The 61,793-nt window shown below is 32.7% G+C and overlaps 1 protein-coding gene across 3 annotated transcripts; it reads left to right on the top strand.

Moving 5' to 3' along the window:
* Positions 1 to 19,620: 19,620 nt before the first annotated feature.
* Positions 19,621 to 52,253, top strand: LOC134241549 (uncharacterized). 3 transcript variants are annotated; one of them, XM_062723588.1, is made up of 9 exons: positions 19,621 to 19,736; positions 22,104 to 22,183; positions 34,492 to 34,685; positions 35,627 to 35,734; positions 35,833 to 35,902; positions 35,991 to 36,232; positions 43,957 to 44,016; positions 49,774 to 50,334; positions 51,915 to 52,253. In XM_062723588.1, exons 3-9 carry the CDS (start codon positions 34,499 to 34,501, stop codon positions 52,208 to 52,210), a joined length of 1,524 nt encoding a protein of 507 aa, XP_062579572.1. In that variant the 5' UTR covers positions 19,621 to 19,736; positions 22,104 to 22,183; positions 34,492 to 34,498; the 3' UTR covers positions 52,211 to 52,253. The 3 variants fall into 3 exon arrangements, with proteins under 3 accessions (XP_062579572.1, XP_062579571.1, XP_062579573.1); XM_062723587.1 differs by lacking the exon at positions 22,104 to 22,183; XM_062723589.1 differs by lacking the exon at positions 22,104 to 22,183 and having other exon boundaries at positions 49,774 to 49,929.
* Positions 52,254 to 61,793: the final 9,540 nt, after the last annotated feature.

A 61,793-nucleotide genomic window follows, 5' to 3' on the forward strand; every position in this document is an offset into this window, starting at 1 on the left:
GCATGTGGTTTTTCAAAATCGAAAAACATCCGAAAAGTCATGTACGAAATATGCAAATACACACGAAAATAAAGATTGCTAGAAACATTCTCCTTAAATTTCATGCATAACATGAATTTTTTAACACATTAAAAAATAAATAAACAAATTTTTATCTTGAGATGCAGGATATGTCTGCTCCCCTTCATTCTCTAACGGAAAAGGAAGTCCCAAGGATTCGACTAAAATACCAAAAGTTGAAAGAACGGGGAAACACTAATGACCCGATAACCCCGAATATGGGCCTCTAATAACGCGATTTAATTTTTAGCAATTAAATCGAATTATTTTACATTTTCAAGTCTTTACTGGGTTACTTGTTAAAATAACTTTTGTCATTTTATAAGCACATGAAAAAACAGCAAAGATGGACAAGCACAGAACTTCAGATACAATCTTTCACTCACCCAGTTTATACAATGACTGAATTTCAGTATCCAAGGATTTCTTTAGTATTTGCTACTCTTCTCACAAGCCCTTGTCTTATGCTGTCAAAAGTCAGAATTCCTTATTTCACATGACATGATCTTGAATAACCACTTGCATCATTGATAGAAATAAAGATTATTCCTAAAAGTGAAGTGTCCGGCAAAGAATAATTAACAAGCAGATAGGCTTATTTGCTAGTGTTTGCAGGTTTTTACTCTTAACTTTAGATTCCAGATTACATTATGTGCACATCATCTTCATGTTGAATGAACTCTCTGCCATCTCTCTGAAAGACTGAGGGAACTCCTTTGATTTGACCAAGGCATGATCAGTTTCTAAATGTATTCTGTCCCGACTTCTGTAACAAATTTTTAAAAAAGTTTTGAAAAACCTTTTCTAATCGAATATGTACTTTTAATCAGATAATTCAGTTTATACAGAAATCTACAATTGGCAAATTGATATAACATTGTTAAAAAGTCTTTATAAAGCATATCATATATATTATATTATGTATGTCATATTTTGTCATACTTGTAGTTAAATGGTTTGGGGAAGTAAAATGTATTATGACTGAAACATTGCAAGCTTTACACTAAACAATCAAGGTTAATCAATTATAAATTTTAAAAAATAGCATAATTAACCATTATTTTATCAAATTCATGAAGTATCCTTTTTTAGCTTCTGTTGTCAGGGTTGTTAAGAGAAAGGGCATGTTGGACTGAAAATTTACAGAAAACTGTTACTTCAGAGAAAAATCCCTGGGACAAGGTGTTTATATACATGTATATATGGGCTTGTTTGTATGTTATTTAATGTCTCCCCAAGAATTTCTCTCAGATGGAGACGCCACCACTTGTCGGTGGACAGATGCAAATTTTGTTCTATACTCGGCACTTACAGCTATTGAGCTGTGAGGGATTTTTTTCATGCCAGCACCTACTGCGACAAGGGACCTTAATTGGGTTATATAAGTATAATATAAGATAAGATATTTTTATAGTGTCTCATCAGAAGAACAGGTCTCCATGTCTCATAGTAAGATTGAACATGCGATTTAAGGATCAACTCCTTACTTCGCGACTTTAGGGCAGAGGCTCTAACCACTGCGCCAGTCCGGCTACTCATGTACCTGGGAGTGTTGACTTATAGCCGTCCAGTGGCAATGAGGAATTTTGATTGCAATTAAATTGACTTACTAATAACTAAGCACATATGTCCTCCACATCATGGTCTTTTCTGTGCATGGTGGCCATTAGCAAGTGGGTCTTCATAGATGAAAGTTCTGAAGCCTAAATGGTACCATCGCACTACACGTGCTAAAAAAAATTATGTGTTTGTGTTATGTCATGTTTCATTTTTCTTTGAATGTTCTTAGAGGTGGTCAAGAAAACTTACCATGCCACTTCAAAAACAACACAAAAATAAGTCAAACTTATTCGAATCCATCATCTCAACACGGTTTTGATGTTCAGGCCCACAATACAAAAATTGATTTTTTTGATGTACTCTGACAGATCCGGCACAAAGTCTTGATTAAGCTTTATAGCTTGATTTAGCTATATAGCTTTATTAAGCTATTCGGAATAGCTTAATTAAGCTATTTTATCACAATTTTTTCTCAAATGTTTTATTTTTTCAGCATGTGCAAAAAGTCGCACCTTGTTGCAGTGGAAATATTACACTTTGAACTCTTCTGAATACAATGCATGTAAAAATCACTCACCAAATTGCCTCTCCTTGAGAGACTTTGTACTCAATTTTTTTAAAGTTTGGGGGCTATTAATGAGTGACCACACAATTATTTCTTGAATGAAATTATAAAGGAGGTCAGTTATGGCCAACAGGATAACCGATTGGTAACTGTTTCACACAATCAGAAGCAATCATACTTATCCACGCCAATATTTTTTTTCAGCACTGTAAACTTTTATTTTTCTTTTTAAATTTACTAAAATTGTTTCATTTTAAAGTAAAGATGTATAATTTCTATAGGATGCTTTTTGACTGAAAGTTTTTATAACAATAAACTTGTGTAGCTAACAAACATGTCAAATGTGTACTGCTAAGAAATCTGTGATTTTTTCAGCAGTGTAAACCACACGAAAATTAACCACCTACCTCCCATCTTAAATATGTGGATCGGAGGGGACGGAGTACATCGAACAAAAATATTTTATTGATCAGTCAACACAGTATTCAGATTCCATATTGAGAAAACAGTGACATTGTTTTGTAAACAATTTTGTCATCGGAAAAAAGAGTTTTTGTGAGAGTTTTTTGAAAGAACCGAAAAGTATCATTTTTGGGTTACCGACGATGTCAAACCAGCGAACGGCTTCATATCACATGTACATGTGTAGCCAGGGTCCAGTCTACTATATAGTATATATAGGTCCTTGGTAGTCTATAATGTCTTTTCATTTCAGTCAATGTACTCTACAATACTTTTAAACTTTTCAATCAATACTTACTCACATCTAATGCCAAAGAAAAGACCCGTCATATCTGATGAATTGACGTGTTCTCCATCGTAAAATTATCATGAAAATCCATGCTGTTCAATAGACTGGCCTGCCTGTCTGATATCCGATATACAGACAGGTGATCAGTAATGTAAAGAACCTCTACCGGCCGCGCTTATTGGCTGATAAAAACTCTCGCTGACGTAGAATTTAAATACCTCGGGGAAACCAAAACAGATCATAGAGTGCTATATTATGGATGATTATCGTTACCTCGAGTTTTCTTTGCGTACGAAAATTGCATTGGCAGAAATAAATTGTGAAAGATATTCAACATTAAATTTTCTAAAGCTTTTGCAAGGAAGAAGTATTAAAAGTGCTTTGAATAACGATACCGGCCGTGGTTGTTTCACCGACGGACTACCATGGCCACGGAAAAAGTTTGATTTACGAGGTGCTGCCCAAAATATTTGAAACAAAGATTTTAATTGTTTCACCATTGAATTCCACCATAGAGGAACAATCCGCAAAATAAGGAGACAGGTTCCTGCGTACGGTAAAGACAGGCAATGCCAGTCTATGCTGTTCAACAGCCTGTTGTTGTTTACTGCTACAGTAGACTGGCATTGCCTGTCTTTACCGTACGCAGGAAAAGACAGGTGATCACCGCCATTAAAGCCAGGGATTCCTGGCTTGAGTGACGCGCCATCTATCGGCGCTGCTCTACGATACAGCATGGGAAATAATCACACAATAAAGCAATCTGCTGACTAAGTGGGTGAGCTTTAAACCGATTTATGTTTCCTGCGGTAATTAAATATGTCAATTCTAATAAACAAAACTAGTTTGCAGAGTTGTATCCAATTAATGTATGCCATGTATACATGTAATGTGAGATAGGGGCTTGCTGATCTGTTATATATCACGCCTGAGAAGAAATGTCTTGTACATAGGCCTAGTATGAAATGTTTAACACTCCTGTGAAACAAAAATTTGAAAAAAGGAATAATTGTATTGTATGTGGAAATATTAGCGACCGTGTTCTACTAAGTTTAAGACATGACTGCATGGCTGTTAGGATGCCGTCTTTTTTTTTGCACTATTAATTTTCCATGTACATGTATTGTTACAGCCCTGTCTCCTTATTTTGCGGATTGTTCCTCTATGGTGGAATTCAATGGTGAAACAATTAAAATCTTTGTTTCAAATATTTTGGGCAGCACCTCGTAAATCAAACTTTTTCCGTGGCCATGGCAGTCCGTCGGTGAAACAACCACGGCCGGTATCGTTATTCAAAGCACTTTTAATACTTCTTCCTTGCAAAAGCTTTAGAAAATTTAATGTTGAATATCTTTCACAATTTATTTCTGCCAATGCAATTTTCGTACGCAAGAAAACTCGAGGTAACGATAATCATCCATAATATAGCACTCTATGATCTGTTTTGGTTTCCCCGAGGTATTTAAATTCTACGTCAGCGAGAGTTTTTATCAGCCAATAAGCGCGGCCGGTAGAGGTCTCTTTACATTACTGATCACCTGTCTGTATATCGGATATCAGACAGGCAGGCCAGTCTACTGCTACAGCGGAAACACGTGTTAATTCTCAAAAACCAACTCAAACCGTAATAGTTGTGTAAATGGGAGATTTTGTATTAATTAAATCATTGTGTTTCAAAGTTTTTTTTAAATTTCATGTCAGTATATGTTTAATTGTATTTTATATTAAGAATATATTTTAATAAAGCAAACAGCAATAAATCTTCTTTTTTTTTTAAGTAGACCTTTAGGAATCGAACATTTTTTTTATCAACACTGAATAAACTTATTGCACATTGTATAAATAAACAAAAATACATATGTACTATATTTCTCTAAAGGTGTAAAGATAATTACTGTTATTTTAAACCATTTTTTTTAAAATAATGCATCTATTTAAATTTAATTAAATATAATAGCACATGTACTAAACATGTTGTTCCGAATGAGGCGCAACGAAAACGACCTTGACGTTAAATATTGACTACATTCAAATTTTCGACGAAAATTACGCGGAGGTTCAAAATTCAAACTATGGTAATTCAGAAAATACGAAAAAAAAGAGACCAGTGAAGGCTTGTTGAAATGGAAATTTTCTCTACTTTTACCAGCTGTATTTTGTTTTCCCTATTTCAACACAGAAATAAAGGTAAAACTGCGTTTAATTCAAATCTTACGAATAAAACCCAGAAAAATCACATGCGTGGAAGAAAATTCTTGTTTTAACAAAATATTTAAAAGTAAAAGCAATAATTTTTACATATTTTAAAAGCAGAGAAAATAACCTTTTTAAATATATTAATTTTATTTAAATGATTTAATCAAAAAAATATACCTATTGTCAGGATATTCGTCCTTGCTTTGGAAAATTGCGTCATTTTCAAAAAGTCATGAATGTCTTCAAAACGTAAAATCTATTCATTACCGATTAATAAGGCTCAAAATTTTTAAAGGGGCCCAAAGTAGAGATAATTTCCTAAAAGATGATATATAATTTATATACCTTAATGCTATTATTAAAAATATACAGAGGTCCTGTTATCGCGATGTCGTGTTTTAAGCACTATCGGTCATATTGACCGATGGGTAGAGAAGGGGTTAAACAAAAAGAAGTGGGACCAACGGCGTAAATATGAAAGATTGATATTACTTGTGAAACAGACTAGTTTCCATTTTTTTTCGTCATTTCGAAAAATATTTTCTTTCGTTAAACCTTTAAAAAATTACTTTATACAAATCTATACGAGAAGAAATCAAACATTTTAATTTTACCATGTGGCAAAAAAAAACAAATTATCGACGTTTAGCCGCTATATACCCGTTCGAGAAATGTTTGGTTTTTTTTTACCTTCCTTGGTTCAACCGACATGATGTTACATCACGTACGACAATAAAAGATAATGTATGTCCAAAAAAATTAAAATGAACGCTATAACAAAACATTTATTACGCGTTTCGTGCAAAATGCGTTTTGTCGACCCTGGAACCAAACGCCTTTTTTGGGCCCGAAGCAAACAACAGTTTGGTTCTTGGTTCTGACAAAATGCATGTTACCCATACACTCAGTTCATAAATATGTATTAATTCCCTGGTTTTTAAATACTTAGAATATTTTTAACAAACATTTAAAAGCAATCCAACATTATCTGATCATGATTATGGACATGCATTTTTTTGAGGGGGAGGTGGTGGTAGCTTCCATATATATTTTTTTAATCTTGTTACTGTTCTTCTTAATTTGATTAAAACTATATTTGAGGAGGAACAGGACCTTTAGCTGAAAAAATTCCTGTAAATGAATATTTTCCGTATTTTTTATATAACTAATTTAATAACAGAAAAATGTTTAGTGCGAACACGGATATAGCGAATTAACGGATATAGCGAATTTTTTCGGGGCCCCGGGCAAAATTCTTTACAAATCTTTGTAAAATTTTACAGCTATAACGAACTCGGATATAACGAATTTACGGATATATCAACTGATTTTGAGCCCAGCTGAGGTTAAATATTATAAATTTACATCATTTATATCGAACTTTAAAAGGTTATAACAAAAATGATAAATTGAACTTACTTTATTTCCTTTAAGCATTTGTATATAAAACTCAATTCATAAGAAAACCTTATGGGGGATATGTTTCGTTATATTTTCTACACTAACAAAGTTGGTAATATTACTTAAAAGAAACATGGATAGTGCAAATTCGCTATAATGGTTACACGAATTCGTTATACAGATATAGCGAATTACGGATATAGCGATTTAAATTCACAGGTCCCCAGGACTTGGCTATAACCGAGTTTTACTGTACTTAACATTTTAAAATGGTTCTGTATGAATTTTTACATTTAAAAGATATGCCCAACAAATACTGCCCTGTTTAGAGATTGTATGGCGTTTAATATTCATTTTTACGACCATAAGGGAGTCCATAATGCGAATTTTTACTCACAAAAAGATAAATTATGGATTACACTATATACTCAAATATTTATAATATTCATTGTGTTTAAATATCTGAAAAAAGTTGTTTTAATTTTAATAGTATTTGGGTGAGATAATTTTTGAATTTTTCAAGTCAGCTTCAACGAAAAAACCCATTTTGGAAAAAATTCTGTCAATAAAAATTTCTAAATTTACGATTGAAGTCAGTCCTTCATCGAATTCTTTACTGCATAAATATCACAGGGTGAAGCTTACCTCAATATCCACGGGGGAAACATTGAATTAGACGTAAGCATATAAAAACGCTTCACGTTTGTATTTTCCGAATGCGGGAAATCAATTGTGACGTCACACGAAAATACAAACATTCAAAATTATCTAAATGAGAGAATCTTTGCTATAAAAACAAAAAAATTAATTTTAAAAAATCTGCTTCAGAAATTTATCACGATACATTGATGTGACCTGTTTATTATGAAAAAAAAAAACTGATCATGGCTGGTGTGTGTATTTGATCTCGCTGCACTGAAATTCGAACACTACGTCTATGACGTCACTGACGTCAGACTGCAGGGGAACGAAAACAAATTCTGGATTGGGGAACTTCACAATATCTAAATGATGGCAAGATCTTTAAAAAAAATAATTATTCACAATATTTTATGAAATTTAATGTTTAAAAAACAATTTTAGAATTTAGAATAAAACTACACAAGAACTGTTGATTTTAACAACGTTTAACATGTATATCATCACCGATTATGACGTGAAATGTCGTTCAGTCATGTGACATGTACAAAGGTGCCCAAATATTGAGTAAGAAATACATGTGTAACTTTGTTCCCATAATAACAAGTAAGACCTACAACATACAGTATGACGTATATTCATACTTCTTTAAAGTAGGTCATCACACATTATGTAAAATAGAGAATGGCGTCAATTAATCTCTAAACAGTGAAAACTGTCTAATCCGACACCTGATCAATCCGTCACACTGTGAATTCCGACGATAGATTTCTTTCCAAAATTACAAATTTGCATGTAATTTTACACTGTGCAATTTGACACCCTCTCTACTCTGACAAAGAATTTGTATTCCAGAGCATGTCGGATTAGACAGGTTTTACTGGTGTTATTCCTTTTTTAGGTCACACAGCCTGTCCCCGCAACGGTGGTCGTGTCTCAGCCTCCTCAGAGGGACTGGATGGTTCCCGCTATACTCACCTATTTGTGTTGCTTCTGGCCGATCGGAATTGAAGTTATTTATTCTGTATACTGGGTTAGTGTACTTTGAAAGGTTGTCAAAACAATCTTCAAAGAGAATTATATGAGAAACTTGATCAACAAAGTTACAACTTACATCAAACAAACACGTTTCAAATAAAAGGGCAAAAATTTGATGTGTCATTGAAGGCATATTAACACGAGTAAGAAAGATGTTTGATTCTAAAAAAAATATTATTTATCATGACAATAACATTTCTTTATTTTTTTATCGAGCTTTCGTATTTAAAACAAATGTTGTAAAATACAAAATGATTTTTAAAAAATGTTAAAATTATAAATGTTTCAAAGATGCATAATTTTAATTCATAGGCATCTAGTTACGAGGTTAAAAAAAGCGGAAGTTCAGTATAAACAAGTGCGCCTATTTGTCATCATATCCATAGCAGTCGGGTGAAAGGAAAAAGAAACACAGGGTAAACTTTTCAGGTGAATTATTTTTTTTCTCAGTATTCCCATCTTGCTTTTAAAATCGTCTTAAAAAGATTAACAAAAATCCCTTTTGATTTTGTCTTTTTAAATTCATGAGGTATAGAAAGTCATACAATAATACCCCCCCAAACCCCCCCCCCCCCCAAAAAAAAAAAAGAGAAAGAAATAAAAAAATAAAAGAAAAGAAAAAAATTAAAAATTGGCTGAGTAATTTTAAATACTAATTTAAGTGCATAGTATCTAACATTACCATCTGACTGGTTTTCTTATTTTCGATCATGCGGTTCAAGAAACTGTAAAGATTATGCTACCTTACATTTTTCTCCTTTCAGTATGTATAATAACTTTTCTGGTGACAAATGTAATCTTTTTGCTCATAAGTCTACTTTTAATGAGAAAGATATGACTTTGAAAGGTTTTCAACTTGACCTGTGCACATAAAAAATCACACACTCCCTGACAGGAACAGTTACTTTTTTTTATCATACAATATACTACACTTCATAAACAAGAAAATCAAAATTGGTCGTGAGTTATGGTTCTTAACACCAATACTAATAAATTACTTTTGTCCCCTTACTTTTGATTTTAAGTATAAGAATTGTTAATGTCTGTATTCTTGCATTCGTAATTATTAGGGTGTTAGAGATCATGTCTCATTAAAATAGTGTGTGTGTTGTTGTTCTAATACAACGTAGAGTACATGTAACAGGCAAATTTGCCCGCTTATTATATTTAAAAATCATGTGGCTATTAAAATTATGATAGTTTGCAGTTCAGAACTTAAAAGGTGTTTTGCCTTAAAACCAGCACTAATTTGGATCCTAGGCTTCCATGAAAGCCACTAGAGGAGCATAATTAAAATATATTCATTAATGTCCTCATTTCCTGTATAATTTAATCATATATGAGATTATTTTCTCTTCGGACAACATGGAGCACAATTTTGTCTATCTCAGATTTTTACACATTAACGATATCTTACACCAGTTTATAAAAAGCCAAAAAGATGACACAATCAGCAGTCACGGTTTAGTTTACCATTCCTGATGTATACAGATCAGGGATGGAACGTCGAAAGATGTTTGTTTGGGGAATTCTCTTGTTTGCTGTTCATTGACAAAGCCAGTTTAAAGACAATAAATAGCCGTCGTCATATAATGTAGAGGGGGGTGATTTTTCGAAGGCAATTTAAAGATCTCACTTCCTGTCATTATTTTACTAAGAAATATACATGTTACACCCGGTATTTATTCGACGTCGAATAAGGACCATTTTGTCTGTACAAAAAGTGTCATCCCCCTAATAATTTGCATATCCAATGAGAGGATTAATGACCTTAGTAGAATAATGACCCCCTTGTGGATTAAAGTTAACATTTTTAAGGGACAAATATAATCAAAGTACTGAACGCACTCATGGGAGTTGAACATGGTGTATAACAAAATCTTTGATCGGGAGGTTAAGTGAGTAAACAATTTTATTATTTCCAATACAGACAACTGTTTCAAATTTTCTTGTGTTGCAACAATCTTGCGAAAGACATTCAGAGGCATGGAATAGCAAAAAAAAAAGGATGGGCCATAATGCAACATTAGTCCTTTTTTATACCCCCTGCTTGAAAAGCGGGAGGGTATTTATTAATCAGGAATTCCGTCCATCTGTTTGTTACGCTTTAGGTATACCAATCTCTTATCCGCAACTCCTCCTACACCACTGAACGAAATTTTCATAGAATCTTTATTACATTTGCCGTTGTGCACCTTCTATTACTTTTTCATCCTACACATTATTTCGGTTTCCCATTGCAAAACATACATATTCATATTACAGACGGTTGATCATTCATAGAATTCACTGCTCCCATGCAGTCTTCAAATTTGTAATATATTTTTCTTTGGCATCTTTACCCATGTGTTATGAAAATTTCAGTTTCGCAGGAACAATATCAATATTGATATAATGTGGATTTTAACACAGCATCCTTGTAAGAGCTAAAAGGTTTGTTATATGAAACTTCTCTGTGAATATAAATGTATTTCAGTTACACTAACATTATACATGGAGTACGTCAGAACCTAATCTTTTTTAATATTGTGAAGACAAAAAGCAATACCAAGTTAAAAACAAGTTTTAATGCATTAATGAATTAATTTAAACCAAGGAAAAGTTCATGAAAAGTTTGAATAAATTCTTTGCACCGGTAAAAAAGATATTGCTAAAAATCCGGGACGGCCGGGCGTCGAGAAGACTAGATTCACTGCCTACCGTCAGTATGTAGAGTTGTTGTTCCTATCTCTATTCAAGGTATCACACCGGTAATTGTTTTCACTATATAATTCTATATAGAATAAAAAATCGTTAAAAATCAGGTATTTGTTTACATGAAAAAATATTTAGCAGAAGGTGTTAAACATTACCTGTCACATTAGCTGACACCAAAAAACAGGGTACCCACACGGCATTTTCGGACTTTTTCCATCTGCAAACAGGGCTACCCTCAAATCCACGTGTTTTCACTGTGTTTATAAACACCTCGAGTGCACTACAGGAAGTAGCCTCCTATGCCATGAAAAAAATAGTTCCTGTCCAAAACCTTTATTTATTCACAAAGTACATAAAATTTACTAGGCACAGGTACCAAAGTTGTAAAAGTGGCATGGAAGAAAATAGAAAAACGCCTCAAAAGAAAAGAAAATTAATTCTATATATATGGACCTACATTTGACTAAGTTCTTTTTGATTGGTCAATTACCGGTGTGATACCTTGAAGGACCTTTGAAGGTGTTCGATTTTTTCCATTTTTGCACCTGAGATTCATGAAATAATTGTCCCCAACATCCCTAAGTCTGGTGATCTAAATCCCCTTATTTCTGAAGATATGAAGCATTTATCTCCCTTACTCCAGAGCAGTCAAGAATGACAGACAGAGCACTCTGGAAGCAGTTTTTTGTGCATCTTTTGAAGCAGAATTTCACCATTAAAAGAATAAGCTTGGCAACCAATTTTTTATCCGTGGAGAGTATATGCTTTGTTCTTCACCACAAACAGAAAAGAGTTTACAAGTCTAAGACCATTATGTAATTATTACATAACAAAGTTGCATTTTCCCCTTCAAAGAATGAACAAAAATACAGAAATTGTTAAATACTGGGTTGATAATGAACACTGTATCTGGTCAATTTATGTTCCAAATAAAGCCTAGGTATGTGTCTACAAGCTGCTGTGCAGAAGTTTATCTAAATGCTGTGTTGTACCTCAGGGCAGTCAAAATGATATCAGCATCTAGGGAGGTTCTTCACAGCTCCCACACTCCATTAAACTGGCTTTGATGGTAAGAACCTGGAGACAACAATTCAGATGTAATTTATTGTTGTGATTTATGCAACTGGCTTTCTCTTAAGACACAAATTAGCCATGAAATTTCAATTTAACATGCATAATTATTCTCTTTTCATGGATTTATTCAGGAATTCCAAAGGTATTTAATGAATTTCCATGATTTATGCAAGATTATATCTTTTTGTTTCAACAAATTTACATAAAAAAATGAACATTTAGATTTTAAAATATAAATATTAAACATTTTAATGAGTTTGAACACTTTTCTATGAGACAAAATGCATCACAGAGACCAGATTCAGGACATCCTCCATGATTCTTTGAGGTGTGTGGGTGTACCAAAACTGTTGATAAAATTTATAGGAAGTGATCTGAGAAGAAACACGGACCTTATTAGCTGAATTATAGTTATTCTGATATTTCAATTATGTAAATATGCCAAATTTCTTCATCAGTTAAATTTGGAATTTATTAATATTTCAGTACAATGATATACTTAGTAGATCATGCTCATATAAGCATCACTGACTGAGACTGAATTCAAAAGTGACAGTCAACACCTACATATAAATGAAAAAATAACAAAAAACAGTCTCCAACAAACTGAAAAAACATGAATGTCAGCTGCGAAAGCATAAATAAAGTCCTTAGAACCACAAAAGGCATGCCATGCTGCTAAGTGACATTCTGCACTACATGTATGATGCATGGTTAGAACTCAGAATAAGTATTATCATGCAGACCTTGACAGTATTTCAGGATTTTTTGGTCATAACCTTCCTTACTTTGATAAATTCTTAATGAATTTTACTAATGTAGCTTATGTATTAAGTTTATTAGACAGATCTGACTCATTTCATTATTTCTGTTCTTCCAATGCAGTAATGTATGTATCACTGGAGGTCTGAATAAATTAAAATAAATCATGTTTCTGTAGAAATTATAATTATGTGAAAACATTTTTACTTGTTTACATTTTATCGCAGTTGTCGCTTATGCTAAAAATTCATTCGCAAACCTAGAATTAGTCTATTCTTGAAAAATCAGCTTTAACACCCTTTACCGCAAAGTCTGTAGACACTATAACTGACTGCGGTCAGCTGGTGCAAATAATGTTAAGTCATATAAAATGAAAAAACAATATTCTCTGACTTCTTTCCACATTTTAGATGCATAATGCTACCTTTTTAGTCATATTTGAAAGTATTGAGTGTAAAATATAACCTATTGTTAATTTTTAAACAGAAATCTGTGAAAAATAATGTAAATTCTAATTCTAATTTTAAAATTGTGTGTTTTCAAACAAAAAGTTAATAAAATCACATATTTTGTTGAAATATGCCTTTTAAAAATGAAAAATGTCTTTAATAAGGATTAAAATGATTTTTCACAATCACCTTCAAGGTATCACACCGGTAATTGTTTTCACTATATAATTCTATATAGAATAAAAAATCGTTAAAAATCAGGTATTTGTTTACATGAAAAAATATTTAGCAGAAGGTGTTAAACATTACCTGTCACATTAGCTGACACCAAAAAACAGGGTACCCACACGGCATTTTCGGACTTTTTCCATCTGCAAACAGGGCTACCCTCAAATCCACGTGTTTTCACTGTGTTTATAAACACCTCGAGTGCACTACAGGAAGTAGCCTCCTATGCCATGAAAAAAATAGTTCCTGTCCAAAACCTTTATTTATTCACAAAGTACATAAAATTTACTAGGCACAGGTACCAAAGTTGTAAAAGTGGCATGGAAGAAAATAGAAAAACGCCTCAAAAGAAAAGAAAATTAATTCTATATATATGGACCTACATTTGAATAAGTTCTTTTTGATTGGTCAATTACCGGTGTGATACCTTATATGACTATGACTCCTATGACTCTACACTGAAAATGAGTCCCATTACGAAAAACTTTTGATGTTCTTTATAATTTAGTTTTACTTTTAACGAAATCTAATATTCAAAATAAGATTACTTTATCATTACATTTAGTCACATTATTAAATTATCACCAGAGCTAAATCAAGAATAATCTAATTATAAGATTTCATTAAGATTATACAATCATAGTTTTCAAGTTAATGCAATGATTCAAAATCTAAAGGAGTAAAAGATTTATAGAGTTCAAAGGGCTAAGTGAACATTTATGGAGAATCAAATGGATACTGACAAATAAATGCAGTAATATCATATTAGTATTATCATTCCCGCTCGGAAAACGGGAAATTATACAGTGAACATGATGTTTGTCCGTCTGTTTCACTTTTATTAATTCTGCAAAATATTAGACTTACTAGAAACACAGTGCAAAATCAAACATAAAAGAACAAACGTGTTTAATTGGCGCCTGGGGAAATAGACTTGGTCTTGGGAAACTGGAATCTTGCTGACTCCCTCAATCATACGCTCGTATACTGTAACTGTTTTATTATATCGATACAAACAAGACATTTGAAAACTTATCTTGAGCTCGCAATTTCTGTTGTCGTTTACTATAAGGATACTGTTTTTCTTTTTATTGATATGGGACCAGTTGACTCGCGATGCATTTCGATTCATTAATGAATATTTATAGCTTTATTCGAACATTTCTAAGTTTGTCGTAAGTTTAAAGAAAGTGCTAAGCGTTCCGAATAGATATGTATCAGTTCCTTAAAAAAAATATTGTTGCAGGGATTCAGTATATATTTTCATTAAATCGGTTTATCTACGCTGATTTTCAGGAAAATCAGCAGAATTTGTCGATTTACTTTAATATGGTGAAAAATCAGTAAAGGTATAATAAATAAGAGCGATATATGGTTAGTGTCTCAACTGCCCACTAAAAATGAATATCTTAATTTTACTTCATTTATAGCTTCAATTTGTACAGCTATATATGCGATCATTACTGATCATTTTCATTTTGATAAAAATGACGTTATTTTAGAAATATGACATCATAAAAATTACGTTTTCCAGCCATTTTAGAATATTTTGTATAAAACTACCTGTTTTCAATCAGTTTTTCTTTTAGAAAATATAGAGCGCAGCCTAGAACAAGCTTTAGATTCTTACCAAAGATGTGTCTATCCAATAATAATTAGTGACAGAAAAATTATGTATGTTTTACACTGAGCTCTTTGCTTCCATAAAAAAAAACATCAAGAAAAAAGCATATTTTATGCTTTTTTGTTTGATAGCAAAAATAGCATTATTTCTCATGTCATTAACAGCTAGTGAGTGTATATAAATGTAAAAAATATATTGGAAATGCTTCTAATATAATCTCTTCTACAAAATGAATATCAATTGAACATATCTGAATGTCATTCTAAAATGTTGATTTTTAGGGGGCCAAAATTGACTTTTATCATATATACTCCTTTAAAATATAACAATTGTGACATTTTTACATCAGTGACACGTAAATGTAAATACTTTGCTTTTGCATTAAAAATATTTTTTTTTCAATCTGCTTTCCTTTATGAAATTGAGGGAAGATCAATGCAGATATGTATCGTCAATGAACATCGAAAAAGAATGTCCTGTTAATTTACTTTTAACGTTTTTACATATATGTTGTATTTATTCAAATAATCCCAGTTCTTTTTTCATTGATGCTTGATAACAAGACAAGGTTAAGCAATGACATATAGAATGTCCCTCTATAATGACAGACTCAAGTATTTGAATCAATAGTGACAAAATTTTTATACAGATAGAACAGTGAAACCTTTCTAATCTGACATGTATTAGAGGATAATTTTTTGCCGGAATAATTAGGGTGTCGGATACCTCAATGCTAAAATGTGGGGAAAAAAAGTAAAATTGGAAAGGAATTCAAAGTCGTAAATGTGGGATTAGATAGTTTTCACTGTAATTATATCTCTCTAGGGGAACAGACAAAAAGTACTACCCAACACACACCTTAGCAACATAATTTAAAGGGTCAGGTCACCCTACTATACTTCATACAATGTAACGATATTCACAAGTTTAATGCTTTAAATTTTATAATGTAAAAAATAAACGTGATGCCTTGAGATCGTTTGGTCATTAGATAGAATGTGATGAGAGTATTTTTTTTTTTCAAAATACAATTACCATGTCTTATAATTAATATTACTTTCATAATTTTACATTTTGTTTATACTTAGATACTAGTATGTTACAACAAAAATAAATTATAATACATTATTGAAAACGAAGGTATTTTGATTAATACCAGAACTAAAACTCAGGAAAATATTTTTCCAAATAATATCTATGCCTATTATTTGAGAGACTTTAATTTGTTCCATATTGGTTTAAGGTAAATGCTATCAAAAGTTAGATGCTTAAAATGTTCTTACAAGCAACATACGGGACAATATTTATCAATTTATTCTTTGATAAATTCATTTACTAAGATACAGATTATTTGGTAACAAGTTCAATACTAATTATAATGTTATTTTTTTCTCATATACCTTTTGCCATTGACTTTAAACATTGATTTTCTTTTGCCAACATATTTTCCGTAATCGGCTTTAAATACTTTTTGTAATATAATGTTGCATAGAAAAATTATGTTTTGCCCTCAATATTTCTTCTTTTATTTTGATTAGGGAGAGATATTTATCGAATTAGCACCTACTGTGACAAGGGACCTCGGTCTATACGATCTCATCCGAAGGACCAGTCTCCACGTACCACAGTGAGATTCGAACCCGCGATTTAAGGATCAACTTACTTAGCGACTCTAGAGCAGACCCTGTAACCACTGCACCACGCGGGCGACTTGTTTAATTATATATACTGCCTCTGTGCATTTTTTAAGGAAAGAAATTGGTCGCATGTTAGTTTGTTTCCTCCTCTGTAATTTTGTTTACGAAGTCAATTTTAATTTTTATAGCTATCAATGCCCTCGTTCAGAATGTCAATATAGATTTTCATCTACAAAAAACAAGGCTGATTTAATATGTCATCAATCTAATTATATCTGGTCGTCTTTTTTTTATTGTATTTATACTATTATGTGATTGATGTTTGTTTTCCAGCCTTAGATAATTAGACGTATTCTTTTCATTTTCATAAATCCATTTAGCCCTCGATCATATTTATATAACTTTAAATTTATATCTATATACAGTAGTTTGTCTTATTTCGACCTCTAGATTTTTTCTTTTCTTGGTGAATCATGATGATTTGAGTATATTGACTGTTTTCTTTCCTCTCAAATACCTTTATCAATACTTTTTATTCTACTTTTCAAAGATTAATTGTCGTGAGTGCAGAATTGAATGCCTTTATTCTTTATGTGATGTTTGATCAATTCCCATTTCGTGTAGGTGTTATACTCACATAATTTTTTTTTATCTTTGGGAAGTTTGTTGAAACTGTGATTTATCAAGGAACAATAATACTGATCTTGTACAAAGGATGTATGTAGTTTTCAAAAGCTTTTCCCTATTGTTAGATGATGCTGAACATTCATAAATGAATGAGAGGTGATCGCTAAATATATAATGTAATCATGCTTTGTGTTTTTGCAGCATTGTTAAAGCTACGAAAAGGAGACCGAGCCTAATCTATATGGGAAATATTCGATGTAACACCACACATAAAAAATGAAATAGTTATTCCTCATACTTCCATAAAATAATATATTTTGTAGCTTTCAATTGTATAAGCATAACAAATTTCATTAATCCTTTTCTATGGAATGCATTTAAAAAGTTGCTAGGTAAATTCCACACAGTAGTTATAAAGAAATCACTGATCGCAAAAAACTTGTCGACATATTGTCACTCTGATAATATGACGTATTTCATGTGCTGTGAAGGGCAGATAAAGTATTCTTTTCAGTGGAAAAAGCTTTTCATTATTAACAAAATAATATTTACAGACTTTAGATGTACTATAACATATAATACCAATATAAAATCTTGGCTTAGTGCTTTGCTCTGCTTTGTGTACAGATTTTGTGTACAAGGGCATACACTGTACACTTAATAGATCTAACCAAATTTCAAGATGAATAAAGGATTTTTTTCTTGACTTGAAAATTGCAGCTGCTTTATGTAAAACCAGAGGATTACTAAATGTGGACATAAAATACTTAGCAAAGGTCAGGCATATTTTGACATCAGACTACTTACATGAAATTTTAACTAATAAATAACGAATTTTATTGAAAACAAAAGCTTTTTCCAAAAGGTGCATGGAATGCACAAATGACTGGTAACATTTTTTTTAAACTAGGGTATACCATTGTGAAATTGAAATTTGTACATGACCATCCAGTACACATATTATGCATTCATCATGTGACTTTTCATGGACAGGTCCTAACTTATTTCAGAATTTCAATAAGTATGTAAGTTATTTGAAAATAAAGCAGCTACATGCTCATAAAAATGAAAACAGTTTTCAAAAAAGTTCCCACTTGTTGATCGTCTATATTTCGCTGACTTTCCATAGTAAGCTTTAAGGTCAAGAACTAGTAAATGAAAGGTGCCTACAGATTTATCAAATTCAAGAAATGAATTCATCTAATAATGCTTTATAACTTTAGATTGTTCAAAAAGTTGTTTCGGGGCATAATTTGTAGGTTAACAAGATGAAAAACTGTAAAAAAAAAAAAAAAAAAAAAAGATTAAGAAAACCAGTCGTGAATAGGGGAGTTTTTTTCATATTCGACAAAGAAAATGAATTTAGATTGCCTACAGTATCTCAGAAAACGGTAATTAGCATGTTCATGCCCTCTTCTTCAAATCAAAATCAAGTTTAATATACGAATTCGGTTTAATTTTCATTTGATTTCAAATTGAATGTCTTGAAATTACCCTTTTCCTACATAAATTTGCTGAAGCCGTAAAGTACGAGAAAAGGAAAGTTGAAATTGATTATAACGTCATAATGGATCTAGCACGAAAAAAAATAGTCTGAAGTTATCTACTAGACCTTGACCTTAACAGTGCTGCATTATCTCAATATAAAATCTCGGGAGTAAAACAAAGTTTTTATCATATGAAAACAAATTGTATTCTGCTTTAAGGCAAGTTTCTTTCGTTACATTACGTTAAACCTTCTTTATCAGATTTTATGTCCGACCACAAATCATACATAATGTTACTTAATGTATCGGTTTCATAAGCATCTTTCCTAATAAACTTACACTCTTAGCTTCGTGAAGACGTTCCGCTGCCACACGATCACCAGAGAGCATTGCCTGAGTGAATGAGTTTAAAGCCTGCTCAGATGGTTTGAAATGCTCTCCAAATACTTGAAAGTCACAGGGGTATAAGTTTCATAGGATATTTTGCTCCCCGTTGACGGTTGCTTTATGATTGTTTTCAGTGTATACGTACTGGGGACAAGTCTCATCGCCTGGCTCATGGAATTTGTTTTAGTAAAACTGCATTTAAATCTATATTTTTAATACCAAAGTATTCTTAATCTTGATCATTCTAGCACTATTAGAAATGTCTTAAAAAACGGCAAAAAAAAAAAATTCATTTTGAAATATCATTAACTTCCTTTCTCTTTTCCTGAGAAAACTTAAAGTTTGAGTGCGTTTATTTCAGGCAGTTCATCACGTGATATCCTGTCATGTAAGAGTATCGAATAAACTTTGAGGAAGTTTACTTCTCGTGGCATCATTTTCCATAACCCAGATACTTTCAAAGGAAAAAAAAAGTTTTGTAATATGCATCTGTAACTTCCCAACAGTGCTGGTTCCATCAAAACAATCCAAAATTTCATCAATTTCATCTTAAGGTGAGTGAGATTTTCAATCTTATTTATAAATATTCTTTATTTTAATGAAATTGCATTAGAAAGTGAAAATCGTCATGAATATATGGATATTTTTAACGGGGGGGGGTGGCTTTCTGAAAATGGAGGTCGGCAAAAACTTAAACTTTTCGTCAAAATATAAAAAATGTGGCTCAGCATGGATGTACAGTATAAATAAGGAGTACCGGTAAATATTTTTTACACACAAAAGGGTTTAAGATTAAATTTAATGTGCAATTATAGATAATGTAAGGAAAATAGGAGAAAATTTCTATAGCTTAAGAACTTTCTTGGTAAAATTTTTGACATGTACACACGTAGACCGGTTGACATATTCACAGGATTACAATTCGACGCGTTAACATAACATATAGTTGACAGGTCGATGGATTGACAGATATACCAGCTTACAGGTCGAGGGGTTGGCAGATATACAAGTTCACAGGTCCAGGGGTTGATATGTTGACGTACTGTTTTCTTGACAGGTTTGTGTTTTCAAGAAGACAGTTCGACAAATTTACAGGTTGACAGATTGTTTGATAAACAGGGGTACATTATATCATATTATAGAAGATAGTCGAAGTGTTTACAAGTCGAAATGGGACGAGTCGACGGGATAAAATGTCGACAGAATGACGTGTTTTACAGGTCGGCAAATAGAGAAGTTGAAAACCCGACAGGTCGACAGGTTGACAGATTATTATCCCGATTGGGTTTTAGCAATTATTGATAATTATTGAGAAGCATTGATATTTTTAGGTTTGTTTTGGATTAAACCTTATCTTTCCGTTAGGTTGGCAGACTAAACCTTATCTTTCCGATGGATTAGTGGACTATAGCCTATCTCTGGGGAGGGGTCAAGAATTAACCCAAATCTTTCAGCCTTGTTCAAGGACTATTTCTTATTTCGGATTGTATCGATAAATCAAGTTATTTATTAAAACTAACCATACTGTCTTGTGTTAGTTGATGCAAAGAAATTTTTTTTTAATTCGAAAGAATGAAATGAGGGTAAAAAATATTTCCAATGGGTAGTCAACTGTCCAACTATCAATTTTGTTTACGGCTATAAAAAGAAATTGAATAGGTATCAACTCTTGACTTGTCGATCTTTGTTTTAAGTGGAAACAGTATCACAATTTAAAGTCAACTGTCGATCTAACGTCCTTTATTGTGACAGGATTAATCAATCTGATATCGAACTATTGATCTTTATTCTGTACAAGGTAAACTTTTACAAGTTTTCGAGTAAGTCACATGTTAAAAATCTAAATATTAAGAAGGGAAACAATAATCTTTTGAACAATGATAAAATAATATTGGTGCGATATTGTGGATAATGGCAGTAAGGAAAACTTCTTTAAAAAGAAGGTATAGACTCTTTATTAGACACAAGAATCGGGAACAATTGTATTTAAAAAAAAACTATCAAATTAATCTGTCGATATTGTAGCAACATGTACCCCGTGTATATGACATAATTTTCATGAATAAGAGTTACATGTAACTTCTTATGTGTCAACTGTCAGCCTGTCGACTTTTACGAAGACAATAAACGTTAATTAAGTATCCCATTGTCAACCATTCAAGAGAAAACTCTGCAAAACAATCACTTTTTTTCAGGGAGAATATATGTATTTCCTTCCTTATTTTGAGTTTGAACGATGGTAATTGGTTTTACTTATCTACTTTTTCGTTGACGCCGGTTGAACATATACTTTGTGCACCATTTGGGAAAAAATATTAAAAAAAAACCCACATGTTTAACAAACTTATAATATCCCTGCTTTTTTATGTTCTGATAAGACAGGCACTATTACTGAAGGTACATGTACCAATCTTAAATCTGTAATTCCTGCTATACTTCTACATATTTTGTATATAGAACTTTTAATAATAAATAATTAAACAACCGTTATTATATATTAAAATGAAAAAAGATAGAAATATCGTTATGCTTATACCTTTAGTTTAAAATGGGAAAGGGATACCATTGCATACAACACGTGTTCAATGATCAAAGTATATCTAACATGAAATTTTTTTGTGCTCCTGCAATAACCTGCTTTTTCATAAAGATGAATAAAAATATATAGCGTTATTTGATTTTATTATCATTTCAAATAATTATAATTTATTTACTATAAAAAAAATGTAAGAGATTTGAAAAAAAAATGCAAAAAGGCGCATACGCATCACTGCTAATTTGACAAACACATATCAAAAAGTTCTCGACTGAAGTTCAAACCATTCATTGATTTTTTTGTTGTTCCGGTTTTTTAAAAATCATACTTGGGAAAATGTGATTGATTTTGACAACTTGCTAAAGATTCTTTTTTTTTTTTCTAGATTTCCAAACTGAATTTTTCATTTCATAAGCGTGGATTTTCTAAAAAGAGAAAGACCCCACATGACGATTTGAAATTCAGGTTAAAACTATTTTAATTTACCACCATTAGACTTGAAAACCGACAGCCGCATTATTTTAAAGAATTGTAACCCTTTTTCATCTTACTGTATTAAAAGTGTATTTGTTTAAGACCTTGCAAAAATTATGCTATGATTTATCTATAAAGAAACTACCTTAAGTTTTAATCCTAAGCTTTTAACATGTATATTGTTTTTAATCTTCCTTGCTACATATTTTCGCAAAATTTACATTCTATTGTTCTAAAGTTATATATTAACATCATTTTTATTGCTATTATTATTATTATCAACTAAGTTGTAACATTTATATTTGAATACTTTACACATTTATTTCAATCATTATGTATACCTAATTTTCAGAGAATTCTTCTTTTATTTGAAAATTAACATTTAATCTGTAAACATGATTTCTTGAGATAGTGTATACAATGTATTTGTCTAAGAGAAGAAGTCTATACAGCACTCTTATCATCATTTTCTTTCATTTTAATTTTTTTTGCTTTGTTTTTATGCCCCCGTAAACGAAATTTCGGGGGTATATAGTTTTTGTCGTGTCCGTCTGTCTGTTTGTACGCAAAACTTTAACCTTGTCCATAACTTTTGATTTATAAGAGGTATGACTTCCATATTTCACATGTGTATTTCTTGTGACAAGACCTTTCTTTGGGTACGACCAAATTTGACCTTGAACTTGGAGTTTGACCCACTTTTACATGAAAATTTTAAAATTTTACTTTGGCTATATCTTTTGAACAGTTGACACCAGGACTTTTATACTTTACATATGTAATGTATGTTGAAAGCCCTTTCACTGGACACCAACAACCCTGACCCTTTGACCTTGACCTTGTAGATTTTTGTACTTGTTAAAAAACTTTAACTTTTGTCATAACTTTTGAACGGTAAGGGATAGGGCTTTCATATTTCATATATGTAATCCTTTTGAGAAGATCCTTTATTGGATACGAAGAACTTTGACCCTTTGACCTTGACTTTTGAGATTTACCTACTTTAAAAAAACAAATCTTGACCCTTACTTTTAAAGATTAGGGCTAGTGCTTTCATACTTTACATATTTTATCTTTATGACAAGACCTTTCTTTTGATAACAATAACTTTGACCCTTTGACCTTAACCTTTGAGTTTGACCTACTTTTTTAAGAAATTGAAAGTTGACCATAACTTTTGAACAGTAGACACCAGGAAATTTATACTTCACATATGTAATGTTTGTTGACAGACCTTTTACTGGATACCAACAACCTTGACCCTTTGACCTTGACCTTGTAGATTTCTTTACTTGTGAAAAAACTTTAATATTGGCTATAACTTTTGAACGGTAAGGGATGGGGCTTTCACACTTCATATGCGTAATCCTTGTGAGAAGACCCTTTATTGGATACCAAGAATTTTGACCCTTTGACCTTGACCTTTGATACTGGCCTACTTTTAAAAAATGCAAACATTGACCGTAACTTTTAAATAGTTAGGGATATTGCTTTCATACTTTACATATGGAACTCTTGTGACAAGATATTTCATTTGATTACAAGTTAGAACTTTGACCCTATGACCTTGACCTTGGAGTTTGACCTACTTTAAAAAAAATAGCCTTGGACATAACTTCTGAACGGTAAAGGCTAGGGCTTCAATACTCTCCATAAGTATTCTATGTTGCCAGAGCTTTCATTTGATACCAATTACATTGACCTTTTGACCTTGACCTTGGAGATTTTTGTACTTATTGAAAAAAACTTAAACATTGGCTTATTTTCAAATTTCAAAATTGTTTTCCAGTGAGAATACCTTACTTTTGTTACCAATTAATTAAATTTGCATTTAAGAAAAGTTTAATCTTTACTATGTTGCCATACGGGGGCATCTGTGTTTCACAAACACATCTTGTTATATATATAATTTATCCGGGTAATTTATAGCAATTAAAAACATATTCAAATTCAAAAGTCTCTTTTATATTTAATTGTTTAAAATAATTCGTTCCAATTTAACTTTTTTTCATTTAAGATAACTCATTCCATAAATAAATATGTCAGTCTTCCCAAAAACCAATTAAGTTTTTTTTTTCTTGCGTGTGTGCGTGTATAGTCGGAAGATGAATTTCCGTCCTTATATGTTTTATCAACTTTCCATATTACAGTTAGTCTTTGTCTGTTAACATATTTTTACAGCAATATGATCGTCAAACTATGAAATCTGGATGTTCTTAAATCGATAAACACATGTTTACCGCTATTCTATAAAAAAGAGATATCATCAGTAGAACAATAATCACCCACATCGTTATTGACACTGTAATATGTGGCAATTTCGTCACTTGTTGCGATTCTACCATGTCTTTTAAACACATTCTATTTGAGTAATTATATGCTCAGTAGTAAATCTTACCTATTAAAGCAAGTAAACAAGTTATTTCTAAATACACTGAACACCAATTCATAGTTGTTTTTTTTTCCAGAACTAAAGAAATTCAATCTCGTGAATTTTACTTTCAAGAGACGATCAATATTGATAAGTTACGTTCTACTGCACATGACAACAATGTTGCAGAATGGGTGATACTCAACTCCGTAAATGCACCTCTGTGGTCAACAGGATAATCTTATTTGTGTGTCTATCTATAATGTATACCAATTTTGACAGCATTAGAAAGTCATAAAGACCAGAAAAAAAAAATCAAAAAGGTAATCGCCGATTAAATAAAGGGGGGAGGGGGCGGGGTACTGAACATTACTTCAACTTGCTAGACTTTTTTCTTTTACAATTAAACTGTCTTTTAATTAGTTTGTGTTTTTTCATAATAAAAAAAGGATAAAAGTAAGGCACATGTAGTTCCATAATTGCTAATTAAAAGGGTTTATACGAGGGGTGATCAAAAAGTTCGCGAACTATCTCTATATCTACAAAACCACAAATTCAGATAAAAATAAAATTTGGTACACAAATAGCCATACACAAGTTCTATAAAAAGCACACGCTGAATAAAGTTTCTATCCTTGATTGTGACGTCACAATGTGAAAATGACGTCACTATGCGGGTCACTTGTGATGAAAAATGGTTGTCTCAGTCGAACTCGTTTAACAAACGACTGTACAATTTATTGTATGTCTTAGAAATAATTTGAGGTATGATCAGATAATAATTTGGACACAGTTTATTAAGATAAATGACTTCCTACAAATTCAATCAAAGATTGGGTTGATCGTTTTAGTGAAGGAGGGCAGATGGTCAAAAATGATACTTGTCATGTTGCCCAGTGAAAAGAGTAAACTCAGGTGACCTATTGCTATCCGTTTTCGTCCGTCGTAGTGCGACGTGCGTCGTCCGTCGAGCGTTAACATTTGAACATTTTCAGCTCCTTCTCTGCAACCACTGAACCAGTTTCAAAGAAATTTGGCACAACGCATCCATGGGTGAAGGGAAACCAAAATTCTGAATTTTATGATCCCTGCCCACCTGGGGCCTGAGGGATGGGGCCAAAACCACTAAAATTAATGCAATCTTTAAAAATCTTCTTCTTTACTCCTGCACATCAAGCAGTCAAACTGTTTGCATGATTGTAATCAGCATTGAGTCCTCTACCAAAATTGCGAAATTCATGGCCCTGGGGTCGTGGGTTCTAGTGTGAGAGGGGGGGGGGGGGGTAAATAAGTATTTAGTGAAAATGCATCATTTCTTTGAAAATCTTCTTCCCTGCTCCTGGGTATCAAATAAACCAACTAAGTACATAGTTATGATGAGCAAGAGTGTCTCTACCAAAATTGTAAATGTTTTGGCCCCAGGCTCAGGGGTTCTGGTGTTAGGGCGGGTCTCTATAGATTGTATAGTGTGAATACATGAATTCTTTGAAATTCTTCTTCTCTGCTCCTAGGTATTAAATAAACTAACTAAGTGCATAGTTATGATGAGCAACAGTGCTTTTACCAAAATTGTGAATTTTATGACCCCAGGGTCAGGGGTTATGGTAGTAGTGCGGGGCTCTATTGATTATATTTTGAAAATACATGAATTCTTTGAAAGTCTTCTTCTCTTCTCCTGGTATTTAAATAAACTAACGTAGTGTATAGTTATGATGAGCTAGAGTGCCTCTACCAAAATTATGTATTTTATGGCTCCAGGGACAGGGGTTCTGGTGTTAGGGCGGGGCATTATAAATTGTATAGTGAAAATGCATGAATTCCTTGAAAATCTTCTTCTCTGCTCCTAGATATTAAATAAACTAACTAATTGCATAGTTATGATAAGCAAGGGTGCTTTTACCAAAATTGTGAATTTAATGGCGCCGGGGTCAGGGGTTCTGGTGTAAGAGCGGGGCTCTATTGATTATAAAGTGATAATACATATAATCTTTGAAAATTTTCTTCTTTGTATCTGGGTATGAAGCAGATGAACTACCTATATAGTTATGATGAGCAAGGGCCCTTATCTTCCAGAATTGTGAATTTCAAGGCTTCAGGGTCTGGGGTACCATAGTGGGGGGGGGGGGGGGGGGGCTGTACTTATATACTGAAAATAAATGTCAGAAATCTGCTCATTAGTATTAATCAAATATTTTTGAAAGCAAGGAAGTCTTTTCAAAAATTGTGCAGTGTGTGGATCTAGCCTAAAGGTCAGGAATCCATGCATGGTAAGGACACTACTGATTATTGCTGAATATAACTGATAAGTTGAAATGCATTTTTTGTTCCCCTATCCTGCCTATGGGTATTATTTAACCAAGCTAAGCAACAGGTAAGTGTATTGTTATGATGATCAATGGTGCCTCTTTCAAAATTGTGAATGCCATAGCATCTGGCTTAAAACATGAATAAAATTCAATAACTTGAAAGTTGTTGCATGATGCTCAGGTGACCTATAAGGCCCATGGGCCTCTTGTTTGATAAAGCAATTTGCTATCAAAGACCTCCAATTTACACTTTGAAACGTAGTTGAATATTTGAACAATAATATAATTATTAAATACCTAAGATATCGTTTATTATTTTAGATTTTAAACATATTAGATATGATAAAAAGGAGGCACCAATTCTGTATCCACCTTGAATAAACGTCTCTCCCGAGACAGAAGACTTGTGTTTTTATGGTCGCCATGCTTATATTTGGAAAGTATATTCTTATTTACCCATTCTGTTGAAAAGATTTAACCATTTCTGACAAAGGGACTGTTCTTGTCATAAAATTTAACTTAAATGGAAAGAAATATAAAACTCTGAAAAATCTTTTAGCGTTTGAGACAGAACGCTACGGAGGGGGTCAAGTGACCACAAACATCATGTGATTCGGGCATGCGCAGATCGATGGTTGATGTGCATTAAAATCGGAGAGGATTAATTTAAAATAAAATCAACATTGAAACCAAATATTGATTCTTTGATGGAAGCTGTTCAATTAGTTCGCGAACTTTTTGATCATCCCTCGTATAATAATTCTATGTAACAATTGCACAGTGATGAATGGATGTTCCGTGATCGGGAGGTCGTGAGTTCGAATCTTGGCCGCGATGGTCCTAAGTCGATAAATGATGGATATACGTAGCAACAGTTTCCTCGTCATGCCCTCGGCACTTTTGAGTGAAAGTTGCGGGTCCTTCGGATCAGACCTTAAACACCGAGGCCCCTTGTCAGTGGCAGGCGTTGGCACGATAAAGATTCCTCACTGCTCAATAGCCGTGAGTGACGAGTAAAGGTCAAAATTTGAAGCCCTTCACCGGCATTCGTTGACGTCTCTATATGAGTGAAAAATTCTCCAGAGGAACGAAAAACAATATACATTTAATCAATCAATCTGTACACAGATGTACTTAATTTACATTAAATAATGAGAAACCATCACCTTGACCTCAAAAGGATAAAATATCACATTTCAAGATGTTTTATTCAACTACGTTTGATGTGAAATTAGTATTGTTATAACGCAAGATGTAATCACAACGCACAACGCGAAATGTAATGAATCTGGTTTATAACATTTTGTGTTGATCTCGAGGCAAAATGTAATAATGCAAAAGATAATGACATGAGTTTTTGTTTATCATACTTTGCGTAATTACATTTTGCGTCGAGATCAACGCAAAATGTAATAACGTGCTGTTTCATTGTAATATTTTAGTTATTTTATGTTTACACTGAAGACACCAAAAAATGTAATAAAGCAATGTGTAAAATAAGTATTTTTTTTATTGCTTTAACACAAAACATTATAACGGTTGATTTAAATATACAAAAGTAACGAAAACGGGAACTCGCTTTACAAAATATTTAGAATTGAAACAACATTACGGCTTTTACGGTCATAAATATTCATCTAAATGTGTATTTTAATGCCCCCTTAAACGAAGTTTCGGGGGCATATATTTTTGTCGTGTCCGTCTGTCTGTCTGTCTGTCTGTCTGTCTGTCTGTCTGTCTGTCTGTCTCTCTGTCTGTTTGTCTGTTTGTCCGCAAAAACTTTAATCTTATCTATTATTTTTGAATGAATAGAGCTATGACTTTCATATTTCATATTTGCATTCCTTGTGACAAGACCTCTCTTTGAGTACCACCATATTTTACATTTTGACCTTGACCTTGGAGTTTGACCCACTTTTACACAAAAAATTTAAACATTAACTTTGGCAATATCTTTTTAACAGTAGATACTAGGACTTTTATACTTCACATATGTAATGTTTCTTATAAGATCTTTCACGGGATAACAACAAGTTTGACCCTTTGACCTTGACTTTATAGATTTCCGTACTTGTGAAAAAACTTTAACCTTGGCCATAACCTTTGTACGGTAAAGGTTTGGGCTTTCATACTTCATACATGTAATCCTTGTGATAAGACCTTTTATTGGATACCAATAACTTTGACCCTTTGACCCTGACCTTTGAGATTGACCTACTTTAAAAAAGCAAACCTTGACCATCACTTTTAAAGAGTTAGGGCCAGTGCTTTCATACTTTACATATTTGATCCTTATGACAAGACCTTTCTTTGGGTACCACCAAATTTGAGCTTTTGACCTTGACCTTAGAGTTTGACCCACTTTTACATGAAAATTTTAAAATTTTACTTTGGCCATATCTTTTGAACAGTAGATACCAGGACATTTATACTTAAGATATGTAATGTTTGTTAAAAGACCTTTCACTGGATAACAACAACTTTGACCCTTTGACCTTGACCTTGTAGATTTCCTTACTTGTGAAAAAACTTTAACCTTGGCCATAACTTTCGAACAGTAAAGTATAGGGCTTTCATACTTCATACACTGTATATGTATTCCTTGTGAGAAGATCCTTCATTGGATACCAAGAACTTTGACCTTGACCTTTGAGATTGACCTACTTTAAAAAAGCAAACTTTGACCATAACTTTTAAAGAGTTAGGGCTAGTGCTTTCATACTTAATATATTTGATCATTATGACAAGGCCTTTCATTTGATAACAATAACTTTGACCTTGACCTTGGATTTTGACCTACTTTTTAAGAAATTGAACGTTGACCATACCTTCTGATCGGTTAGGGCTAGGGCTTTCATGCTCTACAAAAGTATTTTATGTGGAAGACCTTTCATTTGATACTAATTACATTGACCTTTTGACCTTGACCTTGGAGATTTTTGTATTTTTAAAAAATTTAACATTATCTTACTTTCAAATTTCACAATTCTTTTCCAGTGATAATACCCTACTTTTGGTACCAATTAATTAAATTTGCATTTAAGAAAAGCTTAATCTTTGCTATGTTGCCATACGGGGGCATCAGTGTTTTACAAACACATCTTGTTTTTTTTTTCTAACTGTGACTTAAGTTTTATTGAATTCGCGGTGCTTAATTATAAAGCTTTAATTTAACTTTGATTGACATATTTCCAATAAATTACTCTTATTAAATTCCTTACCAATAACACATATTCAATTACCAAAGATTGATTATAGGTCTATTAAAAGCTCTTGATATGTATGTTCGGCATGTGTACATTGGTTAACAAATTAAAAGTTTATGTGTGTGTCAAGTTAAGCGGAGGAGCATTGTTTTACTATGGACATGCAAAAACAATCTATTTAAATATTGGATGTAAAGAAAGAGATACTTTTGTTTTTGCTTATCTTATGGTGATTTGTATGGAACAGTGTGGTACGATAATTGTCAACAAACTCCCTTCCTGTTATATATTTACACCTACCAGTATTAATGAAATTTCATCATTTTCAACATTTGTTCAAGAACCACTGTGCCAATTTCAATCAAACCTGGCACAAAGTATCCTTATGTAAAAGGGATTAAAGTTTGTTCACATGAATTGGCAGGTTCTTACTGGAGGGGAGATAATTGAAAAATAATGAAAATCTTCTTCCCAAGAACCACTGTTCTCAGAAAGATGAAACTAATAGGGAGGCTTCCTTTGGTAGTGTAGATTCAAGTTTGTACAAATCCTGACCCCCGGAGGTAGGGCGGGGACACAATGGGTGATCAAAGTTTTACATTCAAATATATAGGAACATTCTTTAAAAATTTTCTTCTCAAGAAAAACAAAGGCACGAATGATCATATTGATATTGAATCAGCCATAGGTAGTGTAGATTCAGGTCTGTTCAAATCATGACCCCTGGGTGTAGGGTGAGGTCTAAATGGTCAATAAAAGTTTCACAAAGAAATAAATAGAATTTTTTATATCTTCTTATCACGAATAACAAAGCCATAAATGATATTATTTATTTTGAAGCATCCTCAGGTAGTGTGGATTTAAGTTTGTTCAAATCATGACCAACTGAGGGTAGGGCGGGGCCACAATGACCGATCAATGTTTTACATAAACATTTATAGGAAAATTCTTTAAAAATCGTCTTTTCAAGAATAGCAACAACACGAATGATTATATTTATATGGAAGCATCCTCAAGTAGTGTAGATTCAGTTTTGTTTAAATCATGACCAGTGAAGCAGGGCGGAGCCACAATGGCCGATCAAAGTTTTACATTGACATATATAGGAAAATTCTTTAAAAATGTTCTTCTCAATAATAGCAAAGTAATGAATGATTATATTTATATGGAAACATCCTCAGATAGTGTGGATTCAGGTTTGTTTAAATCATGACCCCTAGGGGTAGGGCAGGGTCACAACATGGAGTCCAAATTTTACATAGAAACATGTAGAGAAAATCTTTAAAAAATCATTTCAAGAATAGGCAGACCATCATGATTAGTCCTCCTCATAAGGAAGCATTCTCAGGTAGTGTACATTCTATTGTGTTCAAGTCATGACTCATGACCCCTGGGGGTAAAGGGCGTGGCCACAGTGTAAGTTCAAATGAAAAGGGCAATAAAGCCACAGGTAACCAAAGAAATAGGAAAGCATACTAAGTCAGTGAAGATTCAAGTTTGTTCAAATCATACCCTCTCTGTTTTAAGGATTGGTTGGAACTACTATTGGGTTTAAACTTTTCAATAATAAACTGATTTCTGCTTATTTTCTGAGCCTCTTGTTTAAATTCATTACATTTGTCTATTAAAAGCAAAAGCACACTGGTTATTACACCTAACAATCCCGTACACACACACACGCAGTTTTCTAATTTGCAACACCTATAATTGAATACATAATTGAATAATTAACTCAATATATTATAAACTTCATTAACTGTATAAAATAAAAAATAAAAAAAAAAAAAAACTTGCATATGACCTTGCCCATGGTGTTGGTACTATAATATCTAACTCTTTATGCCGCAAAAAAATTTGCAGTTTCAAGATTTAATATCAACTTTAAATTAAAAAGAAAATTATTCATGATATCCTAAGTTATAAATAATTCGAAAAATATTCTCTTTTGAATAGCTTTCAAATATTTTAACTATGATAAAACGTAATTCGTTATTGGTCATAACGGCGAAATTTCTGTGTCCAGCGTTATATCAATTATTATTCTCGCAACTTCAGGGTATGAAAAATTCACTAACAATCCTCTAAAATAAATGAAATGTAGGAGATACAATTAATCATATGCATTCTTTAAGGTGTTATTGAGTGTTTAATGTTACTTTATTAATTTCATGTAATTGGACTTGATCTACATTGTGTAACTAAAATGTCTAATAAAAAAAAAATCGTTTCCTTACATTGACATGAGCCGAAAAAGTGATGTGTACCAGATAAAAATATAAGACAAATAATAATATATAAAAAACTGTACTATAGGATAAAAAAAAAACGATTACCTATCATAAAAGAACTGATTCACATCACAAAGATACATCAGCACGAAAATTATAATACAAAAAATCTATTCGTGTACTCAGCATATATTTTTTTAATTCAAAATGACAACCAGTTCCATTGAAATGAAGGAAATACTCGTATGAAAAATTTAACCGGTAGCTCTCATTTTTCTCTATGCAAACCAATGCGTATGTGGACGTTTTTATAGTTTGCAGTTCAGTGTAAAGTTTCACGTTACGTCACGATCTTTTTCGTCAGATGCATCCAGCGTAAACAATTCACGTGGTTTTTCAACTCAATTAATTAATTAATTGTATACTGTTTAACGTCCCTCTCCAGAATATTTCACTGATATGGAGACGTCACCATTGGCGGTGAAGGGCTGCAAATTTAGGCCTATGCTCGGCACTCACGGCCTTTGAGCAGGGAGGGATCTTTATCGTGTCACACCTGCTATGACACGGGGCCTCGGTTTATACGGTCTCATCCGAATGACCGCCCCATTTAGTCGAATTTTACGACAAGCAAGGGGGTATTGAGGACCTATTTTATCCCGGATCCCCACGGGGCTTCTCAACTCAAATTATGAAGATTGACACGGAAATAATGTGTTGCACGAGCAACCAATCAGGGATAAGAAGAAAGTTCCTGTCCTAAAGCTTGCGGTTGGGAAGCGTGTACATGTACAATTTACTCGAGTGCAGATGTCACCTAGATCGTGACGTAACGTGAAACTTTAGACTGAACTACAAACTATAATATGTAGAAATAAAAGAAACTTATAATACTTTAACTGAAAAAAATGAAGGAGAAATGGTTGAAAGGGAAAGCTACACAAGTGTTATCTCTTTTTAAGACTGGCAATACAAAGTAAAAAAAAAGAAAAAGAAAGAAGATTACAATGTATATTCACTGGGTGCCTTTGACAATCCAGTAAATAAAATTCTACAATAAATCATAAGATTTATTTATAATCATTTTAATATTTCAAATAGATGGTTCAAACATTAAATATTTTGTGTCCTGTTATCTTATTTTTATAATTTTATTTTGAAAAATGAAATTCATTTTCAGGTCCAAATAAGTATGCACGTTTAATGTTCAAAACGTTATAACACCTTTATTACTTCAATTATGTTATTCTGGCGTAACATCAATGTGTACCAACATCTTGCGCAACGCCCTATATCTATCTTGTTTTTTCTTTTGATGTCTTGTCTTTTCATTGAACAATCCTCTATTGTAAATTGTAATCAATCTCGCTGACCAAAAAGTGCAAGCACATTTTTCGTTCTAGCCTTTTGCTTAATCTCGACGCAAAATGTAAAAATGCAAAATGTAATAATCCAAAGATCGTGTTATTAAATTTTGCATTATTTCATTTTGCGCTGATCTCGACGCGAAATGTAAAAACGCAAAATGTAATAATCCGCAATAGTGTGTTATTACATTTTGCGTTCTTATATTCTGCGTTAATTTCGACGCAAAATGTAATTAAGCAAAAATGCTTTAATCCATGTTTTTTTTTTTAACATCTCCTGTGATTATTACATTTTGCGTTGCAACATAGCATTGCATTCATTTAATTTAATTAAGAAATGCATTAAAGTTTTGAAGAATCATCAGGCCATGAACTACGATGCTACTCGCCAGCATATTTCATAAAACGTGTTGGCGCTTCATGATAAATATGCCGGCGTGAAGCGTTGTAATTCATGTACCTCATGAACGTTCAAAAATTAAATTTTGTTTCTTATATTTACATTATTTTTCTGATGAGTCACTACAAATTACGCCATTCAACTGACATTTTGAAGCAAAACATTTTGCACTATAGTTTTGACGTCAAGTACGTTATTATGGTGTAACAATGGAGATAAATATCATCATCCATGGTAGTTCTTGAGAAAATGAACAAAAATCTAACTTTTAAAGAAAGTTAAAATGAAAATAAATGGATATGTAAGTACTAAAGAATTATAGAGAGAAAATGGGAAGAAACAAACAAATTTGATTTGTCTAAGTCCTGGAATGATATCAATTGATTAATTCATATTGATTTACTACAGAAATTTGTTGTAGATGAAATATGGATGTAAACTTCAGACCTGTGACTGCTTGTCCTAAGGATGGTCTCACTTGGCTGAACAACGGGATAAAGTTACAGTGTCCCAATGATACACTAGGAAGGAACCTGTACCAGTGTGTACCTAATGATGGCAGATCGTCACTTGTGGAGTTTTGTCTTCAAGGGAGTATTGGCAGATATGGAGAAAGTGAGTCAAAGTTAATTGTAAAACAATAATATTCGAATTTTTCTTTTGATTATTTTAAACAATTTCTTTACGTTGTGGAAAACATCAACAATGGATAAATAAGATATATATTCTAACGTTTATGTTGGATTTCCGATGCGTGCTTTGTTAGCCGACATGCCATGTTTTTTTTTTCTTTTTAGGTAGGGTTATTCAAAATAAATCTACAAATCTAAGACACTTTTTGTTTGCTTCTACTCGAAATTAAGATATACTGAGCACCAGTTATCAGTTAAAAATACTAATGCCCCAATTGCAACAACTCCATGTATTTTTCACAGAAACGGAAGGGAGGAATTATTCCGTGTTTAATCAATTATAGTTCTTAGTTTAAAGCCATATATGGCGTATATACAATGATAATTATTAGACTAAAATTATAAGAACTTATTATTTGTATCATTACTTTATATAAAGATAGAACTTTTCCCTAAAGTACCAAATGTAAGTCATTTGCGTTAAAAAGATATCACAATTTATTTTGGATTCTCGGAATTTTTCTCCGACTCGGAAGAAAATACAAAAGATTTAAATAACACATTACAGAGAAGATAAAATCGTACTTTTAGATGAAACGAGGTGTTCTCTGCGTTTATATTTGTATGAAAAGCTTTAATTTAAATGTATTAACTATATTTCTTTACTTAATTCTGTATTTTTCAAAAATATATTTTTTGATCTGTTACGCTATATATGGCTTTAAAATAAAACATGAAGAGGATAATAATTCTTATCAGATTTTAATTTCATTATCACTTGCAAGTGTGACAAATGTTAAGCAGTTTAGAGGAAAAATAACATGAAATAAAGTAATATAGTATCTTAATAATAAAGCTTTTATTCATGGCTGAGGGGTGTGAACTGACTTATAATACTTTGAATATATTTCCTTATGTCTTTAGATACTTGCCCTTTTGCTTTATCATCGGGACACCTAGACGCCATCAACTGCTCCACTTTTCTCAAAGGTTGTCCAAAAGAACCTTACCTTACCAATGAAGTTTACAAATGTAAGAACTTCTGTTTTTCTGATGGAAAACATACCTAAGAGATGAAGGGCTGTAAGTAAAAAAATTATTGGAAATAATGTAGGTAATGATTGTTTCAGATCCAGCCTGCTTGGAAATAAATCCACAGAAACGTTGCTACCTGGCGAATGAAAACTGTTTAAACAAAACGTAAGTGAATCGGTGTACTCTGTTTTTTCCTCTCATTAGATATTACAATTGAAAAAGTCTTATGTTATTGAATGATTTTGTTTTTAAGGAGTCAGGAAGATTCAGAATCAACAACTTTAATTCAACCCACTGACTCCTCATCATATATCCTGTCCACAGAGAGTTTTAATCTTACCTCGGTGTTACCAAACAGTACTTCGAATTTGCAGCCGGGGATTGAGACCGTACCTATAATTGCTGGCGTAGTCTCCTTATTGATCGTACTATTAGTTATATTTGTAATTTTCTTCCTTTTTTACTCGAGAAGATGTTGTCGGTCTTGGAACACAAGTGAGTTAATTTTATATTTACATTTATATGTATCGTATTTTTGCTGTATTATAACAAAAAATTACATTTGCAAATGTTTTCCTTTATATAACACTGTTGAAAGCAATGCATGTCTATAAATACCAGTAGGGAGTCAAGAGGTTATATATGTGCGTATGGATCAACGTTCGATGTCATTTTTCAGTGGTGTCATAAAGGGTTGACACGCGTCCAGTGCATTACATTTATGCCGTTGGGTTTGAAAAATTATGCAATTCATGCGTTTTAAGTCACAATCAGGAAAATAAAATGTATGAATAAGTCACGAATGTAAATATAAATAATGATGTATCATTTTTAACTCACTTAGCTGTCCGTCTGTCTAGATGTCTGCAAACTTTTCACATTTTCGGCTTCATCTCAAGAACCGCCAATTTCAACCAAACTTGCCGCAAAGCATCCTTGGGTGAAGGAGATTCAAGTCAGTACAAATGAAGGACCACGTCCTCATTCAAGGGGAGATAATTGGGAATTAATGAAAATTTGACTGCATGTTTTAAAATCTTCTCCTCAAGAACCATTTTGCCAGGAAAGATGAAACTAATGGGTAAACATCCTCAGGTAGTGTTGATTCAATTTTGTTCAATTGTTCAATGACCTCCGGGGGTAGGGCGGGTTCACAATGGTCCATCAAAGTTTTACATAGAAATATATAGGATTTTATAAACCTTCTTCTGAAGATTTACAAAGCCTTTTTTGACCATTTTCATATGGTAGCATTCTCAGGTAGTGTAGATTCAAGTCTGTTCAAATCTTGACCTCCGGGGGTAGGGCGGGGCCACAATGGCCGATGAAAGTTTTATATAGAAATATATAGGAAATATTTTTTTAAAAAATCATCTGTTCACGAATATCAAAGATATAATTGGTAATAGGACTACTTTTGGAACTAAACTTTTCAGTAATAATCCAATTTATACTTTTTCCTAGCCACAGTGCTCAGGTGAGCGATGTGTCCCATGAGCCTCTTGTTAAACATTTCATAGCTATAGATACGGGTTGATACGAGATTTAATTCATCATTTAGCCCTTCGGTCTTTGGAATTTGATCTCGTACCAATCTTGTACCAATCATAATGAATTGTTCACTGCAGGTCATATGACACCCAGAAATTTTCTAATACATCATCTAAAGGAGAGAGAGGGGAGTGTGGTGGTGCATAAACAAATTGCAGCTAGAAAACGGTTTATATAATGATAGAAGCGCTAACATGCAATAAGAACAGTACACACATATAGAATTAAAATTAAGATTGTCCTTCATTCCCCATTTCGAAAAGTGACTTGTCTCCCCTCAAAATCGGAACTCTTTTACACAAGCATAACTTACGCGGACTACGCATTACGATACGCCAACAAAAAAGTGATCAACTTACATGCTGCATTAAAAAATTTTAAAACAGGGAAACGGTTTGCAAATATTGTTTAGATAATAAGCGATTTAATAAAAGGTATTTTAGGTCCCCCCCATTCTAGAAAGCTTTACAAATTAGCCAGGCACGTAGCACCGTCTTTAAAAGTGTAGGGGGGGGGCAATCAAAGAAACATTTTTTTCTTACCTGGAAAAATTGACAAGCAAAGATTAACCTTGCCTAAAGTCGAAAAAGTTACTTATTTCAGTACCAATTCCTTGACATACAATACTACATTTCCATTATACAACTTTACCGTAGTATAAACTGTGTTTGTCGGGAGTAGGGGGTTGGGGGGGAGGGGTGTGTGGTGCCAGCAACCTGTCTTTCAACGAACATTTTCAATATAAAAAGTAATGTTGAAAAAAGTGGGGGTCCCCTAGGCCCCCTGACACACACCCCTCCCTGTTGCTAAGTGCCTGTTAGCTGTTGTTGTATTTTTTTTTTGAAAATCTTACATGTATAATCTGCGAGATACATCTTATTTATGTCTTAAAAAGGATAGTTTACAAAATACGTGTTAGTTTTTAATAAGCGTTGTAGTGAAACCGGGAAGATGTATTTCGCTGGATGTCAGTTGAGTGTGTTACACACTTGAACTCAGAACTGGCCATGTTGGCATTAGAATGTTTCAAATCAACTTTCATGCGAATTTGACTGACACTGAGGTGATGCACGAGGGTTTCGTGCGTACAACGTGTACAGAGAATGAATGTGTAAATGGGTTGAACAGCTGAATATGAACCAAATTTGTGGAAATTAAAAATTATTAGAATTATTAATTGTGAATTCAAGATAATTACGGTACATATATTTTTTCACAGATGTACATGTTTGTCAGTTACACGGGGTTTCATGACTTTCTCTCTCTCTCTCTCTCTCTCTCTCTCTCTCTCTCTCTCTCTCTCTCTCTCTCTCTCTGATATTGTTTTTTACACACTTTGCAAAAAAGAACAAGGGCACCACTAAGCGGAGCGTCCCATCGAGGCAGGAACATCACTAATAATGGCAATATCTCCTGAGAGATAAATTCTCTAGAGGGACGTTAAACATGTTAAAGATTGATAGTACAACGTAATATTCTTTAATGTCCCTCTCATGAGTATTTTGCTCATATGAAGGCTTGCCCGTGAAAAGCTGCACATTTTTTTCCTATAAAAGGCACTGATGGCCATTGAGCAGTGAGGGATCTTTTTGTACCAGCATCTATTCCGACATTGGCCCTTGGTTTACACGGTCATATTTTTTTTTTTACAAAATGCAAAACGTCCTGTTTAAGGGGGGGGGAATAATATTATAATATAATACCTAATTTTGGGTAGTAAAGTTTAACATAAGGTATTAAATTGTTTTTCAGCTCTTTTTATTTCTTTAACAAAATTATAGGGGGTGGGGTGTCTTTTTTCCTACAGAAATCAAATTGCATAGCATGTTAATTAGTGGGTGTTGTATACGTATGATACTAAGACGCCATATTAATCGGAACTCTTTTTTTACGAAGATACAAAAGTAATAATCAAGTCGTACAACAAATGATTCATATATGACAGTGGGGTGGGGGTGTCTATTTTTAACAAAATTCAAATTGCATGACATTATGATGTAAGTTGGGTGGGGTGGGGGACATAATATGCATACGTAATTGGGCAGTTTCCCTTATACCTATTAGAAACATATCACGTATGCTACATGTACAAGTTAAAGTAATTTTAATTATTTACCTACCTAACTAGGATATTTCACAGTTCCAGGCAATATGCATTTTTTTCGTAAGAAAAAATAACAATGTACATCGATAGTTTATTTAAACTTGTGACATAGGCGGGGGGGGGGCACATTTTGCAAATATAGAAATGTTATATGCATTGAAAATGGGGGTTCACCTTTTTTTGTTGGTTTACCCCCCCCCCCCCCCCCCCGAACACACTTTCAATTTAACGTGCACCCCAAATTCTCAGACACCTGTTGGAATTTGGTAATGTACCCACGACGTTCATCAAATTCCTTTAATCTGGTTCCCACTGACTCGACACGGCTTTTAAACTGATTCCCTAGCGGAAACGATTATTGTCAACTTGTACATAAAATGTCAGGGTTTCGAGACAGTGAAAATGCGATATCTGAAAAATATTTCATCACTGAACTTGAAAATTAATAGGTTTCTTCCTTGTATACTGCCAATAAATATGTAATCGCCGAGAGTGGTTAATGCAAAGGTTCTCTGTCAATCTTGCCCACAAATGATTATTGTCAACTCCTATCACTTCCATTATCAGAATTTTATTATTGTTTAGCGGCATATTTAAACTCATAAAAAGCAACACAGTTTTACCTCCATATCTATTTAATTATTTTAAAATTAAATTATAAGGAATAACTCTAAATCTTGAAGTTTCGCTTCACGGATTATAAAAAGGCGTAAACTGACCCAAACCTGGTACTGTAATATCGAATAATTTGGCCAAAATTTAGATTCATTCCTTAAATAACTAACCACAGAACAGAAATAGGATTAAAGATACATCTGTAAAAAGAAAAAAAAACTTGATGGTTTCTAAATCATGATGGGTCGAGTGATGAGCTACGTAATTAAAAACAATAGTGAAAGTTTAATGTGTAATATTATACATATATATATATATATATATATATATATATATATATATATATATATATATATATATATATATATTGAGTTCAAAGGCAACCTTGGTTTTGTCGGATTAAGAACCAAATAGTCTGTCTGATGCCTTTAGACTGAAAGCAGACAGTTTACTTCGAGTGTCGACAAAAAGTGTTTTGCCAGAAAACATAGTCAATAAATGTTTTGTTATATCTTTCATTATAATTCGTTTGACATATTTTTTTAATCATCTGCCGTAATGTAATTTCAGGATTGTTTCCTTTGAACACCAACAAATGATTTTATGCGATTAAGCTTCACCTATTCTGTGATAAGTGGTCTTACATCTCATTGATCGGTCCAACATCATATGCATGCCCTTCAGCAAAACATTAGAAATGTTAGATTTTTTTTTTTTAGATTTGTATAACTTTTTTTAAAAAGCATAATAAAGTTTTGAATATTGCAATAAAAATGTAATGGTTTGTTTAAATATCATCAATCCGAAGTAGAACAAGCTAGTCCTCTCAAAATTCTTTTTTTCGTAACCATGAGAACACTGTTTATTAAAATAAAAAACTAAAAGAAATAAAGAATATATTCAGCAGGTATTTAAACAATAAAATGCTTTCATTGTTTGCTGTTACTGGAATGAACGGAAGCAGCTGTTGCAGAAAAAATACATAACCCGCGTAAGCGGGTTAAGTAAATTTTTTCTGCAATAGCTGCGACACTTTATTGTTTATATTTAAAGACATTTTATTGTTTATATTTATATCTGTTTAAATTATCATTTTAAGTAGGATTGAAGATAAGATATTTCTTATTGTGTTAATGATGCGAACGTCTTTGTACGTTTCATTGATGGAACGGCCACTGATCAAGAAATCTGTACAGGTGATATGCCTAATGTAGTTTATGCAGGGATGAACGCAATGGGTTTTCGTAATAAATAAAGAAGAAAATATTCAGTGGATGTAAATATATCAGTATGAATAAAGATAGGATTTAAACTGTAAAATGGAGATTAATTTTAAAATTGTTTAGGGACAATTGAACAGCTGGAAAGGCAAAACCAAACAGATGACAGACTCTATACAAGACTACAACATCATTTTAAATTTTGCCGTGTTGCTGACTTTATGCGAAGAATCTTTGTTCTTGACAATTTTTCGATGACGTTCGCAATTTAACCAATATTTGTTATCATAACAAATACATTTATATACATACACACACAACTCTAATGTCTAGTATGACCTTGGATTGTTTGGTCTTGAAAGTTCATGTCGCTCCAACATTTATATATATATACAATGATGTTCATCAGTCCAGTTCAGGAATTCGTTGTTTGTGATATTAGAACAATGACCCCTGTTGAGAATCTTATTTTTTATGAGTCTATTTAAATATATTTGAAGTCAAAAGCGGCCTTACATGTATCTCCTGTTTAAATTTGCATATCTTCAATGGAATTCCGGGTTAAATATAAGTGCGATTTTACGGTAATCAATAGTGATTATGGTATTTAAAGCATTCTTCGCTCAAAAGGAATTGCAATATTTAAATATTGAAAAAATTAGAGAAATATTTGTAAATTTCGTTATATAAATACCGTATAACAGATATGTTTTCGTGCTACTAATTTGTACTATTTGTACTACTTTTTACGAGTTTATGAATGCGTAAAATTCAGAAGCGTAAAATTTCACAGAGGTAGAAAAAAACAAAACAATAAAGCCTGGCCTTGCTTTTCAATATCCTTTGGATGAGATGTCGACTATGAATGCCATTCAAATCAGGGCCTTTAGGCTACAATGAGAACTGTTGTTATTTTTTAGCAGTTTTAAATTGATTATCAATTAGTATCAAACAAGTTCATCTTAATTAATAACGCATTATGTGAACAAACATCGTCAATTACCTCGTTTTTTTTGCAAGACGCATACTTTTTGAAAATGATCCAGGTCTTCAAATTATAACAATTTTTCAAATGCGTTGATCCTTTCTTCTCATTTGTTTGCATTCAATTAAAACGTGACTTTTGAGCAAGATAACATGTCCTATATATTAAGAACAAAATTAAGTGCTTTAGCTTAAAACTTTAAAGACACTCAAATATTGTTTGATATTAGTTTTTTTCTGATTATGATAGATCTTCGCTAGTGAGTTAAGGCAACGTATAGAAATATCAATGCAATTGACTAATTTAAACGCATAGTGGTTCAAAGTATTGCACAGAAAAAGTTAAAACTTGTTTTCTTATATAAACTTGGTACCCATGACATCTTTGAAGTGAAAGTTGCGGGTCCTTCGAATGAGCCTTAAAAAACCCGAGGCCCCATGTCAGCTACAGGCGTTGGCACGATAAAGATCCCTCACTGCTCAATGGCCCTGAGTGCCGAGTAAAGGTCAAAATTTAAACCCCTTCACTGGCATTCGGTGACGTCATCATATGGATGAAAAATTCTCGAGAGGGACGTTAAACAATATACAATCAATCAATCATTATTGTAAATGTGGCTTGGTCTCACTATTTACAAACTGCGTCAACAGTTTTTAAAGATAACCTCACATTGACAAGTGTATTGCGGTCAATATGTCGTTTTTTGTTGTATGGGATTTAACAAATGACAAAACGGCATGTTATTGTAAGAATTTACGTAATCTTAACCTTTGCAGCAGATTGAAATAAATAAGGAAATATTTTTCTTTTTTGGTATTTTGGGCACCGATTAATTTTGTGTGACACTATAGCAATCATATTCATTATAAATTTGGTCCTGCCACCTTCCTGTGGCCTAGACTCTACTGCATACTAGGTTTTTTTTTTTAAATTACTATGGAGAAAATATTTAAAAATACAATTCTGGGCCTCATTAGTTTCCACAGCTACCCTGAAATCATATTACTTTGCAAAATGATTTACACCTTTCTGAAACTCTATTGCTTTCTTATTGCCCCACCAAAAAAATCAACAACAATAAAATGTCGTTTCTTTTTTTTTTAATATACTTAAAATTTCGGTAAAATTGATACGTACGCAAAGTCCTGTGGTTTTGCAGGGGAAAATTGAAATCTCTGATTAATAAAGAAGTCTACTACAAACTCCTTTATAAAAAAAGTTTTTCAAGTACACTTTCTTTACTATAAAACAATTATTATTATACCTAAAAAATTTATATGAACATTTATTTAGATAAATCTACAAACACAGCCGTGCTCATCATAATGCAATAAAAGGATTGATACGAGATAATGTTTAGAAGGCTTGAAACGATGTAATGTTTAAAAGGCTTGAAGGAGATAATGTTTAAAAAAGAAACATAATTCTTTTTAAAAAATCAGATTGTGATTTCGTTGATGAGTAAAATATATTCATGGTTAATAAATTGTCATTAGATATATATAAAAAAAAAATACTACAGTATGAAAGAAGTGGAAAGAAATCTTATACAAAATCAATTGCAATGATTGCATGAGTGACATAAAATTATTACAAGCTAATGCATGTGAAAGCATCAAGTTTTTAACACACGTTGTCTCAGCTTAGATGCTTTAAAAAAGTATTAGATTAATTTGTGTGTGAAAATGATAAAAGAAATATTTATAACATGAATAGGAAAAATATATTCATTTTCTGAATTTAGTGAACTCAACAGAGATGAATGTCATCCCTGTACAAGAAGAAGAGAAAGACAAAGAAAAGGGTGAGACTAGTTACATTGACACTGATCTTTTTCCAATCCTTATATATACAGCAAGCCAATTCTTTGCTAGAAATCATGAAATTTTGATTTTTTTCTATTCGTATTTTTCATCTGTTCATCAAATTTTCCACCCAACAAAAATGTTTATGTAAGTTGTAAATTCTATTATGAGCTGACTACATACTTATATATATTACATAACATAACGCTTTACATGCCATGAGATCACTTGGTATAAAAGCTTATACATGTATTGCTCTTTAGCAAACGTATCTAACAAAAAAATGAATTATTCTTACGCCTTCCTGTCAACTTTATCACGTTTAAATATTACCAAAAAGATTTATCAGATAAATTACTTATTTAATTACAATAAATGTACAATATAAAGATCCGTTGGTGCCTGTCCTAATAGATTTTTGTCCTTCTGCCTTCCGCTCCAGCGGCTTTAGGCCTTCGGGTTTAAAGGTCATCCCTCTACAACTCATCACGATAGAAGGGCAGACTCACTCAAGGTACTGGTTGGAAGCCCCGTGCAGTTTCTACAAGGACTATTAACAATGGACAATCGAGATATTGTCGATTTTACGATTTTTGAAGGGTCAGGTTGTCGGCAAAGTTTTTAACAAATGGCTCTAGATAGAAACATGAAACTTTTAGGTATGATAGACCTAAGTCTATAGATATGCGTAAGGTATTTCATTTTTATCGGAAGTGCCGCACGTCGGCGCCAGCTATGGCCCGAAAAATGTCACATCGCAAATTTCAAAATTTTTAACATGTTTTGTACGATATCTTTTTACCTGGAAATATTTTGTTAGAACATATAGAGCAAAAGAAGTGTAGAATTTCAAGATCTTTCAAATGATATCTCGAAAAAAGGGCTGGACCCTAAATTAAAGGGCCTAGAGGGGCCAAAAGTTTTTCTTTTATATCTCAAAAAGTATTGAGAATTTGTAAGACGTTTAAGAAGCAAAGTTGTTTAAAATGTCAAGCTTAATCTACTGGGGTCGTCAAAATACGTCCGGCGACGTCACTTCCGGCCAAACCGGAAGTAGTCGGAAAACGCTTATTTTTGCCATTCTTGACAAGTTATTGGGTAACATATGTCACTGGAAGCCTAAAACTTAATTTTCCGTCCGTTGACGTCACTTCCGGTTTAATAAAATAGATTATTTTGAAGGTTTTTAACGAAAAATTGAAATTATAACGTTACTGGAGAGGACTTAGCTCATTGCTTTCTTTTGTTGACGTCACATCCGGCACTTCCGGTCAAAACAGGACGGAAGACCTACTCGTTGCTTTGCAACGAGCTTTGCTCTAGTTATTATTATTATTATTATTATTCTATTTTTCATAGTACAGCCGATATGATTTCAAAGATTTTCTCAGGGAAGATGCATCATGAGAATATCTCCAGACGTGTTTTTCTTTTTTTCGAAATTCACTTCCGTTCGCGATTTTGGGGGATTTTTGTATTTTATAAAAGGCATTTTGTCCAGCAGTTTTCTCGAGAACAGCTAAAGATATGAAAGTAAAACTCACTGAGGTGATAGAACGTCCAATTCCATTCTGGGCAACGGCCTCTATTTTTCGTCGTCGGCACTTCCGGTCGCACACGGAAGTGAATTCAAAAAGTCACATTTCTCAACTTTTTTGTTTTTCAATATTTTTCTTTAGTATTTACAGGGATTATAGTGTGTATTATGAGAATTCTAAATATGTATTTAGTATCTTGATGCGTGCATCTTTTGAAAAGATATGACCAAACCAAACTTTGTCCCACTGTCGAGGGTTCGAATCCCGCTGTGGGCGTTGAATTTTTTTTTTCTTTGTTTCTGTCTTTTTTCAGGTGCAAATAACTTTTCTCTCTTTTTTAACATGTACGGAAGATTTTGCCGATTTTTAAAAGCTATTTTTGAGATATTTTGAGGAATACCTGTAATAATTATGAGATAAGTTAAGAGGCTGCTGTAAATGAACGTAAACGAAAAAAAAAAAAACATTCTGAAATTTCATGGAATGACGCAGCATAGAATTCTAGCGAAAATCGGTCGGAAGACCTGCTTGTTGCACCAGCAACAAAAACGCATCTAGTTAAGGTCTTCCGTCTTCAGCGGAAGACCTTTCTGTTATTCTAAGGTTTCTTTTCCACAGTTTTTATTATTTTTTTTCTTACATATTTTGTGCACGCGAGTTCTCGAAAACGCCTTGATCGATTTTCATGAAACTTTCAGGAATGATAGAACATCAAAAAATCTAGATATATATTTTTTTGTTTTGATGACCTCACTTCCGGTTCGGAGATTTCTGCGATTTTGTCATTTTTAGAGGGTCACGTTGTCCGGCAATGTTCTCAAAAACCATTGAAGATAGAAGTGTGAATTTTTGAGGGATGCTAGAGCAAACTTTGGAGAAGTGCCTTTTGTATATCACAACTACCGGAAGTACGAAGCGCCGACGCTCGCTATAGCCCGAAAATAGACCTATCGCGAATTTCAAAATTTTTAACACCTTTTCTACGATATCTTTTTACCTGGAAATATTTTGTTAAAACATATAGAACAAAAGAAGTGTAGAATTCCAAGATCTTTCAAATGATATCTTGTAAAAAGGGCTGGCCCCTAAAATTAAGGGCCTAGAGGGGCCAAAAGTTTTTTCTTTATATCTCAAAACGTATCGAGAATTTGTAATACATCAAAGAAGCAAAGTTGTCCAAAATGTTAAGCTTAATCTTTTGGCGTCTTCAAAATACGTCCGGCGTCGTCACTTCCGGCAAAACCGGAAGTGGTCGGAAAAAGCGTATTTTTGCCGAGCTTGGGAAGTTTATGGGTAACATATGTCTCTGGGAGCATAAAAATTAATTTTCCGTCCGTCGTCGTCACTTCCGGTCAAACCGGAAGTAGCAAAAATGGCTTATTTTTGCATTAATTAACATAGTTTTAGATGATTCAACCCATTTTTTGGCGTTATTTCTCATTTTTGTTAAAAATGAAAGCTACTTCCAGTCGAACAGGACGGAAGACCTACTCGTTGCTTTGCAACGAGCTTTGCTCTAGTTCTTATTATTTTTCTTCTTCCTGGGAAAATCTTGTCCACTGGTGATCTTGTAAACAACACATCTGACTTAGGTGAAACCTTTTTAGGGTTAGTAGGCATGTTAGGTAGAGTTGCCGAACAAAGGTCATTTTGCTTGCAAGAGCGCGCACGTGCAGCACTTGAAATGATCAATATAATGGATATTGCCGTAACTTTTCTATTTTTTTATGAAAAGTCTTAAAACTCATAATGTAAGGATATATTAGTAGTATAGACAAGATGACATGGTCAGAATAGCAAGATCTCACGCGCATGCACGTGCGCTTCGCTCTGATTGGCTGAAACTAAAGTCTCAATATCTTTCTTGTTTTAAGTCATAAACTTAGTCACATATTATGAAGATCTACAGCATGATATATAAGACTTTTCATGAAAACACGTACATGCACGTGTGCTGGAAAGAGCGCGCACGTGCAACATGTGAAATAACCAATATAATTGATGAAGCCGTAACATTTCTATTTCTTGATGAATTTTTTTGAAACTCATAATGTAAGGATACATTAGTAGTATAAACAAGACGGCATGGTCAAAATAGCAAGATCTCACGCGCATGCACGTGCGCTTCGCTCTGATTGGCTGAAACTAAAGTCTCAATATCTTTCTTGTTTTAAGTCATAATCCTTTGAAATTTTGAACATAGTCCTACATTATGAAGATCTACTGCATGATATATCAAAATTGTCATGAAAGGATGCGCATGTGCAAGTGCTGCAATCTGGTTGGCTGAAACTTTAAATGGCTATATCTCCTTTGTTTTTTGACGAAATGCTTTGAAATTTAAAACATAGAAATGCATAAGGATATCTTACAATATGATATAGAAAAAAAATCATGAAATCACGCACATGCACGTGTGCTGCACTCTGATTGGCTGAAAATTAATGGCTATAACTCCCTTGTTTTTCAACCAAACATGGGATTTAGAACATAGATAGATATTAGGACTCCTACAAGAAGGTATGGCCATCATGGACATGCACGCACGCACGCACATGAAACAAGTGGAATTAAAATGCTAAAATTTGAATGAAATTGGTACACTTCTGGGTAAACGTTGTTAAAGTCTCAAATGCATAGAGTTTGTCTTATTTAATGAAACTTATAGGGAATATGGCACCAAAATGGAGTTGGGGAGCGTTTGGGGAACATCTGTGACGTCATAGTAAACATTTCCCGTACAAATAAGGCCCCGCCTCCTTACTTTAACCTTAACTGTGCTGCGTATACATAGAAATCTGATTAACCGAAACACACATGCTAAAACCGATGAAAAATGTGGTCACTGTGTGTTCTTGCCTAGAAAATGTAATAACTGGAATCAAATTATAAATACAAAACCTTACCTCAGTAAATCTGGACCATTACGCACAACAAATACAAGAAAAAAACTCTGTAAGAATGAATAGTTACTTTGTGAAACTCTTGATTAAAAGATAATACATTTACCCACGTGATTTATATATATAAAAGTGTTTCAACAAAAAATAATATAAGTTGATTTTATTTTCATCCTTACAGTGATATTTATATTCCATAATGACAGATATTTTCTATTTAAATTTTGATTGAAATCTCTACGTATTTGATTCATCATACTCGCATTGCAATTTTAAATCATGGTAGATTTGAAAGAAAATTGAATTGAATACAAATCTTTGCATCTCTACATTTTTGTTTTGTTTTATATCTTTTTTTTATCATTATTAGTATTTGATAGTTCATCAAATTCAGTTTAAAAAGTCATATTTCAAATAATATTAAGAAAATTATGAAAAAAGATTTCGCCAACAGTTTAATTAAGAAGACTTATTTCTTAAAACAAACACGACGCAGCTGATTTATTTGAATATCCTGGAGTTTGGAATAATTTCTAATGACTAAATATAGCATCATAGAAAAATGATGCATTGGGGGTTGAGGGTGGGAGTGGGGTATGAATTCGCGGGTTTTTGTTTACTTAGTTAATTAATGATAACATTTTTTTGTAAATAGAAAAAAAGAAATAATAGAGCAAATAAAACTATAATAATGTTAGTCATTGAATTTCATTTCGAAAAGGAGTTATATATGATAAGAGCCAATTTTGTCCCCCTAAAAATCATCATTTTAGAATGACATTCAGATATGTTTAATTGATATTTATTTTGTAGAAGAGATTATATTAGAAATAAATCCAATATAGTCTTCAGATTTATATGCATTCACTACCTGTAAATGACTTGAGAAATAATGCTATTTTTGCTATCTAACAAAAAAGCCAAAAATATACCTTTTTTGATGTTTTTTTTTTCTTATGGGATACAAAGAGCGCAGTGTATAACATACATAATTTTTCTGTCACTAATTAGTATTGGTTAGATACATCTTTGGTAAAAATATAAAGGTTGTTTTAGGCTGCGCTCTATATTTTCTGGGAGAAAAAACTGCTTGTAAATAAGCAGTTTTATACAAAATATGCTAAAATGGCGGGCAAACGTGATTTTTATGATGTCATATTTTTATAATAACGGCATTTTGATCAAAATGAAAATGACCAATAAAGGTCGCATATAAAGCTGTACAAATTAAAGCTATGTACATGTATAAAGTAAAATTAAGATATTCATTTTAAGGGGCCAAATGAGACGCTTATCATATATTGCTCTTTGTTTTCAGATTTGGAGCTCCTTTTGGACTTTGTGTCCAGACAACTTTCTTTCGCGGACCTTGCCATTGTTTCCACATATCTTGGTGAGCCTCAGTTGGCAGAGACGACCTATTTGGACAGGACCCCCTCCGAAACCTATTGCAAGCTTTTCCATGTGTGGCGATGTAAATATACGCGCATAGACCACAAAGCTAAATTGAAGGAAGTTTTCTCCTCCATGGAGAGACAAGATTTAATTGAGAGAATGGAAATGTTCTCTAAAGACAGCTATTTCTATAAAGAAGTTTTAGTCAATCCAACAGAACAAGCTCAGTCTTCTGACTTTATCATAATGAGTAAACATTTAGCCTCTAGATCTCAACACGTCTTGCACTTTCTTGGTTTGAAACAGACTGGTATAGATCAGATTGAGAGAGATAATAGAACTACTCAAGAAAAAATACTGAGAGCTTTATCAAAAATCCAAAAAGATAGGTCATCACTAACAAGACAGAGTATTTGCAATGCTCTATATTACGCAGACCATTCTGACGTCATAGATATTCTAAACTCTAGCTGGAACAGGGCAGGTCAGTATTATTCATTTTTCTGAGATTTTGATGCACAAAATCCAAAGAAGCATGTATGTGTTAAACATAAAAAATACTAATATTCTGTTCAACAAAACTTGAGATATACAGAGAATAATACATACCCTTTTCCATATCACATCCTGTATCAGCCCGAGACACCAATATCAGCCAGAGGGCCGAAGGCTGATACAGGATGTGATATGGAAAAGGGTATGTTTTATTATATTTATTATATACATAGTAATAAATTACAGAACACATTAATTTGAGAAGAAAATAAGTAAATTATCATGCATAGACTTCTTAAAACATACACAGTCTAATGTCTCATACAGTTTCGGTTTGTTTCTGCATGTACTTCTATTTCAAATCTCCCCAATTCGTAATTTTTAAAAAATCTATTATTTATCAGTTAGATTATCATTACATGCAAAAAGTAAAAAAAGTCAGAGAATTATTTAACCCCCAAAATATGTGTATGATCACAAGTACTGTTTTTTTAGGTTTAATTTTCTAGGGTGTGATACTGATCCCTAGCAGCCCTGCAGGGCCGATAACTTATATCAGCCCCGCAAATCCATATCAGCCCTGCAGAGCTGATACGGCTATTGTGACGTCAGCCATATCGCATATGCAAAAATCCTGTATTCATTTTTTTTTATAAAGTATGTGATAAAACAAAATATTTAATGTTAGTTACACAGGTAAAATTGCAACGTATGTTCAACATATGATGAACATTCGTTTAACATATGTTCCGAAACATATGTTCGCCATAAAAAAAAACGAGCAACATATGGTTAACATATGTTTCTAAACATATGCTTTTAACATATGCTATTCATCTGTTTTGTATGATTATATGATCAGCATACGTTTATGTTCATATGTTGAGCATATGTTAATTTTATTTCTCTCTTTACGTTTTCCCATTAATACTTGGTATTTCCTTGAATTGCAATGTGAACTAAATGAACTAAATATTAAACTTGTCCTTAACTGCCTTAAGTTAACAATTAGAAATTAAAAGAACAAAATTGGGGTAATGGTGTCTGTTCTTCAATGTACATGTATTCATTATGAAAAAGGCAGGCTGTATATTGATCCTGTAAAAATATCAAATAATTATTTACACAATTTATTATTAGCATATCTAACTACAACAGAGACTTTAGTTTTTCTGCTCTGGAAAACAAAAATGATCAGATCAAACAGTAAAAATAGGAGGTTATAATTGCTCTATGTAACAAAGACTCTATGAAAGCTTCATGAATTTTATTCAGTTTTATAAGAGAAGATGAGGATAATAGTTGGGTACCCAACAATCAATATCAATAAAATCAAATTGAAAGTCTACAAAGATAAACTTTACATGTAAGTGAATAAGGAAAACAGTTCACATATTTAGAATAGTTGCAGCGTACTTAAGAAATATCAATTAAAGTATTCTGAAAGAGTTTTTGCTTTATATATTAAGATAGGATGGATGTACAAGAAATATATGTCAAGCCTGAACAAAAGAAAAACATATGATTTGCCCGATATTCATCTCCGTAATGAAACATTGGGTTTTACAGATGTTGTAGCAAATATTAAGCCAACGGAGAGAGACAAATGTATCGCTGAGATCCATGTCAAACCAGAACCTAAGAAGAACATCCCTGATGTTAACGAGACGGATATAAATACTGAAATAGAGAAGAGAAAGCCTGCTGTCCAAAATACTGATGTCAAAAGTAAACCAGAATATGGTTTAGGCAATGAAGAAGAAGGAGAAGCGGTCCGTAGTGATACCGATGAGGATGGCAGTAGTGATTCTGAAGATATCGGTGAGTTAATAAAGCAAACAGTTCAAGTATTTTTTTTTTCTTGACAATGTAAGATATTGGGATATATTTACATATTTTATGTCTTAAAATGAGGGATACTATTTAAAATACAAAATCATACTTTTATATTTAAGTAGAATCTGGAGGACTTTTGCAAATGAAAACAAATGCTGATCTTAATATTAAAGTAGATCGAGGTCAGGGAGAATGATTACATTATACCAGACAGACTCACGTCAATAGTAAACCGGTATTAGTTCATTGTGATTCAAAGACCAGCTTCAATAGTAACCTATAAAATTGAGCGAATGTCGTTTGAATACTACATGTAAATAAGCAAATTCAAAGAATTGTAGTCCCCCGCATTTGGGGTCTTTGTTTGTGACATGCCATTTTTTATGGCATGTTGTGTCAGATATGAACGCCCTATCACATGCCATTTAAAAATTATCACCGAAGTTATTTTTTTTTTAAATAATAAGGTCAATTCTGAATGTCAAGGTCTAGCACATGTCAATTTGAATGCCCAATCTCTTCTCTATCAAAAGAAAAAAAAAGTTTGTTTAACACTGATGACCCTGTACGGCAACAGAGCGAAGATTAAAGTTTTATTGAATGCAAATTAAATATATTATTACCCAAAGTAGAGTCTTTTCACAAGTAATACTATTGTGAAATACTCAGCTATGTTAAGGAAGGTCAGAATTCACATTCCTTGTACATAGTATTTGAAGCTTAATTGTGACGTCATTCAAATTTAGCAAGCCTTAAAAATCAATTAACGACATGATCATGCGTAAATAACAACTTGATTTTATTTATCTTATTAATTATTTTAAAATCTTGTAAAATTACAATACTTGATAGAAATACAGTTGAGTAAATGAAGAAAGTCTTTCGTCATATATGACGTCATCAGCCTTGACATGGCGCAGCACAGGTAACCCCGAGGACTAGATTCACTGGTTTAATAATTACAAGAATGCTCAAATAAATATGATACCATTGCTTTTTTAAAAACCTTATCATTAAAACTTAAAGACAATAATTTATTAAATACAATGTGTAATGATTTTGAAATAATCTGGCAGCATTGGAGCTGCACAGGGACAAGGAATTTTAGAGATTATGCTAAAACGATAAGCGTATTTGTGATTAACATAAAAAGTGCAAGGGCATAGACTAATTTATTTGAGCTGAAACTTGAAAGATTAATCGCTGATAAAGTGTATATTTTGAAAAGTGCTGGGAGCTGATCTTGGTCTGCATAAGATTATTTCTATTTATAACAGAATTTAAGCGAAGTTGAAATTTTAAGCTATTATAAACATTTTGAGCAAAATTTTCAGTATTTTGCAGACAGCACAGACTAGCTCCGAGCACTTTTTGGGTAGAGAAAATAAACATCTTTTAATGTGTATCATTTTTTTTTCATGAAAAACAGGCGTATGCCCTTCCACTATCATCATTTCCTACATCCAGCTTAACAATTCTATTTTTATACAAGTTACGTGACAAACAGCTGATACAAGCGATATAACTGGTTATAACTACGGCCCAATCGTATCCATTATTTATAGCTATGTTACATTTTCTACAAATACATGTATTCAGTTGCTTTGTTACAATTTTTTAAAAGAAGTAATACATATTAAAACGGTGCAAAGGTAACATTTTCCATATCGGTCCTTAACATAGCTGAGTATAAAAGTCCTACTACAACCTGATCAAAACCTATTCAATCGTTACATGCATGGTCCAAGCTAAGATATATTTGAAACGTTGGTCAAACTTCAAAGTCAAAGGGTCAATTGTTGGTTTCATTAGAAAGGTCTTGTCACAAGGATTACATATTTGAAGTACAAAAGCCCTAGTCCTTACATTTTAAAAGTTATGGCAAAGGTTAAAGTTTTTTTTTTTACAATGACAAATCTCTAATACACGTGTAACGTTGTGTGGGATTGCTTTGAGATGTAGTAGGGACACCAGATCAAAACTTTTATCTTTACGACACCTTGCTTAAATAAGCGATTGCCTATAAAATATATACTGAATATCTAAACCCTGAGTATCCATCAGTACGTTTCGTACACATAAACGAATTCATAGCTGTATGTGGTAGTCGAGTCCCCCTCCCCCCTCCCTCCCCATGTAGAATTTTAACACATGCACAGCTGTGTTGGAATTAGAAATATATATTAAAACTTATCTTATTGCAAATTTATTTTGTTTTGAACAACGAAACTGAGTGATTTTTTCTCATGAAGAAAGTGAAACATAATAATAAAATATTATAGTAATTAAATCTGACCAGACCTTTTACGGTGTTTTCATGTTTGGGATAAGGAGAACGGCGCAAACGTTTAGACATATATGTTTCACTCAGCATCTGTTATCTAGCAAAATCAAATTGGAATCACAAAAAGTCTCTTGTGTTGATATCAAAGTCATTATTCATTTACTATCTCCAATTATTGATTAACAAATAGGCCTGCATCAAATATATAAGATTTGTAAAATCTCTGGATTTTAATTATTTCATTTTGCTGATTCATTAGAACTCTTTCATGCTAACATATAAACTATGAACTTTTGAGTATACCCTAGCCAATCAAAATCATATCAAGATAAGTTATTTTTATAATATAGCTGTAGTATTTTAGATTCTGATTTCGTTATACCTGTGATTTTGAATTCCGCTCATTCGACTTGAAAGGTGATTGATATTACAAGCGGATATAAAAGTACAATACACTTGTGACCCCCCTCCCCTCCCCCTCTTAGAAATTTTGAAAGTAGGCTATGACTTATATTATTTATGTCATACTTTGATACATAACTAACTAATGTCACTATGTTTGTGCATTGCTTTACATGAAAAGCCAGGATTTTCCGGGGGCTTTGTTCCCTCGACCTACCTGGGAGACTAAAGATTGCCCCCTGACCCCCTTCTGGAACGCAATAAGCACACCCTCAATTCAAATCCCGTATCCATCCATGGATATAACATGTTCTATATCTTAATTTCTTTTATGTAACACGCATTGTCCTAGGAAGAAAGCGTGGGAGTGAGTGATACATGTACATGTACCGGGTACATAGAGTACTAGAAGAAACTTGGGTAATTTATTCTAGTACCTTTTCATTAGATGACCTGATTTTATCCCAGGCTTTCCTCTGTCCGTCTGTCAATCTGTAGTTCTGTCCGTCTGTCACAAAAACTTTAACCTTGTTCATATCTTTTGAAATAGAAGAGATAGGGCTCTAATATTACATGTGTATATTGCCAGTGGCAAGATATTTCTAAACACTATAAGTTTTTTTTTACCTTGACCTAAAGTTTCATTTACTTTTAAAAGTGAATCAAACTTTTGGGACTGAGTCAAAAGATATATTTAAATCAACTGAAAAAATATTATCACACTGAATACACTTACGAAGGATGAGAGCCCTAGCTCAAAATGTTCAACAATTTTAGGCCAAGGTTAAAGTGTTGTATTTTTGAAAAGAAAGGTCAAACCCCAAGGTTAAACTTGGTGGTATCCAAAGAAAGGTAAAACCCTAGCAACACTCAATCAATAGTTATGGGCTAAATCAAAGTTGACAACAGACAGACAGAGAGACAAAAACAATATAATCCCCGAGATCTTTCGACCCAGGGCAAAAACAGCAAGCCTTTTTGTGACCATTAATTAAACGTCTTATTAAATGGGTGGTACTGTAGCTCTCTAGTAGTCAATTATTTTATTTTTCTTACCAGAGAGCTACATGTACAGATATACAGCTGATGATAATATTGGCATTGTAGCAACCTCTAATGATAAAACGCCGCTGAATGATACAAATAGCATTAAGCGTTACAATTGCAACGCTTAATACCATGATTTATTGCATTCATAGCTGACATTCTCAACCGCTAATGCTAAATCGCCACTTAATGATAAAATTATATCATTAAGCGTCACAAATGCAGTGCAACACTGACGCTTAATGAAAGAAGCAAATATCGACATAGTCGACGACTAATGATACACAATTGCAACCTTTAATGATATAAAATTTAGAAACGGCTTGTAATATCTAATAGAAATACACATCCATCTTTCCAATGAGATATCTATTGCCAAAATATTTATATATGCCCTTGTGCTATATAAATGGTAAGAATTGAAATTTTACTGTGTTTTCTATAGCTAGTTAAGGTAACTTCTTTAAGCCCCGAAGTTTAAGAAACAGACAGTAAGACAGCTGGGAGAAAGAGTTACAGACAAAGAGATAAATAAAGTGATATTCAAATCCTTTAAAAGAACCGTTTTTTAAATGAAAATACAGAAGCGAACAAGCAAATTCCTTGTAATTCAATACAATTATTTGAATATCAACCTAAAGTTGTATACATGTATAATATATTTGATTATTTTTATCGAAACTTTGTATTTAAGATTTGATACAGCTTCACACATGCCACTCCAAATTCAAAAAAGAGAGACATAAATATTGACAACTTATGTTTAAGGATATATATCACAAAGAATAGAATTTAAGGATATATAACACAAAGAATAGAATGAACATGTAATACCAGGCACGTAACATCGTTTTTAAAGTGGGGGGGGGGGCAACCAGAGAAAAAATAAAATTTTCACTTACCTGTAAAAGTTGACAAGCAAAAAAAAAAAACCTGCTCAAACTCGAAAATCATATTTCATGGTTCAACTTTCATTCACTTTCATTTTTTTCCATACAATAGTACATGTTCCTTCATATAACTATAATGTGGTAAGAAGTGGGGGAGGGGGGGGGCAACCTACCTTTTAATGGACATTTTTCAATAGTAACGATAATATTGGGAAAAAAGTGGCCCCCACCCTGTTGCTTCATGTGCGTGTTTGAATACATTGAATGATATATTGTTTTTAGAAAAGGGTTCATTTATCCTTCATTGGTTTGAACATATTTAATTGTATAAATACTATACAAATGGTTTGAACACAAGTTCTAACAACTTACTAGGTTCTCACCATGTATAATCCTTCATTTGTGATCGGTGTTACTTGAATGCATTACTGTTGCGTGATTATTTTAGAATCAATTTTGAGTACTTGTATACATCAAATAACAAGAAAACATTGATGTAACCATCAATTGTCGCCCGGGAAATAAATGAAGTAAACAATTGAAATGAGTCTTCATCATCAAACCGCTTCGATATATATGAAATAGACACGCTTCGAAATTATGGAGACGATAGTCGGGAATATTTTGAAAACTTAAAGTCGGATGAAAAGCGAACAAAAACGATTCCCTTTTAAACTTCATCAATTCCTCAAGTAGGCCTAAATGGTGGCTGCATAAAACATAAATTGAAAGCAGCAGACACATGCATCACCAACATTTTTAAATTCAAAATGCATTTTACTTTAAGAATATAAAATACGAACAGTGAAGATATACGTTTTTATGAGATAAGTAAAATTTGATGTTCTAATAAAAGGTACCTGTGGGTTTTTTTTTTTATAGTAAATTATAAGCAAATTATTATATTAAATATGAAAAACATATTTTTAAAGATTCACCTTATAGAAGTAAATATATTTCGTATATCTTAATTCACAAAGGAAAAGAACATTCTGATTTATAATCTTTTTTAAGATTTATAAAACTTTTAATTCTGAATAACTCCATACCCATACACTAACACTTAAACCTATATGTATATAGCAGCCCGGTCCTCCGGGCTGCAATAAAATACATGTTCACTGAAGTTGATGAAGCTGACTTTTTGTTTTGTCTAGATTATGCATATTTCATTTTGTTGTATATTTGTGTTTTTTCGGTATATAAGACAAAGTTTACATTTGCCTAATATTAAAATGAAATAAATTTAAATAAATAGTTCTTTATCGGTACAAGACACAGCCTATACATTAATATTCATTTTTTGTACGATGTCATAATTATTTGAGAGGAATGGTCCGGTTCTTAAAAAAAAAACTCGGAACCTTTTTGAATCTTAACCTTGAAATATAATGATCTATAAAGAATCGTAATCGAAACATAATTACATCAAAGTTCCATAGTTTTTACTATAGATAATCAAAGATCCAAAGTTTTCACTTTTGTAAATTAATGTTTCAAATTTTTACTATTTATCCTTTTCCCCAGACTTTCCCTATATGCAACCTACACGGTAGGTTTTTTTTCATCATCCAAAGAACTATATGCGGTATATTGCATATACTTGCCCCCACAAAAGTTACATTTTGAAAACTTCATGAAATGTGCTAAATTCAATAAATTGTATGAGAAATATAAATTAACAGAACATATTATAGTTTCAAAGCAGTTCATTCACAATTTTTGTTTTTATGACGTCACAAACTAGTCCAATTTTAGAATTTTTTTCAGAAAGAGGACAGAATTGACAAAATTTCAACAATTTTTAGCTTTTAAAAATATAGAGCGCATGTTTGTTCAGGATTGATATTTACATATTTCATTGATATTAACATTCTACACATGATATCAAAATATTGATCCTGAGCACACATGCGCTCGGTGACTTTTACTCAAAATATCGACGAAATATGCACATTTTTCTGTAGAATTCATTAAAAACTGAAATTTTCATCATGTTTGTGACGTCATTACGTACATATGACGTCATTACTTATGAAAATATTCAGTGCTTTGAAGTCAGCACATACTCCCCTGTTTAAGAACTTAATAAAATATACCTCCGTCAAAGTTTGATTGTGGGGGCAAATATTGGTTATTACCGAATAAAGTTCTTTACCTAGGGTCTTAAAGTAAGTATTTCCAGTCGAGGTATTGCTTTTTATAACGATAAAAAATAAAAATCAAATAAATGTCATTGCAATAGGAACTCTAACTCGTGCATATTTTTGCCAACTAGTCAGCACAAAGAAAATGTTCAAACACGTCTGTGTTTAATTCTTTCGTTCCCAGCATTTGTGCTACTTTCTATCCAATCAATAGGATGAGCTAGCAATCAAGGGGGTCGATTAAACATCTACAGTCCCTGAAACGTTCTACTTTCCCACCTGAACGGTGAACGAACGGTGAACAAACAGTGAACGAACGCAGAGCGAACGGTGAGTGAACGATGTGTGAACGGTGAACGCAACTTGGTGAACGATGTGTGAACAGTGAACGGTGAGTGAACGCAGAACGCGAACGGAGCGCGAACGCGAGCGCAAAGTGAACGGTGACGCAAGATGAACGATTTATTCGGAATGCCTTTGGTCTTTTCCTTGCATTGAAATTATTTTTTTATTCTATAATTCAAATGTCATCAATAAATATAAATAAACAATAGATAAACAAAAGAGAAATAAATAGATACATAGATAAATAATAAAAATAGAATTCTGCATATACGTAACTATGTTTAAATCGATATTTTTATAACATGATTTTAATCGCCTTCAAACGTGTATTTGTTACCGCGTGTAGTTAAGAAAATAAATTAATCTTATATAGTAAAAAATTATGCTAATTCTTTCAACTAATAAAATAATGTGGACTTTAGAAGGTGAAACTACTTCTGAGATACTCAATAGATAAATAAATAAATAAATTAATTAATTAATTCATCAATAAATAAATAAATAAATAAAAACATTTTTTTTGCACATACTTATGTTTAAATCGATATTTTAATAACCTGATTTTAATCGCCGTCAAACGTATATTTGTTACCGCGTGTAGTAAAAAAAATAAATAAATCTACTAATATAGTAAATAACTAGATACGATCTCGTTGCGATCAACGAGTGGGTCTTCCGTCCAATTCTTGATGAGATGAGATAAGATATTGATTGCGATTTTCATTCTAAAAGATTGATTTACCACAATCTGTAAACAGACATTGATCATCATTAAAGACTTAAGAAATCGACCTTTTGTTCTAACGGCCCCTAATTTTAGGAATCGGCCCTTTTTATTCATATCATCTTAAAGCTCATAAGATTTTGAACATTTTGTGTTCAACAACTGTTCAGAAATTCTTTTTCGTTTTTGAGCTATTAGCAAAAGAAATATTTAGGGGCCAACCCTTCAACTCCTTAATGGGTACGTTTAGCAAAAAATAAAAAGTTGCATATTGTTTAGAACATTATTTTGAACATCTTTTGTTCAATATTGCTTATCAAAATATTTCTCCCTTTCGAGATATAAAGCATCAAAGATTTAGCATTCTGGCCCCTTGTGGCCCCTAATTATGTACCATACGACATAAAAATCATAATATATAGTTGTAGACGGTTGAGATAATCATCTTTGCTTCAGTAATATATTACAAAATATTAACTGATAAAGAGTTATCGAAAAAAGATATTTGGCCTCTCTTGGCCCCTTTTCGAATGCCAAGCCCCTTTTTTGGGATCTCATCTTAAGGATCTTAAGATTTTGAACCTTTTTTGTTCAATAACTATTCAGAAATTCTTTTTCGTTTTTGAGCTATTAGCAAAAGAAATATTTAGGGGCCAACCCTTCAACTCCTTAATGGGGACGTTTAGCGAAAAATGAAAGGTTGCAGACTGTTTGGAACATTATTTTGAACATCTTTTGTTCAATGTTGCTTATCAAAATATTTCTCTCTTTCGAGATATAAAGCATCAAAGATTTAGCATTCTGGCCCCTTGTGGCCCCTTATTATGTACCATACGACATGAATATCATAATATATAGTTGAAGATTGTTAAGCTTAACATTTTTTGTTCAGTAATATATACCAAAATATTGATTGTTAAAGAGTTATCGATTAAAGACTTCTGGGCCCTTTTTGTCCTTAATGTGATGAGTCAGCGCTTTTTTCTTGGTATAATATGAAAGATCTTGATGCTCTGCACAAATGATGTTCAGTATATTTTAACAAAATATTTATACTTTAAAAGATATGATGCGAAACGTCTCAAAAAATCGGTCATGATTCGTGTCCTAAATTTTGACCCCTACCGAGCTCCCATACTAGGCACTTCCGGAAAATATCCTGACCCAGGTGCAATATGGCAACATGTCCTCTACCATCCCTGAAAATTTCAGCTTTCTAGCTTGACCCGTTTTTGAGTTCCATCACAGACATGGAGGTCATCTAAATTTTGATTAAAGGGCGATAACTTCCGACCGGAAGTGATTTTTTCAAAATCGAAGCGCCGGTACAAACTTCAGACAGAACCACATCAACACCGCAAATTTGAACCAAATCGATCGAGCCATCTCCGAGAAATCTTCTGCACAAAATCGGTAAGGAGAAAAAAGAATAATAACTAGATACGATCTCGTTGCGAGCAACGAGTGGGTCTTCCGTCTAATTCTTGATGAGATGAGATAAGATTTTGATTGCGATTTTCACTCTAAAATAATGATTTACCACAATCTGCAAAAAAGACATTTAACATTAAAGACTAAACAAAAATCGGCCTTTTGCCCCTAACGACCCCTGAATTTAGGAATCAGCCCTTTTTATTCATATCATCTTAAAGATCTTAAGATTTTAAGCCCCTCTTGGCCCCTAATTCGAGTGCCCAGCCCCTGTTTCTGGATCTCCTCTTAAACATCTTAAGATTTTGAACATTTTGTGTTCAACAACTATTCAGAAATTCT

The sequence above is a fragment of the Saccostrea cucullata genome, unplaced genomic scaffold (assembly GCF_032062105.1).
Source record: "Saccostrea cucullata isolate Sc308-1 unplaced genomic scaffold, CSIRO_AGI_Scuc_v1 ctg9281, whole genome shotgun sequence".
NCBI classification, from domain to species: domain Eukaryota; kingdom Metazoa; phylum Mollusca; class Bivalvia; order Ostreida; family Ostreidae; genus Saccostrea; species Saccostrea cuccullata.

Excerpts from the sequence above, each read along its gene's own strand:
- LOC134241549 (XM_062723588.1), top strand. The coding sequence starts at position 34,499 with ATGGATGTAAACTTCAGACCTGTGACTGCTTGTCCTAAGGATGGTCTC. Across the intron at positions 34,686-35,626 it reads TATTGGCAGATATGGAGAAA|ATACTTGCCCTTTTGCTTTA; the intron begins GTGAGTCAAAGT and ends TTATGTCTTTAG. Across the intron at positions 35,735-35,832 it reads TACCAATGAAGTTTACAAAT|ATCCAGCCTGCTTGGAAATA; the intron begins GTAAGAACTTCT and ends TGATTGTTTCAG.